Here is a 72,089-nt window from a genome sequence, read left to right as displayed (position 1 = left end):
GTCAACTTTGCTCCACCTGACCCTCATCCCTCTCCCGGCCACTTCCATGTTAAATAAATGAGCACCAATGAGGTCACAAACGTGCACTATATTTGGCACCCTTAGCAAATGTACTATTCTAAGCATTCCAGGCAATCTCAGGATGACAGGAGTAATTGATGACTGTGTTGAAATAAAAATTAACTAAACAACACTATACATATATATATATATATTATATTATATTATATTAGATTAGATTATGGGGTCTGATTAAACTTGATTCCATAATCAAGACTGATTAGATTATGGGGTCGAGAGGTCAAAGGTCATGTAAGGTAAAAATGTGATATTTGACATCAGCTTGAAGGGATTTGAATCAAACTTGGTGCAAATATTATAATGATGTAATAATGTGGGCAGAAGCATATCGGTCGACATCGCAATGTCGAAGAGTGCCCTTCTAGTTATTACTTGTTACTCGTGCGTGCCCGTACGTGCGGAGTGGTGTTTTGCAGGCAGGGAGGTGGTTGAATCACAAAAGTGATCAACTTTGAAGTTATCGTTCAAATTTGCTCCAGTCGAATGTCAGGCCTGGCCAGCTGGTTCGTGAAAAGATTTGGGACAAGCATTTTCTCAGGCCGACCCCACAAGAAGGTAGGAATAATTGAAGTTGTAATAGTAGTAGTAGTATTAATAATATAAGTAAAAAAATATTATTGCAATATAAATACTAGTTCCCTTGACATAATTAATTTGAAAGTAGTGCTGACTTAAGCAGCAGCTTTGAGCCTAATGCAAATCCAATGTCTTTTCCTTTTTGAAGATACCATGGGGTCGTGAACATCCGGAACCCAACTGCAGATGAAACAGCAAGTTATTCGTGTTTTGAAGGAAAGCATTCTTTACAATGCGGCTCCCCTTGCTGGCAACTGACGAGAAGGGAAGGTTGGTGTGATATTGTAGGAATGGAGGCAAGAACCAAACATCTCAGTTGTTTGTGGAATTAGCTGAAATGTAGCTGTCTGTTTTTCTGAAATATTACATAAACCTAAGTCTTTTCTTGGTTATTCTGTCCGATTCCATGCTTGCTGTGCTGTGGCCTTTTGCAATCCAGGGCAGTGTCTAGGGTGGTGTACATCATCATAGATCTCCATTACTTGCCAACAAGTCAAGCTAGTTCAAAAGAAATATCTGCCTCAAGAGTGAAAGATTGCTGAGTCATTCTCCCAGAGGAAAGAGATCTCATGCTTGGCCTGAATGGATTTTAGTGACATCAGAGAACAGCTTTTTCTGCATTACTCGCGGAATCCCAGCGGCATGGAGACCGACGACCAGACACGCAGAGCAATGTTGGAAACACAGACTCGTGCTTTTAAAGCTTAAGTGTACTGGCTTCAAATCTTTAAAACATGATGGATTGGCCACAATGGGGCAGCATTGCAAGTTTCCAAGCCAAACCAAAAATTGAGCCGAATACATTTGTGGCATTCTGTACGTGGGCAGATTGACACCTGGAGTTTCTCAGGCTGACGATGAATCGGTATTACCCCAGTCTGACTCAGAAGGATGCACAAAGAGGATGGGTGTCTGCTCTCTCTCTCTCTCTCTCTCTCTCTCTCTCTCTCTCTCTCTCTCTCTCTCTCTCTCTCTCTCTCTCAATCTTCCATAGAACGAAATGTTCTTGGCTTTTTAACGGAATACCGAGTGTTTTCAACTGAAAAAGCTAGGCGACGCCTAACAAATGTACACAGAACAGTGAAAACCACAAGGAAGTTGGCTTTGTGTTACATTTGGCTAAAATTGTGGGCGTTTGCATGTATGAGTCACACGGTCCTTCTGCTGTGTTTGTGGTTGGTGTTTGTCCCGTGATGAAGTACAAGACCATCCATCCTGGTTGTCTACAGGGCTTTTGAATGTATAAGTAATCCAATGAAGACATTTACCTTTAATCGGACAAAACAACTGGATAGTCTTGCTGTCAACTAAACCTATCAGAAACTAAATAAAAAGAAGAACAATAATGTCCTCAATGTGTGTGCCATTCTTCAGATGGATGTTAAACTGGGTGTCCTGTCTGCCGGCATTAGTTGGTGGATGTTAAAGACCCCAAGGTGGCTTTCGCGAAATAGCATCCAAACTGTCGCCGGCACCTAAAACAAATTCCAAATTCATGCCCTAACTACTGCTGGGAAGGTTGTGGCAAACCACCCAGTGTAACCCTTGCCAATAAACTGATTCTGCAGTACTGAACCTGCTTTCAGGCAGAACACCAGGACACCAGGACACCAGAATATATATATATATATATATATATATATATATATATATATATATATATATATATATATATATATATATATATATATATATATGTGTGTGTGTGTACTGTAAGGTCAGTGTGGGGTTTGTGACCATGAACTATTTACACGACAGGATTAATTTTCACAGATACTGGGGATTATGGTTTGGAATTCAGGCCATTAAAGGTTTGCCATTGTAATTCTAAACCTCCTCCAGAAAATGCTTTCCATCTCCATCTTCTTTCTGGCCATGGAGCGAACAGCACAGGCGGTTGCGAGTTTTAAATGGGGGAGTACTCGTCATGAGACATTCACCCATTGACTAATGACAGTCTGTTTGGGAATTAAAGGCAAGGAAGAGATTCCTTTTCTCTCCAAAGATTTGTCAGTTAGCTTATCACACGTTTAAAAAAACTGCAGAATAAACCTGACACCTAACTCACTTCGAACACGTTCAATTAGGCCTGGCAGATGTCGAGCAGTAGCAACCATTAACTGCTGCACAGGAAATGTCAGAGACCCTATCCCACCCCATCATTCTCCAACCCAAGTGGACCTTTGCTGCCCTGCCTGAGTCATTCAACTGAATGGACTGCACTTCATGATAATAAATCAAACAATGCACAACTATCCCAGTGCGCATCACGTGGTGTGGTCTATGACTCCACATGCGATGCCGGTCCACTCATCCTGGTCTCGTCTACAAGTGATGCGAGTCCACTCATTGTGTTTGACCTTTATTCCCTTTCCTTGTTACTAGAAGTAATTGTGAATGACAATGGGCCATATTGTAGTTTCCACTTAATAATGAAATAATAATAATAATGGAGGCCCGTAGCTCGTCTTGACTGCTTTGGAGCATTCACGAGATGTCTAGAAACATCGAAAGGTTAGTAGTAGTACAGATCACCACTCCGTGGAAGTAATACTGTCAATAACAGCAACCTCCTCCCCGTCACAGTAATACATAAAAACAACACCCCCCACCACCCCCACACAAAAGCAATGAAAACAATTCTTTTTAGCCCCCAACTAGGCGTTAACCCAGCTGGGGGTTTATATTTTGGCTCCTGTCCGTCCGTCCATCTGTTCGTGCGTCTGCAGAGCCTCCACTCAAAAATGGACCCATTTCTTTCATATTCAGCACATATCTTCATCTATGTGTGTTTGTGTGTGTCCTCCATAATTCCAAAACCATGAAACCTAACAGCCCGAAACTTTTCATACATACTAAGGGAACTGTAAGGGAGTGCCCGAGTGAAAAGTGGGCGTTTGGATAAAATTTATACACCACTTTTGAAGATCACTAGAAGGGGTACCCGGCAAAAAAAAATTAACGTTCACCCTTTAAAAATCGTGCAAATAAATTTTTGAAATATCTGCTGCTTTTTTTCATATTCTTTTCTCACCGGTTTTGCAAGTGAAAGGTGGTGTGTAAAAATCAGACATTCTGTTTTATTATAATTATTAAATAAAGCAAGCATTTTCTGAATCTAATCGAGATGAGAAACGGGATTGAATGAGACTCAGCATTATTATAAGTGAAGAAGAATATGAATGAAAAAGAGATTTTGTCTTAATGTAAATTAACCGTATAGTGTACTGCGACACCTACACACATGTATATGCAGCACGTTATTGGGTGGTCGCTCGACTACCGTTATTCTCAGGTTTTCTGTCTGTCTGTATGCATGTAATGGACAGCTCTGGAGGCCAGAGGAGTCAACCGCTTTTGATGAAACTTGACAGGTAGGTTCATACCAGGATCTAGTTGTATGCTTTTGAGCACCTTTGCTATGGACGCCACCGTTGCCTCGCAGCGGGACTTTGAAATTTTTGAAAAAATCCGAAAAATATTTGTTGTTTTTTTGGAAAATCAAAAATCAGCTTCCGTGCTTTTATGCGCACTATAATCAACCTCTTTGTCAAAAAATTTCAGCCCGTTCCGTCAAAAACTGAATGACTAGTATGCAATTATATAGTGACCACCCATGTCACCTACTGGCTTGTCTGTTGGTTTGTATGTAATGGACAACTCTGGAGGCCAGAGGAGTCAACCGATTTTGATGAAACTTGACTGGTAGGTTCATACCAGGATCTAGTTGTATGCTTTTGAGCACCGTTGCTATGGACGCCACCATTGCCAAGCAACGAGACTTAAATTTTTGAAAAATCCTAAAAAAATATTTTTTCAAAAATCTAAAATCGGCTTCCACTCTTTTATGCGCACAATAATTAACCTCTTTATCAAAAAATTTCAGCCCGATCCGTCAAAAACTGTATGACTAGTATGCAATTATAAAGCGACCACCCATGTCGCCTACCGGTTTGTTGGGTGGTCGCTAGATGACCGTTATTCTCAGGTTTTCCGTCTGACTATGTATGTAATGGACAGCTGTGGAGGCCAGAGTAGTCAACCGATTTTGATGAAACTTGACTGGTAGGTTCATACCAGGATCTAGTTGTATGCTTTTGAGCACCGTTGCTATGGACGCCACCGTTGCCTCGCAATGGGACTTTGAAATTTTTGAAAAAATCCGAAAATATTTGTATATATATATATATATATTTCTTTTTTTTTCGAAAATCAAAAATCGCCTTCCGTGATTTTATGCGCACTATAATCAACCTCTTTGTCAAAAAATTTCAGCCCGATCCGTCAAAAACTGTATGACTAGTATGCAATTATAAAGCGACCACCCATGTCGCCTACCGGTTTGTTGGGTGGTCGCTAGATGACCGTTATTCTCAGGTTTTCCGTCTGACTATGTATGTAATGGACAGCTGTGGAGGCCAGAGTAGTCAACCGATTTTGATGAAACTTGACTGGTAGGTTCATACCAGGATCTAGTTGTATGCTTTTGAGCACCGTTGCTATGGACGCCACCGTTGCCTCGCAATGGGACTTTGAAATTTTTGAAAAAATCCGAAAATATTTGTATATATATATATATATTTCTTTTTTTTTCGAAAATCAAAAATCGCCTTCCGTGATTTTATGCGCACTATAATCAACCTCTTTGTCAAAAAATTTCAGCCCGATCCGTCAAAAACTGTATGACTAGTATGCAATTACATAGCGACCACCGATGTCGCCTACCGGCTTGTATGCTGTGTATATGTGTCTATGACTGAATATGCGTGCTGTGGTGCACAAGTACGTGCATGCTGCGCTGCCTATTGTGTAGAGGATACCATTATCGCCTGATTAGTGGTATCCCCTCGAAGACAAATTGGTGCCGGCCAGCCGCATGCAGGAATGGATGTTGAGACCGAGCTCCTTTTATAATATAGATTCATAGGGTGGTCACACAGTACAAAACACACATTCAAAGTAATTTCCATGCTATCTCTGCGCTAAGAGTGAGGGGAAGGTGCCCAGGAAAAAGGAGAGACCCATGGTGGCTGGAGGAGGGTTACTATACCAAATATCTGAGAGGTTGTGAGCCTCACACACCAGTGGAAAGGCGACATGATTGGGTCAAAGAGTGTGACAGTGACCTTTACTCCCTGAAGCCACGTTTTTCCCCGAGCCCAATAAAAGATGGTACTCTCCAGTGAACGTGGCTGGCTTGCAACCAAGGGACCACGAGAGCTGACTTGCAACCAAGGAACGGAACGAGAGCACACCTGCCTGTTTGCATCCAAGAGCCGCTCGTTTGGTATGAGGGATGGAGTGGGATGAGCTGAGTTGGAGCGAGTCTCCACGGGCGAACGTCGGCACGAGGTCCTTGGGATGCAGTGGCCTTGCATACTGACCAATACAATCTTTCGTTGCTATCCCTCCTTTCTTATTCATGGACTTGAGATGCACAAAAGAGCAAGTGAAAAAGTTATCGACGATTACCCTCTTGACCCATCCATTCGAGGGCACTGACACGCGTATCACACCATTCCTCTCGAGCCTACATTGGAGATGCCGCACCTCTCCAAACACATCACAGCACATCAACCTCCCTTTCCTTCATCACCATCATTTCGAGATCAACGTGAGCCCACAGGTCCATGTCGGTTGAGAAAAGAGGTTGACCCTATGCCTCAAACTTTCTCGATATATATATATATATATATATATATATATATATATATATATATATATATATATATATATATATATATATATATATATATCTCTCTCTCTCTCTCTCTCTCTCTCTCTCTCTCTCTCTCTCTCTCTCTCTCTCTCTCTCTCTCTCTCTCTCTCTCTCTCTCTCTCTCTCTCTCTCTCTCTCTCTCTCTCTCTCTCTCTCTCTCTCTCTCTCTCTATCATTTCCCCAGAGTGACGGAGGCACTCCTGTCTCATGTGTGGAGTTCAGGCAAGAATTTGTTTGGGATTCTTTGCGTGCATAAGTGCTAAATTCTGTTTTGTGACACTACATTCTGTAAATAGTTCTGCTTGTAAATATATGCCTTTATCTCGACATATAAACTGTTTCCAACCTGCTCGATTGTCTGTTTCCACCATTGGTTAGACATAGTGTGTAAAAAAAATAGATGAGAGGTTGTACCCGGTGATTTGTGTACTTGAATAGCTGACGTCCCACCAGCGGTTTCGCTCGGCCTTATGTAATAAGTAGATAGTAGTTCCACATCTTGGACAACTAAATCACCAGGAAGGTAAGGTGAGGGTTGGGTGCAGGGACTCCATCAGATGTAGTCGCCTCACATGGCATACGTGGTTGCTTAGGCCTCAGTCACATTTGCTCTACGGCGAGGATACGGCGGCCATACGCCCTCTGAATTGACAGAAACGTGCGGCGGCCGCAGAGAAACTGAGGTGGCCTCAGGGAGGCCCTACGCCGTTTGGCTATATTTTACAGGCCGTAGGGTCGCCGTGGAATTATAGCGCGGAGTTATAACTTTTTTTCATTTCTACGTTTGCCGTAGCAATTCGACAAGCCAAGCTATGACGTAGATGTGTTCCACGTCGACCGTACGTAGGGCGTACGGTGGGCTTGCGTTATTCGTGCAGCTGCCATAAGCTCTTCTCAATGAAAAATGAATTTTCCCAACCGCCAAAAAATTACGGCGGCCGCACTATTTCCACGGTCGCCGTACGGTGGCCTTGCAGTCTGTGTGACTACCTGCGGGCAAAGCAGGGTCGACACACGGTTCCCCGACGCCTGCCGTGCACCTACGTACGGTCTCCGTGGCAGTCTGCATCGACCATGCGCTACCGCTAGAGATCGGAGTATAGGTGTTTGCCTATACCGTGGTGCCCCCAGAATCCCAATTTCATTCGTTCCAGGAGGCTGTTCGGATTGCAAAAAGTTCGGATTCCAAAAATATTTTCCCAATAAGAAATAATGGAGTGAATTAATCCGTTCGTGGACCCAAAGAAAACCCACTTTCAAGACACTTTAAACTGAAATTACCCAGGTTTAAGGTAAAATAAGATGAGTAAATGACCTTTGGTGGCGGTGTATTGTATGTAAACTGGTACAATCACCACATCCAAAGATCCACACAGGCTCGAGCTCCGGCCTGGGTTCCGATTGCTCGCGCACTCTGTGAGAGCGCTGCCCCCAGGGCAGCTCATCAAATATGATGCCCCTAGAACCACAATCACTTTCATCAAACGCATCGTGCTGACGTAATCATGGATGTTCCAAATTGCAACTGGTTTTGCTGTGAAATTCAATCCTTGCCCGACAGTCCGTCACACCACGTGATCGGATTGCTTTTTTGTTATTAATTAAAACACAAGATTAAAACACAAAAAAAAAACAAACATCACAAATGAAGGTGAAAACACGAGGTAAGGCCTGTCACATTTGGCTCGGCGGCCGGAGGGTCTACAAAATGTACGGGCACCAGCAATTATAAGGTGGCCGCAGTATTTCCACGGTCACACAATGTAGCAGTCACATGTTTTTAGCAGTGTCTCACATAGCGAACGCTGCTCATAGAGAGCTCGGCGTTGTTGTTGTTGTTGTTGTTGTTGTTGTTGTTGTTGTTGTTGTTGTTGTTGTTGTTGTTGTTGTTGTTGTTGTTGTTGTTGTTGTTGTTGTTGTTGTTGTTGTTGTTGTTGTTGTTGTTGTTGTTGTTGTTCTTCTTCTTCTTCTTCTTCTTGTGAACACAAAACCTTAATCTCTCGGACTCGGCTCTTGTATATACAAGATCCGGATCGCCTTAAATACTGAGCACATGTACACATCCTCACATAGACGGTGCCTTTTGAGAGCGTCCATCATGAACTTTTAAATATATTCGGACATTTGCTTTAAAGTTTCGAAAAGTTCACGTTGCTATTTAAAGATTATTCCATTTATCTAATTGTAATTTCGTAAATACATTATATATTTCGTAAATACACTATATATCGTAAATACGTAAATACATTATGACGGGTTTTGCTATTGGCTTAATTAAGGCACGTGACGAAATATCGGAAGTTGTTGTTGTTTTTAAAATATATATATATTTTTTTTTTAGCAGACAAAACCTTTAGGTTTTGGACGCTGCTCTTGGATACATTTGTCCTTGTTATTTTTCGGGAAGCCGCACGGCGTATTTATAAATTGTGGAGACCGAAAACATGAGTGTGCCGTACGGTCTTTGATTTCATGTCGCACGGTGACCTTAGGGCGTTCCTGCGGCGGCCATAGAATTTTGAAGGCAGACGCAAGGCGACCACAGGGGGACCCTAAGCCGAACGTGGGGTCAGACGGACAGTAACGAATGGGTTAATTTTTTTTAATTTTTTTTTAACCAGTTCTTTTGTTTCGGCTTGTCGAATTTCTACGGCGAACGTAGAAATGAAAAAAGTTATAACTCCGCGTTATAATTCCACGGCGACCTTACTACCTGTAAAATATAACCATACGGCGTAGGGCCACCCTGAGGCCACCTCAGTTTCTCTGCGGCCGCCGCATGTTTCTGTCAATTCAGAGGGCGTACAGCTGCCGTATCCTCGCCGTAGAGCAAATGTGACTGAAGCCTAAAGTATCGATCGACACACGAGAGTTGCTTTCACGAGGACTTCCACCGGCGAACTGAATGAACAAAGCGCGAAGATACGGCTCGAACAGGTGGGGGAGACACGTGAACAAACATGAACGCTTCGTTGTGTTCGGTGTTTTAAAATGTATTAGGTTTTTAGGGCAAAATTTTCTCGAAAAAATTGGTCGGATTCCAATTTGTTCAAACAATGGGGCATTCGGATTCTGGGGGCACCACGGTATATTATAGTTGTAGTATATTCAGTAATATATACTGGTATATTTTTATTTCAGTAAAAAAAAGAACTGGTATATATATATACCCACTCGTTACCGTCCGTCTGGCCGCACGTTCGCCTTAGGGTCCCCCTGCGGTCGCCTTGCGGGCACCTTGCGTCTGCCTTGAAAATTCTATGGCCGCCGCAGTGACGCCCGAAGGTCACCGTGCGACATCAAATCAAAGACCGTACGGCACCCCCACGTTTTCGGTCTCCACGATTTCTAAATACGTCGTGCGGCTACCGGAAAAGTAAAAAAACATATGTGACTGCTACATTGTGTGACCGTGAAAATACTGCGGCCGCCCTATAATTTCTAGTGGCCGCAGATTTTGGAGACTCCACGGCCGCCGTGGCAAATGTGACCTAGGCCTTAGCAACCCTCCGGGGTCCCGGAGTTATCCATGGCTTGTCTGTTTCAGGGTCGGAGGTTGAGAAGCGGGTCAAATTCATCCCCCCTCGTGAGTTCCGGGCACTCCCCAAAAACCCATAAGAATGTATCTATAATAACTAGAGGGGGAGCACTCGGTGGAGTGCAAAACCTCTGCTGCCAATACTGCTCGGTCACTCAAGTGAACCTGATGTCCTATTCATTCAATTTGACATCAACAGTGTTCACAGAGTTATAGTTTGCAACTTTCCCTTTTACTTTTAACTTTTACATACTCAATTCATTCGTCATAACTAGATTCTTTGAGACAGAAATTGATTTTACGTGGGTATATCACCTGAAGTTCCAAAATCAGCTGTAATTATAATTTTGGCATGTTTTTTGTTGGAAATCACTTATAACATGTAAAAATGCAAAAAAAAAAAAAATTCAAATATTTTTTCAAAATGGCCGCCATAGCGGCCATATTGGATTTTGGACCAAGTCCAAAATCTCATGGCATGATCCTTAGACCATACCTAACCCCCCCCACCAAGTTTCGTCGAAATCCGTCGAGGAGTTTTTCCGTAATACTGTTCACAAACAAACAAATAAACAGAAAGAGGTGAAAACAGTAACCTCCGATCTTCGATGGCGGAGGTTAATAAAAGTGTGTGTGTGTGTGTGTGTGTGTGTGTGTGTGTGTGTGTGTGTGTGTGTGTGTGTGTGTGTGTGTGTGCGTGTGCGTGTGTCAGTGTGTGTATATCCTCCATAACTCCAAAACCATGGAATGTAGTGGCTCCAAACTTTGCATGCATACTAAGAGAACTCCAAGGAAGTACATGAGTGAAAACCGGGTGTTTGGGTTAATTTAAACACCCCTTTGGAGATAATTAACAGCCTTATTTAATTATCCTTTATCAAGGTTCATCATCCTTGGCCACCTTGCTGTCCCTTGCTGGGGTCTTAATTCACCATTGTTTTTTTTTGGCCTACTCAATAATGCCTTGACTTGGAACAGGCCACAATGGTTTCTTCATAATAAACTTTTATTTTTCCACTTTCCTCACTCATATCATTGAATGTCTGCCTGATCATCATACCTACAAATCTCTGGACACATTGCAGTGCTTATCACTGCCTAAAGACGCCGGTGTTTGTGGCTTTATTTTATTTCTGCACATTCCATAACCTCTAGAATGTCTGCATCTCTGCCAAATTTCAAAATTTAAACTTCTTTAATGACTTCAGCAGTACTTCTGACTGCTAAAAAAAACAGCGTTCATTTGTCCAATTTAAATACCCCTTTTGCATCACATATTTATATGACCGATCGGCAATTGCTGTTCGCTCGCCAAGCAAGCTGTTCCTTATCAAACATTTCGTAGGAGTGCTTAAGCCACTTGGTGAGTGCTCAACAATATTCGCGCTGTCAGTGAATATATCAATTTACTTGAATAAAGTTCAGGAACCACTCGCCTGCGTTTTGCTCCGCGTTGTCATGCGGTGCATCGAACGATGGCTGGCTCGCTGAAAATGTGCAATTTCATTTGACACCACGTTTGCCCTTTTTGTACGGTTTTCTTTCATTATACAACATGTTACTTCGACATTTCTCTTTTTAAAAGTTTGTTAAACCGTTTTGTTGGAGTGCTTGTCTGGGTGGTTAAGTCACTTGGCAATCACTCTCCAAGCTTCAATGGTGATATTGCGGTGCAGTTCTTCTTGGGGACATTTCTGGAGTGAGGAAGGCAAAATAATTAGATAACTGCAATGAGTAAAAAATGTTTTCAGTGGTTACAAAGCAATGAATTGCTACGTCATGGCAGGATAGCTGAAAAATATGCATGCTCGGATTGAATCCCTACCCAGCTATAAACTGTTATTCCGGTGTTTCACAGGCAGGGTGATTCATCGATGCATGTGCCGTCTCACGGGTGAATGCTAAACTGGACATCACATGTGCCAAAATACCCCTCCTCTCCCCTCCACACTCTCCCTCCCTCTCCTCTCCCTCTCCCACCCCTCTCTCTCTCTCCTACCAATCTCACACCTCTCTCTCTGTCTCTGTGCCTGAAAAGTTTGAGCCATTCCCTTATATACTCGGTTTTATCTTTAACAAATGCCATTACACATTGTCCTTTCCTTCAACCCAGGACCAGCTGGCTTATGTCCTGGTGATATATTGTTACGAATTTGGAAGCTTACAGCACACAACAGCCAGAGTCCTTATAACTCAGTTATATCGGTAAGTATGTGTTTCCAGTTGGGGTCCCGTCCCTCGTCTAATGGGAATTAAATGTACGTGCGCTGCGGAGTTATTTTTATAGTTAGGATTTTTACATCACTTATAACAACGGCAACAACAACCATCTTCGCTTTCACAACAACAACACTCTGCCCACAGCATCTCCGCGTGCTCGCTGGCGAGCGCGTGCGTGGGCGGAGTTTAACATGAGCATGGCGTCCCTCTTTGGCCAATCGGCAAGGAGCGGGCATCTCACCCACCCCATCTCCCACTCAGCACCATCGCCATTATGCACGTGGCGGAGAGACGGAGCCGACCAGAGGGAGTGCAAATTGTGTCCGGCCCGCGATGGAGACGGGTGAGGTCGGGATGACGAGAGACGCCACCACAATTAAAGGAGAAACGTGTAAGCTGAGACACGAGGGGACGACGGAAGAGCCAAAGGAGGTGACGGAGACGGATAAATGAACAGAGACACAAGGGGAGACGCAGGATTTAGAAATAATGACGGAGACGCAGGAGGCAAAACAGGGAAACGAATTAAATACAGTTAAAAACGAGCGCACACAGGTAGGGATAGCGGGGGACAATGAGGTTGAGCATGGGGAATGTTTCGTGACCCGTTGCGAGCATCAGGATAGCCTCCTTCAGGAACAGAGGGAGATAGTAGGCTCCTTCGAAGTGGACTGCGACCAGGTAGGTCCGATCGGGCCGAACAGGTTGAGCGGGTGAGTGATGCGGACGGGTACACGCGGAGCTCGGGGAGTATGGAAATCCCGGGATTTCTTGTGGTAATGCGAATCCCAGATGTGATTGTCCTGGAGTGTATGAGTGGTACGAGTGTGTCGAAATGTGTGTCAAAAGATGTGCAGAATGCGAGTGTCATGGCGTGCGTAAGTGTATGTGAGGAATTGGTACACGGACTGACCCAGACGGGAGACGGGTATAGCGAGCCGAATGGGCCGCGAGTCAGTATTTCGGGAACCGCGCCAGTTTCACGGACGTCGTGTCTGGGGCCCGTTTCACATTTAGCGAGCGGCCCTCGCGTGCGCGTCTTCGTGGACGGAATCCAACAAGGCCGCTAACAGCTAAAATGGCGGCGACTGTTGTTTGAATTCGGCAAACAGTGGTCCCCATGCGAGCGCGTGTGCGAGGCATCACGTGCTGCGCGCCATGTGTCCCGTTCGCGGAGCGAGCCGCCGGGACGACACGCTCGGGTGGGCCTGCACAGGTTCCGTGGGCGAGTGACGTCACTGGGGATTTCCCAGCGCGAGTTGTGGGGCAGCTGCTGCACACGTTGGCTCGCATGGGAAATCCCCCGAAGGTGAGTGCTGATTGCGATGTGCAGGGCGACGACAAGGCTGCACGAATCGCCCGATGGAAGGGACGAACGGACAATCCGTAGACCGCCGCCTTGGCGGTGCAAAAAAAAAGCCTCGCTCCAAGTACATGGCCTGGCAGGATGTATATATTTCTCCTTTGCCCAAGCAGGATATATATATATATATATATATATATATATATATATATATATATATATATATATATATATATATATATATATATATATATATATATATATATATATATATATATATATATTGTTGCGAATTCGCGCCCGCTGGCGTGCGAATGGCCACGTGACTCGAATCACTGCACGTCGCCCACCGGACGGACAATTCTGTCGTGACCCTCTCGGACTAACGCCGGGAGCTAGTCACGGGTGGGCCTTTCGGCCTCACCACGATCGTGCCAATCGGCCACCCGCGTGGGATAGGGTTGTTCGCCAAACTCGACCTACCTCAGTACCCACACGGAGGGTTGACCGGGCGATCGCACCTCGCCGCAGATCGACTCCGGACACGGGCCGCGTAAGCGATCCATTCCGTACTATCGGGATAACCGAGCGGTGTTATCGTCGGACTCAACGGTTCCGATTAATTATTGGACATATTAAGCCCACTACCAACCCTTTACGTGAAGCAAGATGGAGATTCAATAAAAGAAAAGACGAAGCGAAACGGGAAAACAGTTCAACATGATGCACATTTATTCCGCGGCACACGGAAAGCATACATATACAATTACAACAATTATGCACAAAAAGCAGATGTAACAAAAGTAACAATGACGCAGAGATACTACCAACTACGCGAGCACACGGCAACACTTAAACAGTTTTACTTTACAGACGGCGCTGACACACACACGTTTACACAGAAACAAAAGAAAAGGCCACCCTCAAAGACAAGGGGCAGACGGAGCCTGTGGGCCAATATTTGCACGGGACCTGAAAGAGCGGTCAGGTCCGCGAGACTGGGTGGGTCCTACCCGTGTCTTTGTGATGAGCCGCAAATGTGGCAGCACGGCGGTGCCCCGACTTCGTGCTCCTTCGCGGGTTTCGTTGGCACTGCTTGGAGTGGGGTGGGAACGGGGCTCCCTTTTCGCACTATCTCAGCGCGGGGGAAAAGAGGGGGGGGGGAATTATTGATGCTCTGGGGAAAGAGTATAGCTGGCTTGCTTGGGTCCCGTGACGAGCGATTCCACCGCGACCTCGTCGCCGACCGCCGTCTTCCTTGCCTCGGACCCGAACTCCTCGGTCTCTTCCCCCAATTCTCCTCAGCCGACTGCCGAAAACCACCGGGACGCCCTCTCCTCCCGACTCCACTCTGCGCTCCAAACTGACTCTGCCCAAAACTCTCTCCGCTCTTCTGCCACTCTCCGCTCTTCCAGGGCCGACTCTCCCAGATTCGCCTTGCGCTCGGCGCTTTATAGCCCAGCAGGAGAACCCATATGCAAATTTCTGGATCAGAACGAGCTCGGGGGCGGAGCCACGCTCGCCCATTGGACGGAGAAAAAGGGGCGTGAATCTCCCCTGATCCTAGAATTTGCATATCTCGATTCCACACAGACGCGCCTGGAGGCGGGGCCAAACCGCCCCGCCCTTGCTGATTGGACGGATCAGAAGTGGGCGTGTTGCATTCCTGATCCGAATTCTTCTCGGAAAGGCCGCATTTTTCACTCGCGGCTCGGCACGCGTCCCGTACGAGCCCAGGACAGCCTGACGCTCGGTGCTCACAGGTGGTGCGGGAATGGCCGCAGAAGGAGAGAGGTGAAGGTGGTGGAGGGTTTATGGTGGTGGTTTATGGCCATGGTGCCGTTTAGAATGGCCGTGATGCGATGTTTGCGGGAGCGAGTTGTGAAGGTAAAGATCGTGGCTGTTGGCGTTGTTGTGAAGCGGCGTTGTGGTTGGTGGTTGTGTGATGGCAGTTGAGACGTGGTTGGTTCAAAATAAAGATAGAACAGAAAAACGGCTATCTCAAGGCGTCACAGCCCGAATGAATCACATTTATTCCCTCTAAACAACGGGTTTGGGGCTAACTACACATGTACTTACAGAGATATCTCACCTACTGGACCTGAATGGTGGTTTGCGAATTTGCACAACCGTAATACTATATATATATATATATATATATATATATATATATATATATATCCCTGTGTCGGAAGAGACGACCAGGGTTGCGTCAGGAAGGGCATCCGGCGTAAAACATGTGCCAAATCACTATGCGGATCATACGGATGATCCTCTGTGGCGACCCCGTACGGGAGCAGCCGAAAGAAGAAGAAGAAGATATGTGCATATATACATATATATATATATATATATATATATATATATATATATATATATATATATATATATATATTGTTGCGGATTCGCGCCCGCCGGCGTGCGGGCGGCCACGTAACTCGAATCGCGGCACGTCGCCCACCGGACGGACAATCCCGTCGTGACCCTCTCGGACTAACGCCGGGAACCAGTCACCGGTGGGCCTTTCGGCCTCACCACAATCGTGCCAATCGGCCCCCCGCGTGGGATAGGGTTGCTCGCCAAATTCGACCTACCTAAATACCCACACGGAGGGTAGACCGGGCGATCGCACCTCGCCGCAGGTGGACTTCGGACACGGGCCACTTTAAGCGACCCGTTCCATACTATCGGGATAACCGAGCGGTGTTATCGTCCACCTCGACGGTTCGATTAATTATCGGGCGTATTCAGCCCACGACCAACCCTTTACGTGAAGTAAGATGGAGATTCAATAAAAGAAAAGACGAAGCGAAACGGGAAAAACAGTTCAACATAAAGCACATTTATTCCGCGGCAAACGGAAAGCACACATATACAATTATGCACCAAAAGCAAATGTAAAAGTAACACGACAATTCTGCACAAAAAGCAAATGTAACAAAAGAGACACAATGCAGATCTACTACCGACTACCGAGCACACAGCAACACTTATACAGTTTTACTTCACAGACGGCGCCGACAACACATATACTCAAAGCAAAAGAAAAAGGAAGGGGCCACCCTCAACGATGAGGGGGCAGACAGGCCTGGGGCCGAGACCGCGTCGAGCCTACCCGTCTGGTGATGAGCCGCAAAATGGCGGCGGCGCCCCGACTCCGTGGGCCTCGCTGGCACTGCCTGGAATGGGGTGGGAACGGGGCCCCCTTCTCACACTATCTCAGCGTGGGGGGAAACAGGAGGGGGTTGTTGATGCTCGGGGGAATGAGGATATCTTGCTGGCTTGGGTCCCGCGACGAGCGACTCCACCGCGACCACGGTCGCGTTACCGGCCTCCCCTCTCCGCAGCTCCCGACTCTGACACGAGCGCAGACCTCCACAAAGATCCTTGGCTTCTCCAGCCTCTCCGGACCCCGACAGACACTCTCTCGACTGCTTTCGCTGCCGCCACAACTCTCCAACTCTTTCCTCTTCTCAACTCTTCAACTCTTCCCACTCTCCACTCTTCTCAACTCCGTCCAACTGCTAACTCTTCCCAACTGCTTCTTCTCAACTCTTTCCAACTCAACTGCCTCGATTCGCTCCGCGCTCGGTGCTTTATAGTCCTACAGGAGAAATCATATGCAGATTTTTGGATCAGGAATCGCTCGGGGGCGGAGCCACGCTTCCCATTGGACAGAGGAAAAGTGGGCGTGAATGACTCTTGATCCGCGAATCTGCATATAGCGATTATACTCCGACGCACCTGGAGGCGGGGCCAAACCTTCCCACGCTCGCTGATAGGACGGAACAGAAGTGGGCGTGAATCGTTCTTGATCCGATTTCTCGGAAAGGCTGGTGTTTTTGCACCCGCTGCTCGGTGCGCGACCTGTACGAGTCCAGGATCGGTGCCCACAAGCGGCGCGGGAATGGCGGTGATGCGATGGTTGCGAGAGCGAGATGTGACGGCAAGGGTCGTGGCTGTTGTTGTGAAGCGGCGTTGCGGTTGGTGGTTGTTGTGTGATGGCTGTTCAGACGTGGTTGGTGGTGGTTGTGGTGGTAGTAATGGCGGCTGGTCCAAAATAAAGATAGTAAAAGAAAAACGGCTATCTAAAAGGGTCGCAGCCCGAATGAATGACATTTATTCCCCCTAAACAACGGGTTTGGGCCTAACTACACATATACTTACAGAGATATCTCACCTACGGGACCTGAATGGTGGTTTGCGAATTTCGTCAACCACAACAATATATATATATATATATATATATATATATATATGTATGTATATATATGTATATGTATGTATATATATGTATATATATATATATATTTATATATATATATATATATATATATATATATATATATATATATATATATATATATATATATATATATATATATACATGTACAAGTTGAGAGTTTTAGTAATATACTAGCAAAGTACCCGCCCATGGGCGGGTACAGTTATCTGTTGAATGGCGTTGGTCCCGTCTCGATCGGATGAAATTGAGAAATTGACGTTATCCAGTGACCTTGACCCCGTGACCTTTAACCTTGACCTTGATCCCCTTATGTCCGTTCCCAAGGATCACATACGCCAAGTTTCATCTCATTCTATCCAACGGTTTGGCCGTCTATAAAGGACAAACAAACATGAAAAATTGACGTTTTAGTCAATTTATGACGTCATAACTCGAAAACTGGAAGTCGGAAGTGAATGTCGTCAATCAACTGTGTCATTTAATTTTGATTATCTGTCGAATGGCGTTGGTCCCGTCTCGATCGGATGAAATTGACCCGGTGACCTTGACCCCGTGACCTTTGACCTTGACCTTGACCCCCCTATGTCCGTTCTCAAGGATCACTCATGCCAAGTTTCATCTCATTCCATCCAACGGTTCGGCCGCCTATAAAGGACGAACAAACATACATACAAACATATTCTATCTTTTTAGTATAGTAGAGAAGAAAGAAGATATGTATATAATCAGCTTTCATGATATTAAAACAAATTTCAAGTTGATGAATGTCACTTTTTATAGAACATAAAAATTACCTTAAATGGTGGTTGATCCACCTGGAATAAGTTGGAAAAATTGATGTTTCGGGCCTTACCAAGCTGTTAGACCCAAAACGTGAATTTCTCCAATTCACTCAAGGCGGATAAAGCACCATTTCAGGTAAAAAAATTTATCTGTTCTTACTTCCTTTGCTTCCCACAGAGATCGCTATTTGTGTGCTGAAATTAGTGATTATATTTTTACTTTTTGCAGAACACTTGTTGCAGTGATGCAGTGATGTGTGTTTTTTTACAAATTTTTCCACCAATTCCCCAAAAATCTCTCTCCAATCGTTGGCATTCGTTGCATTGCTGCATTATGGCTACAAATTATTGTGAAACTCTGCACACTCGTGGGAAGAATGCGGAACATTCCTGTGGCTGGCGTCTTGAAGTAAGACGCAGAAAGCAATCCTCCTCAGGTGGTATAACTTCAGTGAACCAACGAGCGCATTCCTCCATGTCCTGTCCTGTTCTGGAAAGACTGTCCTTTGCTTCACATTTCGTCCCTTCATTCCAGTGGGAGTAGTTACATGGTTTGTTGTGAGACAGCAATACACGTGATTGGCTTGTGCCTCGTATCAGTTTGTATCCAAACTCACAAAAAAGAAAATTGGACAATTGGACATTCTTTCAAAATCAATTCGCTGTGCAGCAGTTTGTTTTAAAGAAAGTGGAACATATTTTTGCTTCTGGAAATGTGGATTTCAGCTCATGGAGGAATTCATGAAAGATACTTGTCAGGTCAGTGGAAACACTGAAAACATGTAACTTGCCACTGGAAACATGTAACCCAGCGCTACCTGCCACATGGTCGGGTAGGCGGCGACTACACCGACGACCCTCGCTGGCTTGCCAGTGGAGAGGGTGATTGTGACACCCTGTAGGACGAAAAACAGTACCTGCTAAAGGGTGGATGAGCTCCTTTAGGGAGCCAACAGCCATCCAGTAAGGAGATGGTGTCTCCGAAAAAACACCCATCCCGTTCGACCAGTTGTTTTAGGTCGTAGGTTGCAGAGAGCAACCGCTCAGGGTAGTACTGTTACGGATTTGGAAACCTTGTGCACACAAACAGCCAGAGTCCCCATAGTTCAGTTATTTCGATAAGTATGTGTTTATGGTTAGAATCCATCCCCCCTTTGTCTAATGGGAATTACATGTGTGTGCTACGAATTATTTTATAGTCAGATTTATTACATCTTTTACAACAACAACAACTACTACTACATCCACTACAACAACGCCACCGTCCCGCACTCGACCGGTCGCCATTGCCCACGTGTTGTTGGCTGAAGGCGTGGGCGGAGCCTCCAATGCCTCAGATTGAGGCTCCGTCCCAAGGAAGGGCATGGACCATTTCCTCCAGCCAATGAGCGAAGGGCGAGCATGACACGCACACCCCAGCCAATCGGGAGGTGACCAAGAGTCATCTGACAACCCCTCATCCATCCCACGAGTCATCCGACAACCCCTCGTCCAATTCGTGTGTGTGTGAGTGTGTGTGTGTGTGTGTGTGCGTGCGTGCGTGCGTGCGTGCGGTGCCGTCCTGTAAGTAGAATCGCTTAAGTGCCTTGTACATACCTGCATTGCTTTTAGTCGGTTTAACTCTGCTCTCTGTGTCCCCCTCCCTTACAAATAAACCCCTGTTAAATGTACCAGCTCGTTTTCTGTGCTTTCCTTCATTGGCCTAGCATGGTGCGGGTTTGAGAATTAGTAAACTGTTTGGGCCGGTAATTATTCATTTAGGTCCGACGGACTCTGGTAATTCCGCTCGGCTATCCTGGACCAAGGTCGCGAGAGCGACCCAGTTCAACAGAGCCCGTTGAGGGTGTGGTTTCCCCTGTAGTCTGACGACGTGGGTACTTAGGTATATTGAAATTTGGCAATTAACCCTACCCCACGCCATCAAAATATTGGCGACCCGTGACCTTTCGGACTTATCCGTGAGTCATGACCTAAATTCCAAGGTGTTCGGTGGAAACGTCTCTACTGCTCCACATAGTGGGCGTTTATCACCACCGAAACCCGGCCCACAACAATACTACCATTCTGACTTGGGAGCGTTAAAGTGATTCCTGGAACCATCTTATACTCTCTGTGTCAGGATTGTCGGTCTTACTTTCTGTCTCACTCAAAGTATAGCTACTGGGCTCGCTTTCGTCTCTCCTTCTTGCAAACAAACATCAAACACTTTTCAAACAAACATCAAACACTTTTCAAACAAACATCACACACTTTTAATAATACACTTTTTTTACTCACTCATTTTCACTCCTCACTTCACATTCTCTCTCTCTTTTATTTCTCTTTCCTCTCATTTCCCTCAGACAGCCTCTAATTAAATATGATAAAGTCCGAAAAGTTAATGCCCCCTAGTTCCCGGCATTGTGGGGTGTGATGAATCTCCGTTGACCTGCCTGTCTCTGCTGCCAACGAGGGGGGTGGGGGGGGGGGCTCAGGCGGTAGTAGTAGTACAGGTTCCTCCCCAGACCCTTGCCTTTTGAACCAATGTGACTCTTTTTAATTCATTTCACCAACATCCGTGGTCTTCTTCGAATGTTTTCTCTGTTGAACATCATCTAGCAATCTCATCTCCTCATATCTTGCTTCTCTCAGAGACTCAATTGTCACATGATGTTCTTGTTAATTATTTTGATATTTCAAAACTGCAACCTTTACTCACGATTCCGCTTCAAAGGAGGAGTCTGTGTCTACTCCAACATCAACATGGCTGCTGTGCGCCTTGTGGACTTCGAATCTCCAAACTTTGATGTCATCTGGCTTAAGATTTGTCTCCTGACTGTCACTATCTTTCTCTGTTTCACTTACTGCTCTCCCAATTCCACAAACTTAATAGCTTTCTTTGACTATCTTAATTCTTGCCATGAGGCCATGACATCCGATCACCCTCAAGCAGAATTTCTCTATTTCGGAGACTTCAATGTACACCACAGGGAGTGGCTGAAATCTTCCCACATGGATGTTGGGGAAGTTGAAGCTCTTACATTTTCCATTCTTAATGATTTTGAACAAAATATCACTCACCCTTCCCATATCCCAGATCATCATGACCACACCAAAAATACTTTGGATATATTCTTCACCTCTGATCCATTGCATTACAGCTCCACAATTTCACCTCCAATTGGTTATTCTGACCACAATATTGTGAACATCACTTTACTTACCACCACTTCTCCTCTGGCTGCTCTGATGAAATGAGAGTGTTGGCATTTCAACAATGCTGACTGGACTGGTTTACGAAACTTCTTTTCTGACTTTCCCTGGAAAGACTACGGCCTCTCCTCCGGTGATGCCTCTGTCTCTGCTGAATGTATAGCTGAGGTTATTGTTGCAGGAATGGAGGCTTATGGCTTGTATCCTCTTCTCTTTCAAGTCTATCTCTCCTTTTTAAAAAAATTTTTTGTGTACCTTGTCGAGGCTCGTGTGAGAGCTAACACACAATGCACAGCAAGGGGGGCATGAGACAAGAGGGGCGGGAGTGGGAAGGATAAAACAGTGGGAAACAGAGACATTAGGAGATCTGTGGGAGGGAGAGGGATAGGGTGGGGAACATGGGGTGTACAAAATGGACATTACAGGGACTTTCAGGAAGGAAAGCAGGGAATTTGAAGGAGGTGGGCTTGGGGGGGTTAACGTTGGTTGAAAAGATCGAGGATTTTAATGGGGGATGATAAGAGGTGGTGGTGAACAGCTGGTTTGAAGGCCTGGAGGGAAGAGTGGGATTGAATAGAGTGAGGGAGTTTATTCAAAAGACCTTGCATATCAGCTCCTTCGGTGATATATTTATTCTCTCCAGGTTGCATGAAATTGTGATATCTGATAAAGCATATAAAAATGTGTTTCAATCGCGTTAATTAAGAACTATCAATTGTATATTTTCTTTGTAAACAACGTTGGTTGATATGTGTGTAATGCCTTCTGCTTCCATGTTACTGCGTTATTCCAAAAACAAACACCACACATTGAGATTTTTTTTGTAACTGCAGTCACAGGATACCCTCATTCATTTCCTTCTTTTATGAAAACTGCAGTGGATTATGAATGTTGCCACGCTGGTTTTATGAATGTACATCTAAATCTTAACAAGAAGCTGATACTTAAGGATCCCACACCTTTTGAGTGGTTTCAGGAATTTATCTGTGTAATATGAAAGCTAAATCTTTGAAATATCGCATGCACAAGCCAAGTTACTGAGACAGTTGCCATGGCAACATAATTTAGCCAATCACGGCTGTGTTCTAATCAGGTTGAGATAATGTCATGAGGAATAGGTATCTGCAATATGAAAGCTAAATGTTCAACAATGTATGAAATATCACAAATACAAAAGTTCAGGAACAGATGATCGGTTGGTCATTTGGCCAGAGCTAATTTTAATATCACCCATCTCCGACCTTGTCGGAGCAGTGGTGGACAAAAAGATAGAATACACTGTCAATGTCGAAATTATGTAAATAGTACTTGGGAAATAATAAATGGTGTGTTTGGAAAGAAAGAAGAAATTTATGTTGCAACAATAAAGATAAGTGATGCTTTAATTGAAGATGCAAATGCCATCATAGAGCTTTCAAATGATTACTTTATTTCTCTTGGGCAAAACATAGCAAAAACGTTTCGCACTGTAAATAGCTGACTTTTTGAGAGAACCCTAATTTGAATTCATTATCTTTTACTCCTACTCAGAAAATTGAGATGAAATACATTGTAGAATTTTTTAATAATAAAAAGAGTGCAGGAAATGATAGAATATGTAATGTCCTCTTGAAAACTGTTTTACCTAAAATTATATATTCAAGCGGTAGTATTTATAATAAACTTATCACTATGTTATGGTGTAGTACCTGTGAAAATGAAAATTGTGAAGGTTTAACCAATTCCTAAGCATAGTGACCCACAAAGACATTCACAATTATCATAGAATTTAATTATCAACTCTCTTTTGAAAAACTTTTTATATAAACTGTAAAATTTTGAAAGCAATCTAACATTTTTGTAATCCGTATTTCAGTTTTGGAGAAAAAACATAGCACCACACATGTCTTGTTAATATTCATAGACAAAGTGGCACAGGCAATTTATCGATTTGCAAACACAGTTGGTATTTTTCTAAACTTCTAGAAGGCTTTCGATACAATTGATTAAAATATTATTTTGCACAAACTATCACATTATGGAAATGGAGGAATAACTTTGGAATGGTTTCAAAACTCACTGTTAACTAGAAAACAATTTATGGTCTTAAATGGGTTGAAATCCAACATGTGGTCCATGGCTTGTGGGGTTCCACAAAGATCAATCCTTGACCCACTTTTATTTGATTATCCAGCAAACCCTTAAATATCACGAGTTTTAAAATCACATGTTTTGACCAATCTCAGGCAACCTATTGCATTCCAATTTAGTTATTTCGGGACTTCATTTTGACCAATTGCAGTTTGTTTTTTTTAGCTGAGATGAGTCATTGTTTGCATCCACAAGTATGATTATCTTGCATTATGAGCCTTATTTTGTTTCTCGCACACCGTTGATAATGGCATCCAAACGTAAAGCGATGGACAAAATTAATTGTGCCAAAAGACAGAGAAAGGCTATGATGTTGTGCGAAAAAAAAATCGAGTTGTTAGATGGTTTTCTCGTTGTTCGGAGGTGAAAGTGTGGGATAAATGAATCAACTGTGTGGTATTCGTTAAAGTGAGTCAAATATCTGTATAAGTGTTGCTGCTCGCGCTCCACAAAGCAAAAAACGTATCGTTCCAGTCCCATGATTCCTTATATTGAAAGGATTGAGAAAGCCCTTAATGTTTTGATCGATGACCAAACAGAACAAGTGCCATTGAGTGCACCAGTGATGCGGGAGAATCATTGTGCATTTACCAACGTTTCCACGAGGCACCCTGGGCCGAAGACTCCAGTTCAATCATGGCTATCCACAAGTTCCACGCCAACGAGGGTTGGTTTGAGAACTTCAAAAGAGGATTTGGCCTTCATAATATCAACTCAGTCAGGGAAGCAGCATCGGCATACAATGGTGCTACAAAGAACGACCCGCCGCAGCTTATGAAACAAATCGAGGCAAAGGAATTTATGCCGGAGCAGGTATTTAATGCCGATGAGATGGGATTATTCTGGAAGAGGATGCCATCTCGTACTTTCCTGTCCAAGCAGGAAAGATCTGCTCCAGGGTTCAAGGTGGCTAAGGATCATCTTACCCTTCCCCGATGTGGCAATGCAGCAGGTGACTTCATCATAAAGCCAAAGCTGCTCTTCCGATCACTGAATCCCACTTCTGTGTTTAGTCTTGTGGTTTATATTTACGGCAGAGTACGTAATATTTTTACCCTCCCTCACCTCACTTTGTAAAAATCACCTCACTGTTTTGGAATAAATTTAAAGGTTAAAGTCGTGTGTTTATATTTATTTTAAACTGTATTTATTTATTTTACGTAGTTATTTGAATTGTAATGTGTTTACTTTTAGCTGCCGCCCAAATTCCTCGATATTTTCTCCAAGTTCAGGAACCTAAACCCCTTTTCCCATAGGCCCTTGGTTTTAACTATCTCGGTTTTAACTATTACGGCATTTTCCAGTAATGTAACCCTGAGATATTTGAGGGTTCACTGTATATATACAGTGCCTTCAGAAAGTATTCACACCCCTCGACTTTTGTCACAATTTGTTGTGTTACAGCCTGATATGAAAATGGATTAAATTTAATTTTTTTGTCACCTATCTATGGAAAATACCCATAATGACAAAGTGAAAACATGTTTTCAGAAATTTTTACAAACTAATTCAAAATGAAAGGCTGAAATATCTTGCATCAATAAGTATTCAATCCCCTTTGCTGTGACACTCCAAATTGAGCTCAGGTGCATCCAAATTCCTTTGGTCATCTTTGAGATATCTCTACAACTTGAATGGAGTCCACCTGTGGCCAAATCAATTGATTAGACATGATTTAGAAAAAAATTTAGACGGGCCACACCACCCGACGCTCGCCCATTGGACGGAGCAAAAGGGGGCGTGAAGCCTTCCTGATCCGCTTCTCCTCTCCCGAAAAGGCATCCATGTGCACTCGTGGCTTGACGCGTTCGGCAACAATTACCGAACGGGCCCTGGACAGCATGATGTTCGGTGTTGACTGGTGGTGTGGTTGATGGTTGTGGAAGGAGAAAGGCGAAGGTGGTGGGGGGTTTGCTGTGGTGGTTTGGTTGTTGGTGGGCGTCGTTTGGGAATGGCGGTGAAGCGATGTTTGCAGGATGGAGTTGTGGAGGTAAAGAGGCGAAGGTGATGGTGTTTGAGTTGTTGGCGGCTTAATGGTCCAAAATAACGATAGAGAAAGAAAAATGGCTAACTCAAAGCGTCGCAGCCCAGATGAATCATACATATTCCCCCTAAACAACAGGTGTGGACTAACGACACATGAACTTATCGATATATCTAACCTGAGGACCTTTCTGGTGTATTGCAAATTTCCACAGCCGTAACAATAGTTTAATCACTATCTCAAAAGTTTATTATGAGAGAAATTTCTGCCATTGATGCAGTAATCACTGGTAATAAAGGAGTAATGAGTGACATTGTGAGGCTATTGCAAAAGTATTGCGTCGCAGCTGATTCCTCCTCCATTACCCTATCCTCCATTTACGCTCTTTACTGTTTTAACTTCTCTCTGTTTAACTTTGATTTGTACACCTCCGTATTATTCCCATTATAGGTATCTTATTTCACAATATTTCTCCACTTCTGTCTTCATATTTTTAGCTTGTCGACAAACTCTTAAAACCATGATGATCGCTACTCCTCCAAGGTGGCTCAATGGATCGTTTTGAAGCTAAGCATGATGATTCATGACATTGATGCACAAAAACGAATGGAGCCCTTTTTAAAATTTCCATCAAAGTGGTGAGATAATTAACTTAAAATGTAATTGCATGAATATCATGTACAATCTTCTTCTTTTATATATAATGGAGCAAGTGTTTGTATTTATCTATATCCACTCTATACCCATTGGTTAGACAGCTGGCCTGACACCACCCACAATTTTAACCTGCAAAAAAAAATCAAAAAAATCACTCCCATTTTAGTCTCTCGATCGAGTGCTGCCTGTGGCTGCTGGTTGCATCATTGGTTGGGACGCGGCTATGCCGCTGATGCAGTGTCCCCCTTACCAGTACACTGGTACTCATTTAGCTGACCTCGGAAGGATGACAGGCTGAGTCAACCTCCTGGTGTATTTGTTCCATGAGGAACAAAAGTTCTCTACCTATGATGAACCGCTTCATCAATTGACGTGAAACATCAGTTATGATCTAGTAGTCATGGGAATTTTTTTTTTAATTTGCACCGGATTGGACGCATGGTCTGGAAGCGAGAATTATTTAATATTTTTAATCTGGGTTCAGGGATTTAAATCAAATTTGGTGCAAGTATGTATAATGATGTAATAATGTGGGCAGAGGCATATTTGACGACGACGTTGCGACATCGAAGAGTGCCCTTCTAGTTCTCCCTTTTTTCTGCCAACGTCAGAGCTGTATCTCAGATCTGACTGGGAATTATGGAATTAAATTTTGCATCAATGATGGGAATACAAAGTATGTGGGATTGCATAGCTTTTTTGACCCTGACCTAATTTCAAGATCATCACCAAATTGTAGAAAGTTTTACATTTTCTTTTTTTTAACCATAACTCAACTAATATTTGTCCAATCAGAACAAAATGTCTCTCCCGAGATAGCCACACGTAAGGCGCATCTATGCTTAATTTACATCATACCCCTCTAGTTAAACATCAAGGTCAAATGGCGGTCTGGAGAAAAATAAAAATAATGTGTTGTTTTCGTCATCGCTCAATTTTGCCAATTTGGAATCCCAAAGACAGCTTGGCCTTCCCGATATGCTCTTGCATCATAAGAGTTGATCTGCACTGAAGTTGTGCACCTGATATTTGATCAGTGTACTTGACCTACTTTTTTCGGATTGTGACCTAATTTTAACAAAAACACTTCTTTGATCATAACTTGAATAACTTTCCTGCGATTTTCATGATGTTGATTGAGTCATGTGGATAGATTGTAGATGGGACACATTTTCTTAATTTACATTCTATCCCTAAAATGTTAAAGGTCAAGGCCATATGGTGGTCTGAAGAAAAAATGGCCATCATTGGATCACAGGCTTACCCTTGGCGATTTTCTTTGTGATTGCAGATATCCAGTTTATTACTGTGCTTGCATTCGTGTCCATTTCATGGGGCAAATTAGCATAACAATTGTGTATTTTGTGAGGAAAGCACCAAATTTGGCACACTAGTAGCCTATCGTATTATGAACAGATTTGGATATTGGGCCATCTCAAATTCAGCTGCTGATGGCTGTGGCAGCCATTTTCCACTGCTATCAAAAATTTTGAGATGGCCCAATATCCAAATCTGTTCATAATATGATGGGCTACTAGTGTGCCAAATTTGGTGCTTTCCTCAGAAAATGCACAATTGTTATGCTATATTTAGCTAAGTTGCCCCACTAATTTGCCTTTTGTCTTGTGTTTCTCTATTTTTGTTGGTATGTGCCTTCTTCAAATATACCTGTTATTCCTTAAGAACATTTTTTTGTGTGGTGAGCCGCCTTTACAAACCTCTCACCCAAGAAACCATTTCACCAGGGTTTTGAGTGAATCCCTAGGATAGGTTAAAATTGGTCACATTCCCTTCAAGAGACGGCGGTTGGAGACCCTAATTAGTCATTCCAAGCAGGACTTGTGAGATCCTAATTCCGCTCATGTCCCTCGTGTGCTTGAGTCCATCCTGTGGGAATTTTATTATATCCAACTCTCAATGGTGGCTGATAAAATTATATATCCCACCATCGACGTCGACGGGAGTTGGTCAGTGTTAAAAAGACCTGTTATATCTCACCATCATTGGGGGCTGGCTGGCATTAGAAGACCCATCGACGGGACAACACTTTTCAATATGTCTGGTGTAAGAGGATGGTCGTCAGTGGTGGAATATTGGAAAATAATATCAGAAAAAATAAGCTTTTGTATCGAGCCAAAAAGGATCTTTTACTTTTTTTAATTTTTTTTTTTGGATGAGAGATAACTCTCAGGAGCAGGCTGCATCATCATGTAAATCTGTGTCTGCGGACACAATTATCAGTTTGCAGATAGAGGGGGATGTGAAGTCAAATGGAAACGACAAGGCAATCTAAAAATCAGCAGAGTTCATTTTCACCTCCAATGGCATCAGGTATGGAAATGGAAAATCAAGATGTAGTGGAAGAGCATAATGGATGAAAGCACAAGAGAAAGTTACAGCTCAGATGCTTCTGTTTCAAAAGATCCTACAAAATGGCCTTAAAGTGGACTGTACATTTAGACAATTGTTTCATGCAAAATAGGACTGGAAGTGAAAGGGGTTAATTTTATTGAAGACAGCAGCAACAGAAGATTTACTGCCAAACATTACTTGCGGGCATTGGCAAACAGAGAAGAAGTAGCAAGGCCCCGTCTGGTTTATTCAACGAGGAAAAAATACAGCATTTATCTTTTGCTGCAAAATGTTCCTGTCCGATGCAAAATTTACTCTTGCATCACGGATGGTACCAAAGATTGGAAAAATAATTGTATACAGCTTTAAACAAGCATGAAAAGCCATCAGATCATCCGTAATCATTCCAATAATGGAAAGAACTGGAGACAACACCAAATATCAACAGAGCTATTGATGATGAAAATCAACGCATTATTAGTGCAGAAACACAGCAATGGCAAGATGTGTTGAAAGGACCCATTGCCTTATTGGGCACTCGCAACATTGCACTGCACGGGAGGTCAGATAAACTCTTCGAGCCCAATAATGGAAACTTTCTCAAATTTGTGGGAGTAAAGGAGATGATTGATGGTGTGATGAAAGAACATTTCAGATGAATCGCATCACACGAGATCCTCAAACATTACTTGGGTAAAAAAAAATATTCAAAACGAGATCATCCAGTTATTGGCAACGGAGATGAAGAAAATACTCCTGTCAATGCTCAAAACACCAAAATACCACTTGGAGATTTGGGATTGCACACCTGCCATAAGTAAAATCGAACCAATGACTGATATATATATATATATATATATATATATATATATATATATATATATATATATATATATATATATATATATATATATATATATATATATATATATATATACATACATATGTGTCAGTGAACGAAACCTGCGGTGATGCGGCAAGCAGTGTAGACATCCGAGAGCATTTTTTTGGAATGCATGGAATGACCAAATTACTTTTGCAGACACTTTGTGAGCTGGAACTTGCAATTGCAGACATGAGAGGACAGCGATATGACAACGGGACCAACATGAAAAGCATAGGACACAAGACGGTGTACAACAGAGATGGCGGAGTACAACAAAAAAAAGACACAAGACTCGAATCCCTGAGCTTTTTTTTCTTCCGTGCAATTCACTTAACTGAGGGCAAAACGATGCAGCTAATTGTTGAATGGAGTCTGCTGAGGTTTTCAGCCTGATACAAAACATTTATGCATTTTTTTCTCAACTTCCACACATCGTTGGGATATTCTTAAAGAACACGTCAAAAGTCTTGCAGTGAAACGAGATGGGGAAAGTCGAGTTGAAGCAGAAAGGGCAACCCGACATCAACTTGGGGGAAGTGTACGATGCACTTCTCTCAATTGCAGGTTACATAAACTTACGGCAAGCAACGCTGTTAAATTGGAGGCGGAAGCAAAATGCATTTCAGGTAAAACGCTGAACTTCAAATTTGTGCAGCCTCGTGGTTTGGTACGATACACTGTGAAACATCTATAATATTGTTATGGTTGTGGGGTAGATGCAGGAATTTCGTCAAAAAGTTGGGATTGTATGGAGTTGCTTGGTCCATGGATGTGAAAGAGACATGTTGATGTAAATTAAGTAGGGAGACTGTGAGCTTAAGTGTTACTTGTCACCACATGGGGAGGTGGTGCTCTGTTAATTACATAGGGATTAAGGCCAATTTTCCCCAGTATGTAATTGCCCCCTGTGAGCTTTCCTACGTTTTTGTATTTACAAGCCAGCCATGAAAAAAGTGCGTTTTTATAACAACAATAAGACAGCTGCATGTCCGAGCAGGCGAGAAGCCCCGCCTTCCCGGTTTTCGTGCCAGCAAGCCACGCCCGGAAGTGGATGATTGAGGTGCATGACGTGAGAAGGAAGCGGTTTGGGTTTGGTTGGTTGGAGTTCAGTGTAAGGAACGCACGCGGCCGAGAGACGAGGGAGCTAGGAGATGGCGTGAAAGATCAGGGCATTACGGCTGGCTTTCCTTCGACGCATGAAAAAGACTTCACGATTCTCATATTCATGCTGAGGTGAATTGGCTCGCGTGGTGGAGCAAGACGCTGGCCATTGACTCTTGGCTGATCGTGAGAGACCGACCTTGAAGCCTCGTGTATATCACCGAAGAGATGGCGCCATTCTGCGAAGCAGCTGCGTCGGCGAATTCAATCAACGAAGAAGCCACACGGCGACTTATGAGCCTGTCATTGAATACCCCCTCACAAATTACTTCACGTACATTTACTGCCCAGAGAGCGTCTCGGCGCCATTTTCGGTGCGTCTGCCTGTGCAGGACAGAGTTCATCGATCGCAAAGTTAAATACTGACCATCTCTGGACAAAGCTAACGTGCCAGAATAAAGGGAGGATTTTCTTTTGTTTGTTTCCCCCTTGTCTGCATCTAAGTCTGTGTGGAGGTGCCTCGACTTTAGGCTTTAGTTTACTTCACATATTATTACATTCTGAATTATTATCACTAGTATATATATTTGTGTATTTTCATTAAATCCCCGTGTTTATTTTAAATTGATGGTGTCCCAGTATCTGTGGGTTTGAGTATAAACCCCTTGTGCTGTTCCATCCGTCCTGTCGCCCTGCCACTCCCGCACGTGCCATAATCTCTGAGGATCACGTGTCCACCTCCTAAGGAAAACCACTCGGAGATCCGGGCCTGGTCGGTGTTAACCACACGTCCACCACAATGAGGTCGAGGAATTAACCGAACCGGCCACACCAGCGACAATATAAAAGGAGCTCGGTCTCAGCATACCTGCGTGCGTCCCTGCGTGTGTGCGTCAGTCCGGCCACCAACGATTTTCCGACAGCGGATACCACTCATCCCTACACAATCGGCAGTGCGGCATGCATGTACGTGCACAGCCGAGCAATACATGCAAAAACGTACACGCAGCATATAACGTGCTGCACATACACGCATGAGGAGGGTGTTTCTTGGCATGGCCAATGCCTAATACATACCCCAGACAGTTTTATCAAAAGAATGAAGAGAAGAGGAGGGGGGGGTGAGAATTTATTTATTTAATTTGATCTTCCTCTTCGTGTGTTGCATATTATTCGGAATTCAGCATCTGAAAAGGCTGTGATGAAAAGGCAGTTGTAGTATTTTAGATGAATTGGATCCAACCCTAAAGATATATTAGAATACAGTTGCGAGAGCAATATACACCCATTGGGAAGAGATGCTCTGTGCTGAGCGTTGGTGCTGCTGAAGTCTCCTGGGCTATTGGACACAATCCTGGACGGGTCGCCACTTTAACACAAGATACCAGCAAGCTGGCACTCATTTCGCCGACCTCGGAAGGATGACAGGCAGAGTCAACCCCACCTGGTATTAATTCAACAGCCGAGTGGGATTTGAACTCGGGATCCGAAGATCCCAAGGCCACCACTCTCGCCATTAAACCAACACCAGGCATAAGAACAATATGTCGTCTGCATTTCAAAATGCATTTATTTCTCTGAGACTACTACTGACACTGCCAGTCGCAGTTATGAGTAAGGAGCGCAGTTTCTTAAATTTCAAACTGATAAAAAAAAATTTTTGCGGTCCACAATGACACAGGATCAGTTGAATGCACATTCATGATATTATTCCGAAAGGTACATTGATGATGTTCTCCAAAAGTTTTTCACTTAACTCACTGAAAAGGAAAAACGAGGTGGATGATTCCAGCAAGACGGCACAACAGCACGCACAGCAAATGAAAGAATGTATGTAGTCAGCACAAATTTTAATGATCGCATCATGTCTCATAGTTTATGGCCACCTCGTTCACCCAATTTAACCCCTCCAGACTTTTATCTGTGGGGAAAGCTCAAAAAACACCGTTTATGAAAACAATCCCAATGTGATAGAATCGGTATCCATGGCATCCAGGATGAATGACTGTACAGCGAGAGTTTCAAAACGTGCCGACGTGTCCAACTTTGCCCACAAATGAACGGGTCGCACTTTCGGCGTTTGCTATAAATTTGCTGCAACTGTTCAATATTTGTCAAAATCAAATCTCCTGTTACCTCTTATGTGTCTTTGTTGTATTTAACAATAAATACTGTTACGGCTGTGGAAATTCACAGGACACCATAAAGGATATCCCCAAGATCAGTTATATCGCTAAGTCCGTGTTCAGTTAGATTTCCCCACCGTTGTTTCATGGACATTATTTGTGTGGACAGGGCTGTGATCTTTGAGTTAGCCGTTATTCTTTGCTGTCGTTATTCTGGATCAACCACATCACCAATCACCTTTTTACAAGCACCCAACCACACCACCCTCACGACCACCACCCCCATGCTAACCACGCCACCATTACAACAACCACACCACCAATCACCTTCTCCACACCCATGCTACAACCCTCTCCGCATCGAAAACCGTCTCTGCCATGGAGAAAGAAGAAGGCGTTCCGATAACGCACGGATTTTTCCTCTTACTTTCCCGCGCTTTGGGACGGGGGAGGGGCGAGTCGAGGGAGAATAGACAAGTGCTACCAGGATGATTGCTACGAAAAAACCCCGACCCACGAGGGAAACGCCCCCCCTTCTGGAAGTTTCCCACAGGAGCTGGAAGGAGGGCGGGGCGAGAAGGGAGGGGGAATAAAAGCGAGTGCTGAATGCAGCGAGGTGTGTGTGTCGTAAGAGAGAAGCTGCGTGAAGAGAACCGAGCCTCTGTCAGGGTTCGGAGTGTGTCTGTCGGGGTTCGGAGAGTCTGGAGAAGCCAAGGAGCTGTGTGGAGGTCTGTGCTCGTGTCAGAGTCGGGAGCTTGGAACAGTCAGTCGGTGGAGGTCCGGGCATCGCGAAGGAGATGCGGGCTGGAGGCGCAGCCCTGCTGTGTCGCGCGAACCTGCACGTTCGTGTAGGGAGAGCCGGAGAGAGCTCGCCTGTCACGCGGAAGGCCCGAGCTCAACCGCAGCTACGCTAGCTGCCGTGGGGATGGGACATCGCCACTCGCCCAATCAAGGCACCACGAGGGTGCAGGTAACCGGCAACGGTCTCGTGGGGCCCTTTCGGTCACCAAAGCCCCACGTTATAAAGGCCCACGGGTCCAGTCTGACTCCCTTGTCTATGAACGGGTCTTTCTTGCTTTTCTTTTGAATGAATGTTGTGGCGCCGTGTCCCGCTAAGTGGAAACTGTTAAGTGTACATTGATAATAACTAATAGATGGTGGTAACTCTTGGTCCTTGCTCGTGTTTTGTGCCTGTCCCGCGCATTGCTTGTTTGGTTGCATGACTGCATGCGTGTTTTTGCATATGTGCATGTGTGTAAATAAATGTGCTTAGTTGAATGTGAACCCGTTCGTCGTGTCATTTTCCCATATTGAACCGCCGTATTGCATTTCGGAATGGTAGTTGGTTCTTGAATACCGATAAAAGAATCGGGTCCGGCGAGGTCTGGCGATAATACCCCGCTCGGTTATCCCAGAATGGAACGAACCGCTTAAGCGGTTCCTGTCCAAGCAGGCCTTCGCCGAGGTACGGTCTCTCGGTAGGTTACCCACGCGAATACTTTGGTATATCGATATTCGGCGATTGACCCTGTTGCGTGTGGGTAGAATATGGACTAGGCCGTGGTGGGGTTAAGAACCCACCCATGACTGGTTTCTGGCGTTGTTCCAGAAAGTCGCGACCGAATTGCTCGTCCGGTGGGTGTGCGGCTGCTATTAGTGAAAAGCGGTTGTTTGCACGCTGGGCGGGCGGTATATTCGTAACATTACTTTTCGCTGAAAGACTTTTTTACACAAGAGGTGTTAAGTCTCCACTGCACTGTTTCTCTTGTATCGCCCTACATTATGTATTGGTTCATGAAAAAGTAAGTGACCACTCTATTCGTTATTGGTGTGTGTATGTCTGTCTGTCTGTCTGTCTGTCTGTCTGTCTGTCTGTCTGTCTGTCCCGAGCATAGCTCCGTGAGTTTTGATCCGATCCTGATAAAATGTTGGTGGGAGGTTTATATCATGATCTAGTTGTGTTTTCCTGAGAATGGGCGTGGTGCGCCCATTATGGGTGGAGCCACGCCCAAAAAAACATGTGTTTTTAGGGGGTAACCGATTTCAATTTGCATCTTCTCCGAGGGGGGTTGTCGAATCTGGCAGGGGTTTCGGTATTTGGTTTGCCCAATGGCACCTGCATAGCCCCACGGAGCTCGATTTTTCATTTTCATCCCAAGGTCAAGGTCACAAGGTCAGGAACTTAGAAAATTGCGAATTTTAACATAAAAATCATACGACCGCCCAAACATTGAGAGCTAGAATGACAATATTTTTTTTATGCATAATCTTGAGGTCATTCCCCACCTAAAGTCTTGAAACCATTTTGCTCTATCTCGAACACCTTGCCCGTGGCGCCCCCTTCAAGTTTGTTTTTACGCTGATTTCATCAAAGTATGGATAATCCGAGGAGTGCAAAATGCCATATAGCCTATATGACGTTATATTGTTCCTGGAATGTTCCAGAGGAAGATTTGCACCAAAGGTCATAATCCTTGACCTTTGACCTTTAAAGTTCACAAAGGTCAAATTTTCAAAGTTGTGGGAATCGAACCGGGTTTTTGACTTTCTTCGACAAACTAACTCCAATAAGATATAGCACATATCCTGTTTCCTTATTTTAATGTCCACAACATTGTTTTGCGACCTTTAAAGGTTATGCAAAGGTCAAATTTTGAAAGTTGTTGAATGAAACCGGGTTTTCGACATTTTGCAGCTAATAACCCGTCACTCGTACCACATCATGTTGATCATTTTTATAACTTGGTCAAACATTATCACATTGTCTCATCCTTGACTTCTGAAACAATCTACATCGTCAAATACCGCTCGTGAACCATCGTCGTCTCCAGACTTGTCTCTTCCTAAAATAATGCATGACCCATCGTTTTGGTACATTTGCCATATTATCTGCATGATTTTATGGCCAAACTGAGTGTTTCAGAATTGTGTTTGTGTGGGTGTGTAAACAAACGGAAGGGGAAGGGCGTGATGTTTATGTTTTGCCAGTGGGTGGTGGGAGTAGAAAAATGTGTAAAGCTTTGTGAGTAAATAAAATTAATACCGGTAACCTTGAAAGCTATTGAGCGTAATCAAGCCAGATTTGCCTCTACTCTCAGGGCAATTCTGCAGACTTTGACTCTCATATAAAAAGGTCCGAGTCCTTTACGATCCGAACTGGTTGTAATACAATTGGTAGTCAGCACATGCTATTGAACTGGGGTTAAAATCCACTTCATTACAAAATGTACAAACTTTTTTTCAGTAATTTGTGATGTAAAAAAAATAATTGGTAGTTATTAACTAAAATTCCAAGTGAATCATATGTTGAAGCAGTGGCTTTCAAACAACTTGCATTCTCCCCCTGGAAGGCAAATCCGACCAAAGGCTCTCTCAGATCATTCCACAACCCCCAGGCAAAAATGCTACAGTTAGAACGAGAGTATATGAGAGTAGTATTCTCATATACTATAGTTGGTAACAGGTCCTACTGCAGGAAAGGAATGCCATTTTTGCTTGGGAAAGCTCGCAACAAGTGTGTGTCTGCTCTCAGGTGAGCCAGAAAACAACATCTGTCCAATCTCACAAATGAGCTTTCAAACTTGTCTCTCTCCTCTAAAACCTGGTGGCACCTTGTCAAGTGTGTCTCTGGTGTATGCTTCCCTTTCATCCCTTCCTTCACTTCAAATGTCACCACAGTCGACTCCACTCGTGAGAAGGCTGAAGGCCTCAATTCTGTTTACTTCCCAAATCTCTCTCTCTCTCTCTCTCTCTCTCTCTCTCTCTCTCTCTCTCCTCTCTCCTCTCTCCTCTCTCTCTCTCTCTCTCTCTCTCTCTCTCTCTCCCCCTCTCTCTCCCCACTCTCTCTCTCTCTCTCTCTCTCTCTCTCTCTCTCTCTCTCTCTCTCTCTCTCTCTCCTCTCTCCTCTCTCCTCTCTCCTCTCTCCCCTCTCCCTCTCCCCTCTCCCCTCTCCCCTCTCCCCTCTCCCCTCTCCCCTCTCCCCTCTCCCTCTCCCCTCTCCCCTCTCCCCTCTCCCCTCTCCCCTCTCCCCTCTCCCCTCTCCCCTCTCTCCTCTCTCTCTCTCTCTCTCTCTCTCTCTCTCTCTCTCTCTCTCTCTCTCTCTCTCTCTCTCTCTCTCTCTCTCTCTCTCTCTCTCTCTCTCTCTCTCTCTCTCTCTCTCTCTCTCTCTCTCTCTCTCTTCCCAGTTGTACTCAACTGCTCCTGGATTCCAGACGGCATCAGCTCACGTGTCCTAAGAACCTGCTATGCTGCTCATGCACTTCTTATTTCTGCCCTTTTCACTTTGTCATTTACCATAGGTCATCTTCCATCTGCTTAAGATATTTACCATAGGTCATCTTCCATCTTCCATCTGTAAATCAGCCAACATCACAGAATCACATAAAAATGGTACAAAAATGGATCCCATCAACTACAGACCAACGAGCTTACTCCCAATCATCAGCAAGGTCATGGAATCCATCGTCGCAGTTGACAAAAAAATAATTCAATTCCTTTTCTCCAACAGCCTAATCTCAGATCATCAATTTGGATTCAGACCTTGTTACTCCACCTTGGACATGCTGCTTCTACTCACTCAACAATGGATGGAAGCCCTCAATATCAGACATGAGATCAGGGCTGTCTCTCTGGACAGATCACGAGCTTTCGATCCAGTCTGGCATCCTGTCCTGCTCTCCACCCTGTCTGCCGATGGAATCCAAGACAAACTCCACTTTTGGATTACTGACTTCCTCCACTCCGGTAGTCAATGTGTGGCTCTCAATGGAACCCTTTTTTCTCCTCTCCCTGTCAAGGCTGGAGTGCGTTAAGGCTGGAGTCCCTGGAGGCTGGAGTGCGAACACCACAAGGCAGTGTTCTTGGCCCCATCCTATTCCTAATATTCATCAACAATCTCACGGACTTTGGAAAATCCTCTTTATCTCTTTGCTGATGACTCTACTCTGTCGTGACATCCCTCATCCTCCTGACAAACAGGCAACAGCCTCGTCCCTCTCCTCAGACCTTGATAAAATCACAAACTGGTCAAACACTTGGAATATGTCTTTCAATCCTGAGAAATCCCACACACTCACTCTCTCTCTCTCTCTGAAAGGACTGCACCACAAACCCTTGCATATACTTTCTCAACAACCCTTTCAAAGAGATTCAGTCACTCAAACTCTTGGGTCTCACTCTTAACAATGATCTCTCTTGGGCAAGTCACATTTCAAAGTTGGCCTCCAAAGCCCGACACTGACTGGGCATCCTCTGTCATGCAAAGTCCTTCCTTGCCACACCGGAACTCTTATCCACCTACAAGGCTTTCATCTGCAGCTTGATGCAGTGGTGCTCTCCCCTCTGGGCTGGATCCTTTCCTTCGCATCTTGCTCAGCTTGATGCCATGGAAACCAAGGCTTTCAAGATCATTGGAATCTTTTATGATGAAGCTGAGTCTCCGGGCATATTACTTCACCATCACTGACAGGTCGGTGGTCTCTTTTCTTCTTCCACCTAATTTCTGGACTTGTATGCTCTGCCCTCTCCGTGATTTGTCCGACCGCCCCCAGGTATCTGCAGGACGCACGGGGTGCACTCGCAAACTCCTCCAAGTGAAACCGCCTAAATCCAGAAACACTGCCCACCTCCACTCATTTATTCACCTTTTTCCCACCTGTGAGACCACCTTCTACATTCTCTTCAATCTCATTCTTCCCTCCAGGTCTTTAAGACAGCTGTTCACCACAATCTCAATACCCCCTCATCCAAAATCGTGACCTTTTCTTCACCCATTAAGAAAACCCCTCAACCCCTCCCAAAATTTTGTTTATGTGTCCATATTGTCCACCCCTTGCATTCTCTACTACCCCTCATCGTTACCTGCATCCCTTGTTTGTCCGTTTCCATATATTTTCTCACTCTTGCCCTGCTGTTGGCGTTTCCCCTTTCTCCTTCTGTTCCTAGTTTTATGTTGCGTGCTGATTTGTTCTGTGTCTTAGCTCTTTGACAAATCTTGACTATGTATAAAAAATAGATATATTCAAACAATTTGGCAATCGCTGTTTATTTATTTTAAGAAATTTATAAAGTATATTTTCTAAAAGTTGAAGCATCTATCACTACAGTAATAAAACCCCTTTGATGCTGTTCGATGTAACTTTATGATTAAATCATATACAGAACTTCAATCCATTCAAATGAACTTGCTAAATTTTTTACCAAACCCAATGGAGATTCCTTATCTTTTTGAAAACACACAAATGCTATGATATTCCTTCAATATTCCAGTTCTACACTTAAATATGTTCAACATTATTATTAACAGTGATCTGAGGCTAATATTGGAGCATGTATGCACATCACATGTAGAACAGAGACATTGGGAAACATTGGTGGATTTAAAATTAAAGAATGTTGGCAGACATGGACGTTAGGCAACACATTACAAGAGATTTGAACCTGATATCTCAGCATCATGAGTCATGGACTCAGATAGGAACAGCAAACAGCCAAATTTATCATAACAGACCAGTTGTTGAAATTAACCCAATTAAATGTAGCCGACGTAGCCTCCATTGCAAAACCTCTAATTAAATGTATGTTTATAACAAGAGCTATTAAAATTGGCAAAACCTCCATTGAAAAAACAATTTGTTGTGATTTGAAAGTGTTTCCATGGACCTTTGCGCTGCTATTTTTCTTGACTCCATAAACATGCAAATGTTCAAGCCAAATTACTCTGTTAATCGGACCTACGGACACAATCTTTTAAAGCACACAGTACTTTGATCTTGATTTCAAAGTTGAGTCAACACATCGTACAACTGGAGTTCATAGAACACCTTACCCCGCACAGTCTTGAGAAAAAGGGGCATGGGCGAGGTCTGCGACCAGAAAATTTGATTGGTCGAGGTGATGCAAAATGGCAAAATATTTTGTCTAAATAATGCTCAACTAAAGGCTTTTTGAGAGTGTGCAGAAGACGATTTTTGTTCTGCAGTGTTAAAGTATACAATTCAATTGAAATAAAATAAAGATTTTAAATGGTGTAGAAAGATTTTTTTTTTTTGGAAGTTTACCGCCGTTGATGCAGCGCATTAGCCGCCACCTTATTTTACACGTTACATTAGTTCATTGTGCATGTTGTTTGTGTCCTTTATAACATCCCTAAAACATTAAGTTTCCTGTTTGGAATGATTTTCAATTTTGTTTGATTGCCAGACAGGCAGACAGACAAAAATAATAATAAATCGCACCCGTGTCTGAAAGAAGCGGCGCAGTTTAGCATTTCATTCTTGTGATGCAAGGTAGTTAGAGTTTCCCCTTGTGTCAATTCAGCGTCTGCACCACTTGAAAAGTTTTTTGACAGACGGATGGACATACCAAACACTGAGGCGGCTATACCGCTTAAAATTGCCTCACTCCTCTCTGCACATGCTCAATCGGGACAAATTCAGAGCCAAAGTACTGCTAAACTAAAGGTTTGTTTTCCGATTCATATCCGATTTTTGTTCAGAATATAACATTTAATTGAAATAAAGTTGTTACTCAATTATAAACTGGCATTTGTCGACGGAAAGACAGACAGACAGACAGAAAAAAGTGAACCAATTGCTTCGTGGCGTCCACTGTCCACATCATCTTTACATTTGCACGTAATACCATTTCAACAAAATGGGAAACAAAGCAATTTAGTGAACTCGAATGAGAAAAAAAGTGGCCCAAAGGAAAGTGGAAAGTATTTACCTCCACTTGAAATCAATTTGACAAACAAAGAGGAAGACTGTTACTAAATGGTAGATCACAGAGGCCTTGAGACTATTTGACCTCACGTTTAGAGTCGACTGCAGGATGAGCGCCTCTTTCATGATAAACAATTCTTCTTTATTCTCTCCAATTCTGAGCCCTCAAACTACAATTGATTGTTATTCAATTTTGCTCACCGTATAATCTTCGATTTTCCTCTGCCTCTTCCGACTCCTAATTCAGGTTGCCAGTTTGTAATTCTTGGCAACCTTCCATTGGCTCTTCTTCTTGCGCCAGAGTCTAAAACCCCACCCCAGTCCATTGCATGAGTTTTTGATTGTTGTCAATACGTCATAGAATTTAATGTTTCTGTCCATTTCTTCAGTTCATTTTCTCTTGTTACCATTGGCTTTTCCTCTTGTCTCTTCTTGCGATGCTAAGATAACATCTTCCCATCATACAGTCTACTTTGTAAAAGACCATGAGTTCCTCTCCCACATGTAGTATCATTGGGATTACACATTCATTGTACACTTTGATTTTGAGACAGAAAGGCAGTTTAATTCTCGTGGCTTTTTAAAATTTTCCAAACGCTGCATGTCCTACTCTGGCGCAAGTCGTGACTTCTTCGGTGTGATGCACGTTGTTTTTACGAGTTGTCCCAAGTGAATATAATTGCTGATTTCTTCAGTTGTGCAATCATCAATTTGATTTTCCTGCTTTCGTGCACAGCAGTTGGATAAGATTTTTGTCTTCATCATATTCATTAACCTCCGCCATCGAAGATCGGAGGTTACTGTTTTCACCCCTTTCTGTTTGTTTGTTTGTGAACAGTATTACGGAAAAACTCCTCGACGGATTTCGACGAAACTTGGTGGGGGGATTAGGTATGGTCCAAGGATCATGCCATTAGATTTTGGACTTGGTCCCCCCCCCCAAAAAAAAAAAATTGTTCGAGAAATATATATATATTTGCATTTCGACATGTTTTAAGTGATTTCCAACCTGCCCCCCCCCCCAAAGAAATTGTTAGAGAAAAAACATTTTTTTTGCATTTCTACATGTTTTAAGTGATTTCCAACTCCCCCCCCCCGCCAAAAAAATTGTTAGAGAGGAAAAAATTTTTTTGCAACTTTTTAAACAAAATTTCGATTTCTTTTTTTTTGAATTTCTTCATGTTTTAAGTGATTAGGATTTCGACGAAACTTGGTGGGGGGTTAGGTATGGTCCAAGGATCATGCCATTAGATTTGACTTGGATCCCCCCCCAAAAAAATGATCATGCCATTAGATCCCCCCCCCAAAAAAAAATTGTTAGAGAAAAATGTTTTTTTTTGCATTTCGACATGTTTTAAGTGATTTCCAACCCCCCCCCCAAAAAAATTTGAGAATTTTATTTTTTGCATTTCTACATGTTTTAAGTGATTTCCAACCCCCCCCCAAAAAAAATTGTTTGAGAAAAAAAATTTTTGCAACTTTTTTTTTCAACAAAATTTCGATTTCTTTTTTTTGCATTTCTACATGTTTTAAATGATTTCCACCCCCCCCCCCCAAAAAAAATGTTGGAGAAAAGAACTATAACTCTGTCAGCACTGTTGACATCATATTTAATGAATAAGATATAAGGTTCACGTGAGTGACCCAGTAGTATTGGCGGTGGAGGTTTTGCACTCTCCCGAGTGCTCCCCCCTAGTTTTTTATTTGATCTTCTCACTCTCCAAATTTAGCTCTTTTGTCATCATTTTCAGTCATTCAGCATTGCTTGAAATTGCAACAATATTGTCTGTGACATGTGGGTTGTTGAGTCTTTTTCTCTGTTAACATTTATCCTTAATTATCCCAATTTTGATCCCAATTTAGCTGGTGCAACATTCATTTTCGGTGTGCTGTGAATAATTTCAGGGAGATTGTTTCCACTTGTCTGATACCTCTTTTAATCTAGATCTTATCACTATTTTGGTGCAGTTTCATAGTCACTGTTCCACCATGATAAAGTTTCACTGAATATGTTGACATGTCTGAAGTTGATGTTTCGGCGATGTTCAGCTTGTATTATGGTATGCATTTGCAAATGGTCAAAGGATTTTTCAGTATTTTTAAAATGCTTGGCGTAGCGGCAATTTATGTTCTCTTGGTTTTTCCATAAAAAGAATGGAAAGATGAGAATGATATGATGGATGAATGTATTGTCTCTGAAAGAAAGAATGCCAAGTTTTTTTTTTTTTTTTTTTTTTTTTTTTTTGTATACCTTGGTTGAGGCTCGTATGAGAGCTAACACACAACTCACAGCAAGGAGGCATGAGACAAGAGGGGCGGGAGTGGAAGGGACAAAACATTGGGGAACAGAGACAGGTGAACTGTTGAAGGGAGAGGGATGGGGATGGGACGGGGAACATGGCGAGGGGAAGATGGACATTAAAGGGACTTTCAGGAAGGAAAGCAGGAGAATTGAAGGAAGTGGGCTTGGGTGGATTATCGGGGGTAGAAAAGATCGAGGATTTGGATGGGGGAAGATAAGAGGTGGTGGTGAACAGCTGTTTTGAAAGCCTGGAGGGAAGAATGGGAAAGAATAGAGTGAGGAAGTTTATTCCAAAGGCGGGAAAAAGAGGAATGAAAGAGTGAAGATGAGCAGTGATTCGTGATTTTGGTAGTTTTACCAGAAGGGGTTGTTGGCGGACCTTGAGCGCCTGTGGAAATGTGGTTGGGACAAATCACAGAGAGAGCAGGGGGCAAGGCTGGAGAGGAGTCGGTAGAAGACAGAAAGACCACCGACCAACCTGCGGTGATTGAGTGAGAGGCCCAAAGACTCAGCTTCATTGCGGGAGATGCCAATGATCTTAAAGCCCTGGTTTCGACAGCGTGAAGTCGAGAAAGGTGGGAGGCAGGAGCACCAGCCCAGAGGGAGAGCAGTACTCCATCAGGCTACGGACAAAAGCTTTGTAAGTGGTCAGGAGCTCAAGAGGGCCGAGGAAGGACTTTGCACGACGGAGGATTCTCAGTCGGCGACTGGCTTTTGAGGCAAGGTTGGAAATGTGACTTTCCCAGGAAAGGTCATGGCAGATAGTGAGACCCAGAAGCTTGAAAGAAAAGACTTCTTCCAGAGGATTGTTGAGAAAGTGGATGGGGGTTTTGTAAACGGTCCTTTCGAAGAGACATAGTGAGAGTGTGAGATTTGTCTGGATTGAAAGACATGTTCCACGTGTTGGACCAGTTTGTGATTTTATCCAGATCTGCAGTGAGCGAAGAAGCTGCTGCTTGCCGGTCTGAGGGATGACAGATGGTACGGCAGAGGGTGGAGTCATCGGCAAAGAGAAATAGAGGATTTTCCAGAGAGTCCGAGAGATCATTGATGAAAACCAGAAAAAGAACAGGGCCCAGAACGCTACCTTGAGGAACTCCAGCCTGCACAGGAAGAGGGGATGAAAGAACTCCATTTAGGGCCCCACGTTGACTGCGACAGGAGAGGAAGTCTGCGAGCCATGAGTGGAGATGGCCTTGAATACCATGGGAAGAGAGTTTGGTGAGTAGGGCAGGGTGCCAGACTGTGTCAAAGCACGTGATATGTCCAGGGATACGGCTCGGATTTCCTGTCTGGCATTGAGGACCTCCATCCATTGATGGGAGAGCAGAAGCAGCATATCTAGGGGTAGAGTGACCTGGTCTGAAACCAAATTGATGATTGGAAATCAAGCCATTGGAGAAGAGGAAGGATTTCATGTCTGAAGCGATGATGGATTCCATAACCTTGCTGATGATTGGGAGAAGGCTGATTGGTCTATAGTTACAGGGATCTGTTTTTGCACCTTTATGCAGGGCAGTGATGTTAGCAGATTTCCAAGCAGATGGCAGATGAGCTTGGGAAAATGAGAGGGTGAACAGGAACAGAGAGAGAGGGTGAGCAAGAGCAGAAGAGCAGGCTTTGAGGACACGTGGGCTGATGCCGTCTGGACCGGGTTGCAGAATCTGACTCGAGGTTTGAAAGCAAGCTCTCCACCTTGTCAGGAGAAAAGGATACAGAGTCCAGGGACAGTTGGGTGCGACTGGGTAAAGTGGGTAGAGATAGTGATGGGTTTGGGACACAAGATTTAGCTGCAAACACCGAGTTTAGACATTCAGCTTTATCACGTGTGGAATCAGCAGTGCGGCCATTTGAGGTAAGGGAGGGGATGGAGGGGGAACATACACCAGAAACAGATTTGATTAAACGCCACCAGGATCTTGAGGGAGAGAGGTTTGAGAGCACAGACTTGAGATGAGAAAGATGTTGTTTTCTGGCTCTCCTGAGGGTAGCTACACCCTTGTTCCGAGCTTTGTGGAAAGAACTGAGATTGCCCTCAGTTGGGTTTGCTTTCCATGAGGCAAAGGCAAGTTGTTTCAGGACAACTGCCTCGCCACAAGCTTCAGTAAACCAAGGGCGGGAGGAAGGGTAAGACAACTGAACACGAGAGGGGATAAATCTGTGCATGAGGGAGAGCAAGTTTCTTTGAAAGAATTCCCAGGATGAGTTGATGTTTGAGAAAGTAGTGATAGGAGACCAGTCTGTAAGTTTGATGGCTGCTCGAGACCCTGCCAGTCGGCTTGAGTGAAATGCCAGACTCGACGGCGGTGAGGTGGTTCTCTGGATAACAGCCAGAGAGATGTCCACTTTAACAAGGACGTGGTCAGAAGAACCAATTGGAGCGAAGGAAGAGCAGCAGATATTGTCAGGGAAATTTGTCAAAATCAGATCCAGAAGAGATGGAGTACCATTGGTTGAGATCCGGGTCGGGAAGTTGACTGATTGAGTCAGTCCCAATGAGTCACAGAAAGCTTTTGCTGATGTCCCATGGCAGGTGAGAGAGGTACCCACACCTAGCCAACTGGCGTGATGACAATTGAAGTCGCCACATAAGAGGAAGAGAGAGTTTGGATGAGAAGATAGAAGATGGTCCATGTTTTCGGAGGAGTGAGGTGTAGATGGAGTCATCACTGTTCGGTGGACGGTACAGTACACATATAAACATGAGGTGGGAGTGGAGGGGAAGCCGAAGCCAGAGGTATTCCTGGGGGTGTGGGGGAGTGAGAGCAGTGCAGGGAGAGTGAGGAATAGAGTCTTTGATGAAGAGAGCAACACCTCCACCAGGACGAGAGTGAGGTCTGTCATAGCGTAAGAGGGAGTAACCAGGGAGAGATACTTGGGAGTCAGACACGTCTTGGGAGAGGAAAGTTTCTGTTAGGCAGATAATGTCTGGTTTGTCAGTGGCAACCTGCATGGAAAGATCTGAAAGGTTTGAGCGAAGGCCCCGGATATTTGAGGTCCACACTTTTAATGAAGAGGTAGGGGAGGAGGCTTTGGGTGCAGGAGGTGGAGGGGGCGGGGGAGGGGTAGGACGAGGGACGAGGGGAGAGGTAAGGAGGGGTTGCTGAAGGAGTGTGGGGTATTGCAGAATAGCGAGGGGAGGGGGCCTAATGAGGAGGAGAGAGAAAAGGCTCTGTGGTGCTGGGAGAGAGGGGGGACAAGAGACAAGGAAGATGGCAGTTGAGTATTTGAGGAGGTGGAGTGAAGAGATGGAGGTGAGAGGGCAGTGGAGGGAGGCAGGTTGGTGGGATGAGAGGGGGCAACTTAGAGAAGGAAGAGTGAGGGGGGATGAAAGGTGGGAGAAAGGTGAGGGGGGAATTTTTGAAAGAGGTGAGAGGGAGGCTTGGAGGGAGAAGAGTGGGATGGTTGCTTTGAGAGTGAGAGTGAGGGGTGAGGGGGTGAGTTAAGGCACTGGGTTGGAAAAAAGAATGGTTGATGGAAAGCGAGCATCCATGGCAAACTGTGGTTTTTAAAAGTTTTAGGTCAGAGATGCGATTAACACAATTCTTGATGGATGCAATGAAGGCGAATTCAGAGCATGGAGAGAAGAAGCGCTGTAATAGTTGGATTTTTTAGGCAAGGAATGAAGGAGAGGTCTAAATGAAAGCAGTCTGTTGAAATAGCAGAAGAGTAGTGCATTGTGAAACAGTAAAGAGACCACATGTGTGAGAGAGGAAGATGAAGCATCATAAGATCGTTTTTGTTGTTAATATTAATGTATGAGAGAGTTCAACAGATTAGGTCATGGAAATGTAAAAAAAAAAAAAAGAAATCGAGGAAGACGAGGAGGAAGTTAAGAGGAAGAAGAAGTAGCAGAATCGGGAGAAGGTGAGCGTATGTTGTTGTTGTTGTTGTTGGGTATATTTTTTTTTTTTTTTTTTTTTTTGAGATAAGAAAGAGATTAGTTGGGAGAATGGGGATGTTTGGAAAGTGGGGGAGGATGAAAATTGAAGGTAATGGGGAGGATAGAAATTGAAGGTAATGGGAGAAAAACAAACAAAAAAAAAAAAAACGATCGAACACCAAGTGGAACCGGTAGGCCTCAAGCCTAGGACTAGGCCTCAAACACCAGGTAAGAACGTCGACATAAATACTCACAAAATAGCACGATTTTTGAAACAAAACCGAACTAGGAACACACATTAACATGTAGGTGAGAAAATTAAACAGTTAAAACGGGACAAATAACAACCGGAACTTAACTTTGAGAATGTCAGCAGGGAGCCCCGAAGGAGACCTCTTGCCGCTCAAAACCGGAACCGGAAGTGATTAGATATCAGGAATATCAGGAAGTTTAGATATCAGGAAGAATCATTATATCATTGAAGAAGAAATTAGAAAGAGAAAACTTGATCGGTGTGGTCATATATATGCAATGAAGGTCAGAAGATGAAGTTGTAAAGAAAGAAATAATGCTCATGGTAGAAGGAAGAAAGCCAAGAGGACGTCCCAAAAGCACATATTTTGAAACATGTCAAAGATATGGAATGTTGGGGTTGGCAAGAAACTGACGCAATGAATAAATCCACATGGAGGAATGGCATCATTCGACGAAAAGCCTGAAAAAGATTGAAATGGTCATAAAACTAGTTGTTGTTGCTGTTGTTGAAACTTCGGGATGCATGCATTTTTCCAATAATCCATTCTGGGTTAACTTCCTCAAATCACAGGCTTACTGCCCACCTAAACTCTTTTGCTCCTCTTTTATCTCATTTGTTAAACTGCATTCCTGATGTTGTTCAATCACACTCTTACCTCCGGATCGTCAAACAGGCAATGCAGTTCTATCTCCTGGTATCCCCATCCTGAGCCACATTATTCACGACCCCCGTTATTCCTACCGAACCTAACCCCCTACAGACTGACACCCTGGCTCTTGCAGGTTACTGTGCTTCCTTTACTCCTCTTGCTCCTGTTCTCCTCATTGTTAATTTCATTCAACGAAAACCCCACTGCCTTACTGTCATGTTGTTGCCTTTTTAACCTCTACAACCTCGAATTTCAATGAGTATCAATCTTGTGCAGAAATATAAGGTTTAATTTAGAAATGAATCTCACCACGGAAGGGAATGAGTAACACCACCTTGATGAAGAGCAAATGATTATTGTCGACTGACAAAAACAGAATTTCAATGAGGCTGGAGTAGTAAGTAAAAAAAAAAAAAAACCCAATTATAATCACTACTTATACCATCAATATGGGCCAGCAGGGGAAGCTCAAGAACAATGGTAAAGAAATACAATCAAATGTGGGTGAAATGATGTGTTGTGTTGGATGCATTCAAATTATGGTTCAGGTTTTTTTCTAACAAGCCAAACTGAAAGGAGGCGGTGTGTGGGACAAGGTCTTGACTTTGAGGCACGCGGACTGCTACAAATTCCCATGTTCTCTTGCCTGTTCAGTGAGTAAAACACATTGAGTGCACCTCAAACATTTGTGTCTGTCAGATACTTAACATTTTTTTAGGCCAGCAGGGGAAGCTAAAGAAAAACTTTGAAGACATGCAATGAAATGGGGGTGGAAGTAGTAAAAGAAAAGAATAAAAAAAGCCACGAGATAATCTGACCCTGATGCGAAGGAGCTGAAAACGGGAAGACATGCGGAGCTAGAACCAGGAATTTCAGATCGAGTCAGAGATAACAAGTTCAGTCGATGCTGCTTGAAGAATTGTTCCAGCAAATAATCAACCAATGGAGCAGTGGAAGTATCCTGGGGGTGTTGACATGGTGCAGGGTTGTGCAGTGGGTCAAGGTGAAGAAGCCCTGAAGTCATTCCTGGCACACAAATCACTGCATTGGCAGCACAGTCTCATTGGTACAGGTGAAAGAACCTTGAGGCACCAACGGTACGTAGGTTAACCCCGCAGTGGGAACATGTAATAGAGTCCTGAATATGTTTGTCGTGTTTAAATGGCGCAGCCAAATTTTAGAATTGTGAAGGACGGAAATATCACTGAACCAAAAAGAGAACTTTGAGCCACACACAGGATGGAGTACAAATTGCTGTACCCCATGGCTTCCAGATGAACCAACTCCAAAAAAAAAACGGGACATGCGACGCCCCCTCTCATGACAACTCACTCTCGGTTTTACTTCTCAGTCTCAATAATTTACCTTACATGACCCAATAACGCAATATTATATTTTTAATGGAATTATCACAACAAAAAAATATTGCTGGTTGTCATTTAAATAATAATTTCCATGGACAACACCATTTTGTAGCATTATGCAATATGCATGCAAGTTTGATTTGTACATACACAATCCCATTCAACTTAAAGCTTGGGCAATACATAATTAACATATTTCACCAAACGGGTAAACATGGAAAAAGAAAGTGATAAAGTGGAGACATAAAGGCAGTAAAGAAAATTTATTTTGCAGAAAAGAGAATCTCATGAACCAAGAAGCAAGAGTGATTATGTACAGACGTGTACTAATCGATGGACAGATAGACCTGAAAAGTTACTTTAGGTTCCACCATATGGTGAGATGTCAAGCACTATTATCCATGCCTCGAGACTTTTTTTTTCTTCACATGGTTCAATCGTGATCCCTAAAGGGAGAGCCTGTCACCTACCGATTACCATCAACACTATATGGGCCCATGATGTTGGGTTGGATACCTTAAATGTTCTCCGTAGCATCGGGGAAGGAAGGGGTGTTCCAGATATTTTGAGTGTGCAGTCATACTTGCATACACTCCAGATTATGCTGGGGATGTAGTCGGACTTGTATTTGGTCCAGATATGCTGGCTTGCTGGGTGTGCAGTTTTGGGTTGTATACACTCCAGATATGCTGAATATACAGTGTGACTTGTATGTGGTCCACAGATGCTGGGTGTGCGGCGTTCTGTGCTTGCAGACTGTGTACAGGCATGCTAGGTTTGCCCCTGTTGACTCAACATTCTCAGTGCAGGAAGTGTCGGCGATGTGCGTTTACAAATTGTTCAGCGTGGCCTGGTGTGCAACACGGCAAATGGTGAGTGTGCTGGGTGCCTGTGGAGAGTACTTAGTGATTGTGGAATCCGGAAACTGCCCGAGCAGCTGGAATTTGTTCCCTCGGGGAAACCCACTCACTCTTCGCTTTCTCTGCATCTCAAGCTGCTTCGCAAAAAGCACTTCCAATAATTATTGAAACACTTTTGCTATTTTATATTTAAAGATGCGGTGATACATTTAATTTGTCAAACTTTCACTTGTGCAATGCCTCTCATGAAACTGTAAACAATAATAATAATAATGATGATGATAAAAAATTAATTATACCATCATTGCTGTGAACATTTTTTGGTTTGTTATATTTTTCCATTATTTATGTAGAATTGATTTTAGAGTTTTCTCCTAATTATAATTGAATGCTTGGATATATATATATATATATATATATATATATATATATATATATATATATATATATATATATATATATATATATATATACACATTGCATGAATGTGATGGAAATGACTGCTTGAGGTTTGACGCAGAGCACAATGAACCTACAGAAAAGCAGCCCTGAACTTGGACCAAGAAAAATGGCGGCACAATCCCCAGGCCACAGTCAAATAGCTTCACCAGTGACACTTTCCATGCACAGTGTTCCTTCTCTGTCTTTGTGACTCATTCGATCTGTACCTGTTTCGTATTATCTGTCTCCTTCCTGATTCTTTCATTAATTTATTTGTTTCTCTTCCTTTTAGCTCCGCCATGCTCTCCCCTCCCTCCCCCCTCCCCGGCCTCTCCACTCCCCACCCTCTTCCTCTTCCCCTTTTCTCTTCCTTTCTTTCTTCCCTTAAAACACACACACGCACACACTTTAACGTGATTCCATCCCTATCCCTTTACTGACTTAACTCCATCCCCCAATATGGCGAAGCAGCAAATTTCTCTCTCTAAACACAGCGCATGGGGGAAAACAAAGAAAATAGCCTTGCAGGGTCTGCAACTTCTTGTCTGTGTCGCTCTATGCTTTGATTATGTGTCCGATATTTGTAAGGTTGCTGTCGTTTGTCCCTTGTGTTTTCCTTTCCATCTTTTATATTGATCAGTGTTCTACATAATCCCTGTATAGCTTCACTATCACCCATAACATTTCACTTTTGTACCCTTGTATACCTCCACATAGTCACGGCCTCTTCTCAAGAACATAACAAGATGGTTTCCTAAGGTTTAGGGATATATACCTGTTTGAGGTTTCTGAGAATCATATTTAACCTTACAATGTACAGGATGTGAAATGTATCGTTTTTTTTTAATATAAACTACTACTGTACCAAAAGTATTGAGACAAGGAACTCCACAAGATCATTCATTCGTAACAGCTTTTGAGATTTCTAATAGGGTGTCACCGTGTCACTGTCAATAAGATTTTGTACCAAACTTTGGGAGCTATTAGGTGTGGTATTTCATAATTTCTCCTTGTGTGGTTTGTTGAATCTAGCCAATCCATCCCAACGTGGTTGAACATGTAGATTCAGGTCATGGCTCTGGGGTGGTCGTTGCAGATTTTCAATGTGGTTGAAACATTGAACTCGAAAGTTACCTTCTCGGCAGCTCTGTCAGTTGGTGGTGCCTTCGGTTTAGAATACGGATCCGTCCCAACTATGACCAGTTTTTCAAGAAAATGATCAACCATCTCAAGGTAATTGTTGTGCTCAAATATCTGATATGTTTGTGAACACATTTATGTAATGACGACTGCCTCTGGATTGCTTGTGGGGAAAGATCGATTGTTTCCAGCTTTATCTCTTGAGTTAAGCTGTGTATAAGTGTTGCAAGTCATAAGAGACTTGAATTTCCAGAGTGTACAAATGCTTCCTGGATCACCAGCACTGAAGCCGACTTAACAGCATTATTCAGGGGATCAATAAAATGATCCTTCAATATGATGCACAACATTGGATCAATCTTAGGATAAGCTTATCCATTAAAAAAAAAATATATATATATATATGCTATATATTTCTCATCAGATCTTATGAGAATTTGATAAAAGCATCAGATCACATGGAATCACAAGGAAATTTGATGGAGGTGGCCATTTGGCCCATCATGCCTGTGCTACACACACCAACACACAATTAAATATATGCAGATTAAATAAATTTTTCATGATTCTTACGCTGTTATCCATCCCAATCACTTTATTACATTTATTTATGTTAAATTGCTTCTGCCAATCTTTTGCCCAATCTATGAAAGTATCTTGACTTTCCTGAATTTTATCCCTTTCCTTCCTCCTCCTTCCCCCCTCTCTGCTATCCACCTTACCCCCAAGCTTCATGTCATCTGTAAATTTGAAAAGCCTACTCTCAACCCCACTATCCATTGATGTAAATTATGAATAGTAATGGTCCTAATACCGGTCCCTGACTCTCTGAGGTACCCCACGACTTGCATCCTCCCACTCACAGCCACTCTTTACTTCTTATCACGAAGCCAGTTTCCAATCCAATTGGCTACCTGCCCAGCCACTCCACAAGCCCTCACCTTGGCTAACAACGTCCTATGTGGTACCTTATCAAATTTACTGGTAACAGGGGGAACCACCAGAAAATGATGCAGCCAATCTGGATGGATCTGGTAACGGAATGTCAATCTGCATCCAATTGTTGTTGTTGACATTCTTTATGTTGCGCTAATGTTGGTATTCAACCATAAAGTTGATGGATTGCTTTAACCTCTGCTTCAGTACTATAACCTGTGCATGTAATTAAGCAACACTGTTCCCATGTGACATTGAGGATGGACAATAAATTTAGGTTCACCAGCCAAGAACTTGTCCTTATGGATGAGTGACTTCCTCCACTCCTATGATGACTATGCCATACGGTGTTTTATTTTCTATGTACAGTGCCTATAGAAAGTGTACACTCCCTTTCAAAATTTTAACCTTTTGCTGCCTCTCAACCTGGAATCAAATTGCATGAAATCAGACTTTTCCCACCTTTATTTACACATCGTAACCTACAACTTCCAAGTGAAAAACAAATTGTACAAACTTCAGAAGATTAATTAAAAATACAAAACTAGAATATCTTGGTTGGATAAGTGTCCACCCCCCCCTTATAATATCAATTGTAAATTAACTCAGGTGTAACCAATCACCTTCAAAATCACACCAAGTTAATTGGCCTCCACCTGTGTTAAATTGTAGTGATTCGGATTATTACCACCACCACCGAAGGTGAAGGAGTTTATGTTTTCACTCCTTCCTGTCTGTTTGTTTGTTTGTCTGTGAACGGGATATCTCAAAAAGTTGGAGACGGATCCAGATGAAATTTTGTGGACAGGTTCGGGGTGTGACAAGGACGACCTGATTAGATTTTGGTGAAGATCCGGATCTGGATCCGACCACGAGAATTTGTTAAGTGATTCTTCACCATTGCAAAAACGATGTGAGGCACCGCGAGGAGGAGTGATCTAAGCGACATTTTTTAATGATATGATGATGATGATAGGCTCGGATGATAGGGGAAGGGTTAAAATAGTGCTATATGGAATTAACTCCAAAATGGCCGATGTGGCCCTTACATCACTCCTCCTCACGGCGCCTCATATGTAGCATGATATTTCAAGAAGTTGTAGATGTATTTGGACAAAACTTGGTGGACAGGTTGGGTGTGTGACAAGGCCGAACTGGGAAGATTTTGGTGAAGATGCAAATCTGGATCGAGATACGAGAATTATTTAATTTTTAAAGTGATTCTTCACCATTGAAAGGACCAAAAACGATATCTAGCATGATATTTTAAATATCTATTGGGCCCGATATGTTCTCGTGGATCAGGCATTACATGGCGGCGGTATGCGCTGTACCGAGTGTCCTTCTCGTTTCACAATAAAATCATCTGTTCCTGTACGTTTCCTCTGCTGGGTAGTGCATTTCACAGCAAAGACTCAACCATGAGTACCAAGGAGCTTTCAAAAGACCTCCAGGATAAAGTTGTGGAAAGGCACAGATCAGGGGATGGGTATAAAAATATTTCAACAGCCTTGAATATCCCTTAGAGCACAGTCAAGAAAAACATTAAGAAGTGGAAGACATATGGTACCACCAAAACCCTGCCGAGATCAGGCCATCCCTTCAAATTGGATGACCAGGCAAGGAGACTGATCAGAGGGGCCACCAAGAGGCCAATGGCAACTTTGAAAGAGCGACATGCCTTTAAGGTAAAGATTGGTCACTGTGTGCATGTGACAACAATATCCCAAGCACTCCACAAGTCTGGCCTGTATGGTAGGGTGGCAAGAAGGAAGCCATTACTCAAAGCCCACCTTGAGTCCCATTTGAGGTATGTAAAAAGCCACACTGGAGATTCTGAAGCCGTGTGGCAAAAGGTTTTGTGGGCTGAAGAAACCAAGATGGAACTTTTTGGCCGAAATGCAAAACATTACGTTTGGCGCAAACCCAACACAGCACATCACACAAAGAACACCATCCCTACTGTGAAGCATGGTAAAGGCAGCATCATGTTATGGGGATGTTTCTCATCAGCAGGGAGTGGGGCCACTTGTCAGGATAAAAGGGAAACTGGATGGAGCAAACTACAGAAAATTCCTCGAGGAAAACCTGCTGCCATTCTGCAAGAAAGCTGAAAATGGGCTGGAAGTTCACGTCTCATCATGACAACGACCCGAAGCACACAGCCAAAGCTACACCAGGAGTGGCCCTGTCAGAGCCCTGACCTAAATCCAATCGAAAATGTGGCGTGCCTTGAAGATTGATGTCTATCAACACTCCTCATGCAACTTGACTGAGCTTGAACAGTTTTGTGCAGAAGAATGGACAAATATTGCCCAATCAACGTGTGCAAAGTTGATCGAGACCCATCCCAACAGACTCTCAGCTGTAATTGCTGTCAAAGGTGCTTCCACCAGGTATTAACTCAGGTGGGTGAACACTTAACCAACCAAGATATTCTCGTTTTGTATTTTTAATTATTTTTTTTGAAATTTGTATAATTTGTTTTTCACTTGGAAGTTGTGGGTTATGATGGGTAAATAAAGGTGGAAAAAGTCTGATTTAATGCAATTTAATTCCAGGTTATAAGGCAACAAAAGGTGAAAATTTTGAAAGGGGGGTGTAGACTTTCTACAGGCACTGTATCAATACCAGCCGGTGATGCTTACACATTTTAAACAATAATGAACCATGTTTTCCCATTGTCTCGGGTCGCTCACGTGCATTTATTTATTTTCATGCATTCATGTTTTCATCTACAGACACTTTCCAAACGTTCTGTGATATTTTTACCGGTGTATCGGCTTTGATCTCCGTCAACATGTAAAATGGCCATGCTTCCCCGTTGTCTTGGGTCGCTCACCTGCATTTATTTTTATTTATTTATTTATTTCCTTTATTTATTTATTTTCATTCATTTCTATTTTCATTTATGGATGTTTTTCGACGGTTTTGTGATTTTCCCGGTGTATCGGCTTCGATGTCCATTGGCACACGACATTTCAACTTTCTACGTCACCTGGAAGGTACTAAACATTAATATCATTGAGTCAGTCAGTGAGTGGCCCCCACTTAAACCTTCCCCCACACTTCACACACTTAAACTCTCACCCACACCCAAACTTTCCCCTGCATCCCAAACACATTCAAAACCTCACCCGCACCCCACACACTCAAACCTTCCCCCCTCACCCCACCCTACCCCCAAAAGCCTCACCTTGCCCCAGCAAAGCCTCCCCCACCATCCTGGACTATCCAAATTCCTCCTCCCCTATCTAACCGTGTGGACCTCAAACATCTGAGGTCTCTGCTTTAACCTGACAGATCTTTCAATTCAGGCCGTTGCTGATAAATCAGACATTATCTGTTTAACAGAATCCTTCCTCCCACAGGATGTCCCTGATTCCTTTGCGTCTCTCCCGGGTTATTGCCTCCTCCAATATGACAGACCTGAATCATACCCCAGTGGCAGAGTTACACTTTACATCAATACCTCTATTTCTCACTGCCCTTGTATGGATCTTACACCTCCCAACCCCCTGGAGTTCCATTGGCTGTGATTTCCCCTCCGCTCCCACCTCTTGTTCATCTGGTTTTATTTTATCGTCGTCCTAACAGTGACAAGTCCATCCACATCTCTCTCTCTCTCTGTCTCTCTCTCTCTGTCTGTCTGTCTGTCTGTCTGTCTCTCTCTCTCTCTCTCTCTCTCTCTCTCTCTCTCTCTCTCTCTCTCTCTCTCTCTCTCTCTCTCTCTGTGTGTCTCTGTCTCTGTCTCTGTCTCTCTCTCTCTCTCTCTCTCTCTCTCTCTCTCTCTCTCTCTCTCTCTCTCTCTCTCTCTCTCTCTCTGTGTCTCTGTCTCTGTCTCTGTCTCTGTCTCTGTCTCTCTCTCTCTCTCTCTCTCTCTCTCTCTCTCTCTCTCTCTCTCTCTCTCTCTCTCTCTCTCTCTCTCTCTCTCTCTCTCTCTCTCTCACAGACAGCATGCACAAACTAACCAATCACCCAACTCTCTCTTCCTCATACGTGGCAACTTAATTGTACGTGACTCCACGGGACTTGAGTCAATCTGTGAACTTTCCAACCCGGATTTCTCCCAATCGCAAATCCTCCATTCTTATCTGGACTTGGTGATGTTTAACTTTCCCACAAATGTCTCCTGCTCTTCCTCTGCTCCAATTGGTTCATCTGATCACGTACTTGTGAAAGTCAACATCTCTCTTGCTATTTTAGAGAGCTGCCTTAACGCCGGTGAGTCTGGCATTTCACTCGAGAAGATTGACAGTGACTGCAAGCAACCTTCTCTCTTCAGGAATGGTCTCCCATATCTACTGCCTTGATGTTAACTCATCCTGATAATTCTTCCACAGAAATGTGCTCTCTCTCTCTCTCTCTCTCTCTCTCTCTCTCTCTCTCTCTCTCTCTCTCTCTCTCTCTCTCTCTCTCTCTCTCTCTCTCTCTCTCTCTCTCTCTCTCTCTCTCTCTCTCTCTCTCTCTCTCTCTCTCTCTCTCTCTCTCATGCATAGATTCATCCCATCTCATGTTCAATTATCCTACTCTTCTTTCTGCCCATGGTACACTGAATCCTGTAGTAAGGCAGTTGCTCTGAAAACAACTTGCCTTTTCTTCCTGGAAATCAAATCCAACCGAAGGCAATCTCGGTGCTTTCCAAAATTTCCATAACAAGTGTCTGTCGACTCTCAGGAGAGACCGAAAACACCATCTGTCCAACCTCAAGAATAAACTTACAATCTTGTCTCCCTCCTCTAAAACCAAGTGGTACCTTGTTAAGTCTGTCTCTGGAATATGCTCCTCTTCCGTCCCTTCACTTTCTTCAAATGGCACCACAGTAGACTCTGCTCGTGAGAGGGCCAAATGTCTCAATTCACTCTTAGTACCCATATTTCCCTTTCATATCCAACTACTGGACTCTGTGTCTTTTGCACCTGAGAAGCTGGAGAAGGTTCTTTCAAACCTCATCTCAGACTCCGCTCCTGGACTGGATGGCGTCAGCTCACGTGCCCAAAAAACCCGCTCTGCCGCTCTTTCTCATCCTCTCTCTGCCCTTTTCACCCTTTAATTTGTGCTTGGTCATCTTCCATCTGCTTGAAGATCCATCAACATCACTGCACTCCATAAAAAAAATAGGGGCAGTGCCCCTGGGCTCACCTGGTTGTACCAAGGAACCACTGGTAAGCATGTATGACCCACTGTATATGTAAATTAGCTGATGGTTTAAACAATCTTGTGAAAGCACCATGCAGAGATGATTCCGACCAAGTTTCATCGAAATCGGGTAAATACTTTCTGAGAAGAAGTTAAAAGTAGCGATCCCAGAATCCTAATAACCTTTGACCTTTAAATTGACTGACTTTATTTGCAATTTTTAATGAGATTTGCAAGGCATCAGGAAGGCCTTGGTTCTCAGAAGTCATCGAAAGTTTGGTGAAATAGGACTATTACATTTAGCATCACGGATGATGAAGGCTGTGGTCAAGTTTCATCAAAACTGTGTGCGTAGTTTCGGAGAAGAAGATCCGAGTGTTTACATACAGACTGACTGACTCACCGACTGACTGATGGACTGACTGATGTACATCGTGCGATGTTCATGCCTCACCTGAACTATGTTCCTGGTGAGATTAAAAGTTCAAAAACTGATCCCTTTAACTACAGACCTATCAGCTTACTTCCATTCATCACCAACATCATGGAATCCATCATCACAGTTGATATGAAATCCTTCCTTTTCTCCAACAACCTCATCTCAGGTCACCAATTTGGTTTCACACCAGGTCACTCCACCTTGGACATGCTACTGATGCTCACTCAACAATGGATGGAGGCCCCTCAATATTAGACGTGAGATCAAAGTCGTCTCTCTGGACATATCACATGCATCCTGTCTTCCTCTCAAAGCTCTCTGCTTATGGCATCCAAGGGCCAACTCCACACATGGCTTATTGACTTCCTCTACCCTCGTAGCCAACATGTGGCATTCAACAGAATCCTTTCAAGTCCTCTCCCTGGCAAGAATGGAGTGCCCCAAGGCAGTGTTCTGGGCCCAGTCCTATTCCTGATCTTGATCAATTATCTCTCTGACTCTCTGGAAAATCCTCTTTATCTCTTTGCTGATGACTCCACCCTCTGTCGTGACATCCCTCATCCTTCAGACAGGCAGGCAGCAGCCTCTTGCCTATCTTCAGACCTTCGAAAAAAAAATCACAAGATGATCAAACACTTGGAATACGTCTTCCAATCTTGACAAATCTCACACTCTCATTATCTCTCTGAAAGGACCCTCTGGCAAACACTCACGACTACTTCCTTAACAATCCTTTGAAGAAGTTCAGTCATTCAAACTCTTGGGTCTCACAATTAGCCATGATTTTTCTTTGGTAAACTACAATTCAAAGTTGGCCTCCAAAGGCAGCTGCCGACTGGGCATCAGCCAGACCTTGGCACACCTGAACTCCTCTGCACCGACAAGGCTTTAATCCACAACTTGATGGAGTGCTGCTCTCTCCTCTGAGCTGGCTCTCCTGCCTCACGTCCTGCTCAACTTGATGCCATGGAAACCAAGGCCTTTAAGATTATTGAAATCTCCCGGGATGGAGCTGGGTCAATGGGCCAATCACATCGTCATCGCAGACAGGTTGCTGGTCTCTGTCTTCTACCACCTCCTTTCTAATCTTGCACCCTCTGCTCTTTCCGTGATTTGTTCCCCCCCCCCCCAAGTTTCCACAGGGCACGCATGATCCGCCATGAACCCACTTCTGGTGAAACGCCCAAAATCCAGGAACACTGTTCAACACCACTCATTTGCTCCTCTTTTTTTATCCCCCGTCTGTGGAACCAACTTCAATATCATCTTCTATCTCAGTTTTTCCCTCCAAGTCTTCAACACAGATGTTTACCATGATCTCAGATCATCCCAAATCCAAAACCATGATCTTTTTTGAACAAACTAACCCCCCCCCCCAGCTCAATGCCTACTCCTTCCAAATTTCCAGTTTTCCCACCTTAGACTTTCCTTCTCTATCCATCTTTTCCACCCCATCCATGTACCCTCTTCTGAATTGTTCAGTGTACTCGTACAAGCTCTTCCATGAGTATCTACTTTGCAAACAAAAAAGTTGGCGTCCTGTCTGCCAGCATTCGTTGGTGGATGTTACACGTCCCATGTTGTCCTTTGTGAAGAGTAGGCGGTCAACCGCCAGCACCATGAACAAATTCAAAATTCCTACCCGAACCAGCAGAGAGCATTGCATCAGCGGCACAGCTGTGCCCTCAGCCAATGATGCTACTACCTCGCAGCCTTGTGCTACATCCGAACGAAGAAGAAGATTACAGACAATAATATATGAAATAAATAATGGTGCTCAAAAAATATTTAACTCCCTACAAATGTACGAGTACTGTTGAATTGCGTCAACCACAATTATCTTCATTTCATTACTTGCACAATCGAAGATTTTTCAAGTGTATATTGGTCAGTCGATTGTGTTATTCTGTCTGTGTTTGTAGCCGACAGATCACAATTTAAAACCGATCTTCACGAAACTTCAACACATGGTAGAGTTTGGCAGAAGAAAGAAGCCTATTGTTTTTGAGGTCAAAAGGTCAACAAAGGTCAATAAATTTGTCACATTTTTTAAATCTTCAATTTTCATCCGATTGACTTGAAATTTGGAGAGGATTTATATTTATCAGGTCACTGAATTCAACCAGCCAATTATTTTTGAGGTCGACGTCCACCAAAAGGTCAACATAGGCTAAAGGTCAACAAATTTGTCAGATTTCTAAAATCCTCAATTTTCATCTGATTCACTTGTTGAAATTTGAAGAGGAGCTGCATATTTGGTCATTGAATTCAAGCAGCCAATTATTTTTTGAGATCAAATTTATTTTTTGGATTTTTTTCAAGTCTTGTGCTCTGCACGACATCTTCTTGTTCATTCATTTATTGTCTTTGTGAAAAAATATGGACACTTTACATCCACTGGCAATTCAAAACGAAAGCTTGACAATGATGATTATGGAAAGGGACTGTTTGCATTGCATCAAACACTTTTTGTATTCACATTGAACACATGAATCTTGTTGACATAAGAGGCATGTGCGGATGGCATCCTCTCTTGTCGAGCAATCGAAAAGCCATTTGCATCTGCTGAAAAATTGGTTTCTTACTTTTACAGCACTTTTAAATTTTGGACTGTGATGCATTGTGCCTGGAAAGCCTGATGCAGAAAATGGTTTGTTCTAACAATCCAACACCTGCCGTTTCTTTCCATTTAATGCATTCCAGACACGATCAGGTACAGGTACGGGTATACAGGTGAGGATTCAGTGGACAACGGTGGAGAGATCTATTCACATCTTAAGGAAATGTAAACAAGTGAAACTGTCTATCTACCACACTTAGATAATATGTTGTCAGGTTTTTAATTAAATGTTCAAACCACATTGAGATTTGTGGAGCAGCTCCCCCCTCTGCCCCTCCCGCCAATCCCCATCCATCACATATAAAGGACAGGTGAAGTTAAACAAATCAGGTCTGCATTCTGGTTCCTTTAGATGTGATGGTCATAACTTTGACAAAAAGGTTAAATTGCCATTGGGGAAAAAGGATTCAAATCAATAGAGGAATGAATATTGAGATTGAAATATGGTCTGATTGTAAGGAAATGACCAGCTAAAGCACACCTTGAGGCTGATTGCTTGTGTCCTTGTTCGTTTCTTTCCTGTATTTTGGAGAATTGTTAATGGGGAAAGCATTAGCCCAACAGGTTAACGGTTCTAATTGCTTTTGTCGTGAGGAATTGCTTTCATATATTGCTCACTCCAGGGGGGTGGGGGGGGGGGCTTGCAACTCTCAACTCCATGGAGAGCTTTTAGCAGCTTTTTATTCTGCCTCAGGGCCCTTAGTTTTGTTTGCAATGAGCAGACCAGAGGAGACATTCCTGTATTTAATCTTATTTAATGTCTGAGTTGAGCTGCAATCACAGTTTGAGATAGTGCGTGGGAGAAGAGGGCACTTGCTGCTTTGAGGGCTTTTCACATCCCTTAGCCAAATGATCCGGTTCGGACACCTGCTGCTCAAAGGATTGTGCTTGGCTTTTGTGTAACTGTTGAAACATATTCTGCTTGCACCTCTTTCTGGATATGCACTAAGCTTCACAACCACTGGGTACAGGGTTCAAGGCAAGAGATAGCTGGTATATCACTTCACTACAGCCTTTAAAAAAAAAAATATATATATATATACATACGAGCTAACACACAGAACGTATACCAAGAGAGGAGCAGGAGACAAGTGGGATGGGAGAGGGAAGCATAAAACAGTGGGGAATGGACACATGAAGAGATCTGTAAAAGGGAGAGGGATGGGGTGAGGTACAGGTGGTAAACAAGGTGGATACTACAGGGGCTTTCAAGAAGGAAAGCAGGGAATATGAAGGTGGTGGATTAACATGGGTAGAAAAGATCACGGTTTTGTATGGGGGAAGATGAGAGATGGTGGCGAACAGCTGTTTTGAAGACCTGTAGGGAAGAGTGGGATTGAAGAGTGTGTGTGGGAGTTTGTTCCAAAGGTGTGAAAAAAGAGGAATGAAAGAATGAAGGTGAGCAGTGATTCTTGATTTTGGTAGTTTAACAAGGAGGTTTCTGGCGGACCTTGAGTGCCCTGCAGAAATATGGGTAGGACAGACAGCAGAGAGAGTGAAGGGGGGGGGGCAGTAGAAGATAGAAAGACCACCGACCTGCTTGTGGTGAGAGACCCAAAGGCTCAACCTCATTGCGGGATACCAATGATCCGAAATGCCTTGGTTTCCACAACGTGAAGTCGACAAAGGTGTGAGGCAGGAGCTCCAGCCCAGAGGGGAAAGCAGTACTCCATGACTCCATCACATTGTGGATGAAAGCTTTGTTTGTGGTCAGCAGTTGAGGTGGGCTGAGGAAAGACTTTGCACAATGGAGGATGCCCAATTGGTGACTGGCTTTGGAGGCCAGCTTGGAAATGTGGCTTTCCCAGGAAAGATCATGGCAGATAGTGAGACCCAGAAGTTTGAATGAAAGGATTTCTTCAAGAGGATTGTTGAGAAGGTAGAAGGGGGGGGCAGGGGGGTGGGGGTTCCAGACGGTCCTTTTGGAGAGACAAAGTGAGAGTGTGAGATTTGTCCGGATTGAAAGACATGCTCGAAGTGTTGGACCAGTTTGTGATTTTACCCAGACCTGCAGAAAGTGAAGAAGCTGCTGCTTGCCGGTTTGAGGGATGACATGGTACGGCAGATGGTGGAGTCATCAGCAAAGAGATAAAGAGGATTTTCCAGAGAGTCGGAGAGATCATTGATGAAAACCATAAAAAGCACAGGGCCCAGAACGCTGCCTTGTGGAACAATGTCCTGTTCAATGTCCTGCCTGGACAGGAAGAGGGGATGAGAGAACTCCATTCAGGGTCATACGTTGACTGTGAGAGGAGAGGCACCCTTTGGTGAGCTTTCTCACCAAAGGCTGGGGTTAGAGTTGGAGCTTGATAAAGGTGAAGATGAGATTTAGAATTCTGAAATTATATTTAATCCTCATCAAGTTAACCCTTTTCATTCCAAAAATAGGCTGATGCACGTGATCTGGAAAGGTGAAGTAACTCTGCAGGTGTTTTTCTCACAAAGTTTGACCTGCTCACTGCTGCATCCTTGCTCATTCCTGAAGACTTGCAACAAAGATGTGAAGCTTTCAGAGCACGGTGTGCAAGGTAGACCCTTCTTGGGGGGTCCTCCCGACTGCACCTGTCATGGAAACTTGGTGAGAGTGTTCGCTTATCCCAGGACAGGGACACCTGAGAGGCATGAATGGGGCAGTTGAATTTCAGTATTTTAATTTCTGTCTCATTATCTGAGCTTACCGTTATATATTCTGATATAGGTTCTTGAGCTTCTTAGCCTGCTGGCTCAGCAACTGATTGATCTTCTGAGTGGAAAATAAATGCCGAAGTTGCGACAGCGACTCCTTTTTTTTTGCATGTACCTTAGTCATGGAATGAGTAAAGATCCCTACCATGAAGATCCTTCCCAGGCAAGAACAGGATTTCTGGAAGAGGTTTCATAACAGGCAAGAAGTTTCTAAACATCTCGAATAATACTCCAGACATTGATTTCTACCATGAACTCCAAATCAAATTAACAATCATAACCATCTTCTCACCCATGGTGCATTGAATTATGTGGTGAGGCAGTTGCCTTGAAACAAGTTGCATTCAACTTCTGGAAGGTAAATCTGACCAAAGGCAACCTCAGATCATTCCACAAAGCCCGCAACAAGTGTGTGTCCACTCTCAGGAGAAACAGAAAACAACATCTGTCCAATCTCAATGTTGAACCTTCAAGCTTCTCTCCCTCCTCTATAACCTGGTGGTGCCTTGTTAAGTCTGTATCTGGAGTATGCTCTCTGTCTCCGTCTCCATCCTCTCCTTCTCTCTCTCTCTCCCCCTCTCCAAACCCTTCCCTCTACTTTATTAGCAACCCTCTTGATGAAGTTCAGTAACTCGAACTCCCGGGTCTCACTATCAGCAATGATCTTTGTTGGGCAAGCCCCATTTCAAAGTTGGTCTCCAAAGCTAGACACTGGCTGGGCATCCTCTATCATGCGAAGTCCTTCCTTGACACACCTGAACTCCTATACACCTAAAAGGCCGTCATCTGCATCCTGATGGAGTACTCCTCTCACACCTGGGTTGGCTTCCCTGCCTCACACCTTGCTCAGCTTGATGTTGTGGAAACTAAAACCTTCAAGATAATTGAAATCTCCTGCAATGAAGCCGAGTCTGTGGGCCTATCACTTTGCCACTGCCGACAGGTCGGTGGTCTCTCTGTCTTCTTCCGTCTCCTTTCCAGATTTGCACCTTCTGCCCTCACCGTGCTTTGTCACCCCAGATATCTGAAGGGCACACACGGTCCACCATCAACCCCCTTCTAGTGAAACTGCCTTAATCCAGAATCATTGCCCAACTCCACGCATTCGTTCCTCTCTTTTTCCCCGCTTGTGTAGCCAACTTCCTCGTTCTATCCAATGTCATTATTTCCTCCAGGTCTTCAAGACAGCTGTTAACCATCATCTCTGATATTCCCCAATCCAAAACCATGATCTTTTCTGCACCTGTCAACCTCCCGCCACCCCAACCCAAATTTTCTTTCTGTATCCATCTTATCTTCCCCCTGTGTTGTCCCCCACACCTCATCGTCACCCGAATCCCTTGTTTGTCCGTCTCCATCTATTTCTCCTTTTGTCCTGTTGTTGGAATTTCCTCGTTCTATTTCTGCTCTTCGTTTTGTACACAAAAAGTTTTCCCAGTTCGCAGAGATTTATTTAAAATCAATGTAAATTAATGAAGTACTTTATCATTTTCATTGTAAATAGTATATAAATCCCACAGATGTGCGGCTCATGAATAAAACGTTTCCAAACCAGAAAGAGACCAACTTCATGTCATGTACACAGGGAATAGGGGGAGGAGTGAGAAGAATATTGAGAAAATGGAAAGGAATGAGCTCATAGAAGACATGGAAGATAGAAGGTAATCCATCCCAAACAATGGGACCATACTCTGCACAGAGCATTGGTGCTGCCAAAGCAGTCTCCTGGGCTATTGGGCACAATCCTGGACGGGTCACCACTCCAACGCAGGATACCAGTAAAGCTGGTACTCACTTTACCGACGTCAGAAGGATGACAGGCTGAGTCAACCCCACCTGGTATTAATTCAACAGCCAAGCAGGATTTAGAACTCAGGACCTGAGGATCCCAAGCCCACCATCCTAACAATTAAGCCAACACCAGGCATATAGAAGGTAATGTATGAGTACAAGTCAGGGTGGAGAGAAGGAGGGGTTAAAATGTCAATATCCTGGTGCACTTAACAAAATGATAACCTTGACTCTTCAAGGAAAATGAAGATTTAGACCAAGAGAGAGAGGGGTGATGGGTATGTTGATAGACCTACAACCACTTACTGAATTGGAGGAGCTTAAAGTCACAGGTTTGAGTCCAACATGAAAGTTTGCTGAGCTATTCCTCAACTGGCTAATCTTGACCACCCAGTTGGCAAGTCGGCACTCGTGGGTATACTATGGTTTGATGGATGAAGGCAGGCTGCATGCTGCTTCATTAGCAAAGGAACTGCCAGTTGGTGATAAATCGCATATGCTCACACCCCACAATGGAATGAGGAAGGAGGCCACAGACACAGTCTGCAAGCAAGTTCACCACAAACACACTGAAGGAAACACTGTACGGTATATAAAAATCTTCCTGGCAAAGAGAGATAGACCTGTTTTCTATCGGACCTGAATCCTAGAGGAGTAACTTTTATGTACTCAACCACAACATGAGCAACAAACACAAGATAATCTTCTTCTTGATGGGCCACAATTATTCCCACATTCTTGTGGTGTTGGCCTAAGTCTTTCACACCCCAACTGGCCACATTGATGCTCGACTTGGTCGTAAGGCAAAAAATTGTAATTTGTTCAGGGTGCCGGCGATAGCTTGCATACTCTTCGCGAAGGACACCGAAGGATCTTTAACGTCCACCACCTAATTCCGGCAGACGTGACGCCAGTTTAACGTCCATCCGAGAGATGACACACATTGATGATTCACCCTGCCTGTGAAACACCAGGATGACAGTTTATAGCTGGGTCGGGATTCAAACCCAAGTGAGACGGCTTAGAGACAAGCGTGGGGAGACCTACCTGCCAGCCCTAATAAAAACATTCTAATCAAAGATGAAATAAATGGATGTTGGACTTGATATCACCATTGGTGTCTTCTTTCAGTGTCTGCCATGAGAGCTAGAATCACCGAGCTGTCAAGGCTGATCTAATGTCTTCCTTCAACATAATGTCTAGGCTTCTTAACTATTGATTTGTTAATAACGATGGGCCAAAATTGGACCAATCGGTCATTAAAGGGAAACTAAACTGAAAGAATACACAATTAAACAGCAAATATAACTGAATTCTTGGTCATTTCTGTAAAGGCAGCCATGTGTTGCATTTTTGGGTCCTTGAATTGCAATAAAAATAGCAGGTGACATTTCCCAGCCGATAAAGCTGAGATATGGCTGCCTCTTCAAAAACAATTACTGGGAAAATCACTGCATGAAGCTGTACTTGCTGCTTTATGGCAGATTATTTCTATCATGGCGGAACAATTCAATAAAGGTTATAATCTAGTAATTTTCACATTTGTAAATTCGAGTTTTGTTTTCTTCGACAGATATCTGACAATAAGTTTCGCAGCTAATAGTATCTTGGAAAGATAATACCTTTGACAAAATAAGTTTGTAAATTGTGCGTCTGACGATCAGAAAGTAGGGCTGTCAGTTATGGAGGAGAGAGAGCAACCTGTCCTGATTCACTGAAGGCCATTATGTTTGTGTAAATGCAAACTCCAACGAGAAGTGCACTCGGTAGGGAAGGGAACATACCTTCCGACTTCCGGTTTCCGAATTATGACGTCATCACCTGATTGCGTAACGTTAATTTTTCAAATTCAGCCGATTGACATGGGGCCAACGCCATTTGCAATAGAATGAAAAAATAATGCTACAGTCAATTGAAGACAACGACTTCCGACTTCCCGGTTTCCGAATTATGACGTCATCACCTGATTGCGTAACGTTAATTTTTGAAGTTCAGCTGATTTACATGGGACCAACGGAATTTGCTAGAGAATGAGAAATTAATACTACATTCAATTGAAGACAATGACTTCCAACTTCCCGGTTTCGAATTATGACATGCATTCGACACACTTGCAAAAATGACCGTATGTATATTATACCGTATAATGATATAATAATCATCTGTAAGTCATATTTTATTAACATTTTCTTTGTTCATTATTGTTATAACCATGGTTATAAAAACCATTTTTATTGTTACTGAATAACGTTTTTACGTCACTTTGGCCTGGATTCGGGATCAGCAATCAAATAATGTAAATCACGATTAACAATTATTTTTTGATGATGCGGGAGTTATCTTTATTAAAATAAGTACAGGAAATATTCACCATGTCTGATATTTGGGTCTTTCATGTCTCCGACGATGCCTTTATCTCCAGGGACGCATCATTCCCCATGACAAAAACCGGAAGCAAAAGGGTCATGGCTGACGACACGGATTCCAAATTGTCAGGGTATTGTGTTGTTGTTGTTGTTGTTGTTGTTTACTATTCTCTCATGTGCACGCATTGAGTATGAAGCTCACTACGTTCGCAATTAAATGCTGTGCGGTGTATAAACACGATCGGGTTTGATTTCTATGTTGTGAATATTGTATCCACACTATTAAATGTGTGTGTGTGTGCATGCGCGCGTGTGTGTGTGTGTGTGTGTGTGTGTGTGTGTGTGTGTGTGTGTGTGTGTGTGTGTGTGTGTGTGTGTGTGTGTGTGCGCGCGCGCGTCAGTGTGTGTGTGTGTGCGACAGTGCGTGTGTGTGTTTGTGTGTGCGTCAGTGTGTGTGTGTGTGTGTCTGTGTGTGTGTGTGTGTGTGTATGTGTGTGTGTGTGTATCAGTGTATGTGCGGCAGCCTCTACAATTTTACAATTAACTGTGACATATACTCCTTCAGACCCGCCGTCGTCCACGGGATTCCTGTGCGGAGCACGGGTATCCCTGCTAGTATATATATATATATATATATATATATATATATATATATATATATATATATATATATATATATATATATATATATATATATATATATATATATATATATATATATATACTCAGCCTGTCATCCTTCCGAGGTCGGCGAAATGAGTACCAGTGTACTGGGCCGGTGTATACCCCGGTTAAAAATAGGTGTACCATATCCCTGTGTTGTAAGAGGCGACCAGGGTTGCGTCAGGAAGGGCATCCGGCGTAAAACATGTGCCAAATCACAATGCGGATCATACGGATGATCCCCTGTGGCAACCCCGAACGGGAGCAGCCGAAAGAAGAAGATATATATATATATATATATATATATATATATATATATATATATATATATATATATATATATATATATATATATATTGGGCGTAGTGGCGTGTGCCTGTCAACCGGCTACTCGGAGGCTTGGGTTGGAGGATCGTTTGAGGACGGGAGCTTTGCACTGGGCCGCGCTATGAGACGGTGTAGACAGCCCGGAATCATGGCGAAACCCAATCCTTATCCCTGTGTCGTTAGAGGCGACCAGGGTTGAGTCAGGAAAAACATCCGGCGTAAAACCTATGCCAAATTAGTATGCGGATCATAACGGATGATCCGCTGTGGCGACCCCTAACGGGAGCAGCCGAAAGACGAACAACAACACAAAATATATATATATATATATATATATATATATATATATATATATATATATATATATATATATATATATATATATATATATATATATAGATATATATATATATATATATATATATATATATATATATATATATATATATATATATATATATATACCGAGCGTAGTGGCGTGCGCCTGTAATCCGGCTACTCGGAGGCTTGGGTTGGAGGATCGCTTGAGGACGGGAGCCCTGCACTGGGCCGTGCTATGAGAGGGTGTAGGGCAGCCCGGAATCATGGTGAAACCCAATCCTTATCCCTGTGTCGTAAGAGGCGACCAGGGTTGCGTCAGGAAGGGCATCCGGCATAAAACCTATGCCAAATCAGTATGCGGACCATAACGGATGATCCGCTGTGGCGACCCCGAACGGGAGCAGCCGAAAGACGAACAACAACATATATATATATATATATATATATAGATATACATATCATTTTTGGCCTAATCTCTCAATGGTGAAGAATCACTTTAAAATTCTAATAGTCGGATGAGGATTGGGATCTTCACCAAAATCTAATCAGTTCATCCTTGTCACACACTGAATCTGTCCACAAAATTTCATCCAGATCCGTTCACAACTTTTTGAGATATCCTGCATACAGACAGAAAGGGATGAAAACATAACCTCCTTCACCTTCGGTGGCAGAGGTAATTATCTCGACTAATACACTGTATCTCTCGTATTGCAGTCAAGATCTATTCCGACATTTCTGGCTTCACTAATCTATTGGATTCCCAACCCATATTTAGCTTTTTTGGCAGCCACTCTCTGCTTTTTGACTTGATCATGTCCAACCTTCCCTCCAATTTTTCTTGCTCTTCCTTTGCTCTTGGTGCCTCATGTACTCTTGAAATTGTGTCTTTTCCTTGTTGGTATTCAGGGAACCACCAAGGTGCTATGGTGTTTGGTAGTTTAATGAGGCAGATTGGTCCGTCTTGTAGTCCATAATCTCAACTGTCTGTGTCTTCATCTCCGGTCATTGTTTTTGGAACTCATTTTTCAACCAACTACTCTCTCTGCTCCATCAGGAAGTAACTTTATGCCTTGAGATATCCTGCCCGACATGTAATCCTTGGTGCTACGGTTAAAGCAGTGAGGGAATTGCCAGAAAGCAGCTTACCTTTTATTCCTGGAAAGCCAACCCACTGATGAGTTCCCATTCCACAAGTTCAGTGAACCTGAAGTTTCTCCGCAAAGCTCATAACCCATGTGTTTCCATCCTCAGATGCACGATAATTCAGCGTCATTTGCACCTCTGGTTCGACCTTGCAGGTCTTTCACCAACCACAAAAACGTGGTGTAAATGGTCATACTTATCTCTTAAACATACTCCCCATCTTTTACTTTGCTCTTGAAAGATGGGGTCATGGCGGACACTGTTCATGCGAAGACCGGCTACTTCAATTGTCTTTGCAGAAAAGATGAAGGTCCCTAATCTTTTTCTTCCTGTACTCATCCAATAACTCTTCATCAAAAACATCCAACAGCATGTGAACTTCCATCCTGCCAAGCTGGAGAAATTCTTTACATCTCTTGACTCCTCCACCACTAGTCCTGATGGCATTCGTGTCTTAATCCTCAAAAACTGTTCATTTACTTTGTCTACTTGTCTATCTCTGCTCTTTTCCAATTCATTTGCTGAAGACCATCTGCCTGCATCGTGGAAAATCATCAACGTTATCTAAATTCATAAGAATAGTGCCAAAACTGACTTAATCCCTGAAGTGTACATAATTTAGTCATCTCTTCTTCAAAAGCAAAGTAATGGAATCAACAATTACAGCAAACCTCAAGACTCATTTGACCTCTGACCATTAGTTTGGTTTCTACCCATATCATTCCAGGTTGGACATGTTGCTTCTATTATCACCAATGGATACATACCCTTAGTCTTGAAATAATGCCAGAGACGTCTCACGGCATCTCTTCCACGTATTTGTGTATGTTTAGTGCTCCATATTGGTTTATAAGCTGCCTGCCCAAGGCTTCCAGGGTTCTTATCTCGACTGACGATCAGAGCACACTCACAATTAGCAGGATGCTTATGGCATAATACTATTCTATGCTGTCCCTCCAAAGGCAGTTGTCCCATAAGGTGGTATTCTGGTTCCATTCTTGTTTTTCGTCTACAGTATTAACTTCATCTGCAGTGTCATGGAATATGGCACCCGACCGTTGACTGGCATGGCTGCTTCCTGCTTTGTGCTCACACACCCATTGAATGCCTGGAATCTAATGCTCTCAATAACATTGAAATCTATCAGTAAGGCCAAAAAAAAAAATGTTGCATTGGCGTAACCCGCCCGACCCTAAAAATTCCGCCGACCCTACGTTTTTTTTTTGTTTTTTTGCTATCGAAAAATTTTGCCGACCCTATTTTATTGCTATTTTTGTTGTTTTGCTATCGTTTTCAAGTATCTTGTTGATTGCGATCGCGATCGCAAAAACCCGGAAGTGTTTCGGACAGAACCCGCCGACAAAAAGGGTGGTACTCGAGCCGGGGGAGATTTTGGGAGGGATTTATTAGGAAAAAAAAAAGAAAAAAAAAAAAAGATCCCGACCGACCTACCCTATTTTTCAGTGACCCGTTACGCCAATGCAACATTTTTTTTTTTTTGGCCTAAGCTGTCTCTCAATATCTGTTTCTTGCTCACCACAGGCAAGTTAGTGACCTTGCAGTTTCTTTACTGGCTCTAGGCTGGTTTTGCCCCTCCTGCCCTCTCAAATCTCCATCCAGCCATGCAAGTTGCTCGTATCTTGCAAGAAACTCTTTCTTTATTACTATCCCCAAATGTAAACGAAGGATCATCAACATTCTTTTATACCCCTCTTTTCTCACCTGTGGAACTGTCCTCCTGAGTTCATTCTCCACACCACTTCCCCAAAGGATTCCAAGTATGCTGCCCACCACCACCATCTCATGGTCCCCTTTCCACGACTCAGCTTTAACCCACCTGCTGAGATCCTTTTATCTCAGGTAATTCCTCTTCTTGTGCTGGAGTGCATCCGTTTGTTGTGTGCCACTGTGCCTTGATCAATTGTCCCCTGTTATTCTTAGACTTTGTGAGATGGCTTAAGGGCAAAAACTGACAAGGATCATTACACAGTGGACAAAAGCACCATTTTTTTCACCAAGGCAACACATGGGCTTAAGTATTTAACAAAAAGGTCATGGTCCAAAAAATTGGATAACTGGAAGGGTCCCGTGTGATGTCTTGTGACGTCATCATCTTTTAATCTTCTTATCTTTTCTATCTATCTATC

General features: G+C 43.5%; 1 long non-coding RNA gene across 1 annotated transcript; it reads left to right on the top strand.

The window, feature by feature from the left end:
- The first annotated feature begins 12,398 nt into the window (after positions 1 to 12,398).
- Positions 12,399 to 52,828, top strand: LOC147031412 (uncharacterized). The gene is made up of 4 exons (XR_015052974.1): positions 12,399 to 12,477; positions 49,793 to 49,940; positions 51,466 to 51,602; positions 52,239 to 52,828. It is a non-coding gene; the product is annotated as an uncharacterized LOC147031412 (long non-coding RNA).
- The last annotated feature ends 19,261 nt before the right edge of the window (positions 52,829 to 72,089 follow it).

This window comes from Eptatretus burgeri, chromosome 2, assembly GCF_056783735.1.
Source record: "Eptatretus burgeri isolate ZD-2024b chromosome 2, Ebu_testis_v1, whole genome shotgun sequence".
Lineage (NCBI taxonomy): Eukaryota > Metazoa > Chordata > Myxini > Myxiniformes > Myxinidae > Eptatretus > Eptatretus burgeri.
The sequence above is the reverse complement of the archived record's forward strand: the minus strand, read 5'-3'. Positions and strand labels throughout refer to the sequence as shown.